Source organism: Adiantum capillus-veneris, chromosome 25 (genome assembly GCF_014529385.1).
Source record: "Adiantum capillus-veneris isolate H3 chromosome 25, ASM1452938v2, whole genome shotgun sequence".
NCBI classification, from domain to species: domain Eukaryota; kingdom Viridiplantae; phylum Streptophyta; class Polypodiopsida; order Polypodiales; family Pteridaceae; genus Adiantum; species Adiantum capillus-veneris.
Genome location: NC_140955.1, coordinates 111,965,028 through 112,037,116, shown reverse-complemented (window position 1 = coordinate 112,037,116; position 72,089 = coordinate 111,965,028). Strand labels below are relative to the sequence as shown.

General features: G+C 43.8%; 1 protein-coding gene across 1 annotated transcript; it reads left to right on the top strand.

Moving 5' to 3' along the window:
• Positions 1 to 25,062: 25,062 nt before the first annotated feature.
• LOC147425477 (cytochrome c oxidase-like protein) lies at positions 25,063 to 63,738 on the top strand. The gene is made up of 4 exons (XM_086500276.1): positions 25,063 to 25,273; positions 63,063 to 63,172; positions 63,265 to 63,307; positions 63,384 to 63,738. The coding sequence occupies exons 1-4, from the start codon at positions 25,144 to 25,146 to the stop codon at positions 63,422 to 63,424; spliced, it is 324 nt and encodes a 107-aa protein (XP_086356402.1). The 5' UTR covers positions 25,063 to 25,143; the 3' UTR covers positions 63,425 to 63,738.
• Positions 63,739 to 72,089: the final 8,351 nt, after the last annotated feature.

Below are 72,089 nucleotides of genomic sequence, written 5' to 3'. Positions count from 1 at the left end.
CATGTGCGCGCACACATAGCATTGGGTACAATCATCCCCCCATGCGTAGATTGAGTTGGCTTCCTCTAGGCATGTATTTATATTAATTCCAAAAAGGGACAGCTCATTAATGAGGCTATTTACATTCCACTTTGGGGATAAAGGAACTTTATTGAACTAACTAAAAACCTTAAGTCTTATTGGATTATTTTATGTCCTGCTATCTGTTGTCGGTCACGTGCCCACCACTTAGCTACATTGACCTGCGACAAATGCTAGTGTCCACCTTCTCATTATGCATTCCATAACCTACCCCGAGGCAACAAAAGCAACTGACCTCAATTGTTTATAGCAATAGCAAAGTAATATGTGGTGGGCCAGTTTCACATGTAAATATCACGGAGAGTCCTGCCTCACTAGGCGTAGGAACTCCAACACACATGTAGGTAACAACAATAATTTCCAGATCACTTGCATAACAAAGAGACATGTCTATCAAAGGCGTAGGAGCTCTAACATGAGTTTGAATCAATTCCATAAAAACTAGCCAATGTACCAATCAAGTCAAATCATTGTATTCCATTCTAGTCAGTGACAATCAAACCATTCCAACAAATTTTGATGATATGCATTGCCTAATGGTGCTTCGCTAGGCCTAAATATGTTACTGTGATTGTGGTATGCAGAAATCAAGTGCTGGTACATGGGACTTAAAGTGGCTGCAGCAAGCCATTGACATTCTTCAACAAAGTGATTCTTATATTTAACAAGGTATCTATGATATTGTGTACCGGTGCGTGTAGTTGTGAAATCATGATCAATAATTGATTTTGGAAGTAATAATTCTTCATCGTCTTCGAGTAAGGGTGGGTTTTCAAAAACAGATGCATTAGGTGGGGTACCTTTAAATTTTTGCAACAAATTAACATGGAAGGAGTTGTGTATGCGCCAGTGATGTGGAATGTCAAGCATGTATGCATTAGGGTTAACGATGTCGATGATCTTGAAGGGGCCATAAAATCTAGGGGTTAACTTGACCTTGGGGTGCAATGTTCTTCAAATGACGCTTTTCAATACGCAACCAAACATAATCAAACTGACGCTTTTTATTTGCTTGTGCGGTGTAGTGTGATTGGGCTTTTTGGAGAGCTGTGGTGACTTCTTGCAAAATGCGAACGTGATCTTGTGCAAGGGTGTTGGCCGCAAGGACATTACTAGTGAGGTGGTCATAGGGACAGACAACTTCTTACCATAGACAATCTCGAAGGGAGCTTTGTTAGTAACTGTTGACGGGCGAGCGTCAACGACATGCATTATGCTTCCATTGGTGTGTACACATATGTGTATGCATATATTTTTTGTATTTACGGGCTCCACAGTGGATTCCAAGTTGTACATTGATGATTAGATGAGCCTAGATACCTGCAGCATGTTATACATTTTTTTGGCCGGCCGCCCATTTTTAAAAGCCCTTGTATATAAGTCGTGAAAGGGCATTCTTAGAGAAGAGAGCGTGAGGGAGTGTGGAGAAGAAGAAGAGGAGTGGCTATGGAGCTTGGATCTTCCACATCATATGTAGTATTCATTGGGATTAATGGAAGCTAAGTTCTCTCTACTTTCTCTTGTCTTTCAAGCTTATGTGTGTTAATGGTGTATGATTAGTGTTAATCTTCTCTTCTCTCTCAAGTTTTCCCTCTTGTTTGAGCATTCTTGCTTCACATGTGTGCTAGATTAGAATGTGTGTGTACGTGGGCTACATACATTTCTCTCGTTAGGCTTCTTTGTGTATGCTTAATGTGTGATTAGAGTGTGTGTGCTTGAGATTAGAGCAAAGGGATACACCATCGTCTGCATGATTAGAGAGTTAGAGTGTAGATTGAGAGTGTGTGTGCATGGATCTTGCTTCATCGGTTTTCCCTCTTCTCCTCTCTTGCTTTACCCCTCTTCCTATAGTCCTCATTCCGTCACATTAGGTGCATCCATGCCTCCATGCACTAGCCGGGTTCCGATCCACCGGATTGACATTATGTCGGTGGGTTGTACGTTGTGCTATGATCGCCAACAATGGCAGAGTGGAGAGTGTTGTTGTAAGCAAATTGGAGGAGAGGAAGGTGTTGGTCCCAATTTGCTGCGTTGTCAATTGTGTAGGCCCTAAGGAGGTCAAGGATAGTACTATTGATAGCTTCGGTCTGGCCATTACTTTCAAGGTGGAAAGCAAATGTAAACACTACAAGAGGCTATTCATATTAGCGACGCTCAAAAAAAAAAATCCCGGCGTCGCTATGAGCGTCGCAAATTTACAAAGAAATTTGCGACGCTCATAGCGACGCCGGCTGGGCTAAAAAAATAACCGAGCGCGCCCAAAAACTCAGATCTCAGATCTGAGTTTTTCGGCGCCCTCAAGCAAGGAGCAGGTAACGCTCTCCCTCTCTCTCTCTCTCTCTCTCTCTCTCTTTTTCTTCTCCACACACACACACACACACACACACACACACGAGGAGAGGAAGGAGAGCCAGGTATGCTCCTTCCCTCTCCTCATTCTCATGTTCCCTTCCCCTCTTTCTCTCTCCCTCTCTCTCTCTCTCTCACACACACACACACACATAGTGTTTTTGAGAGAGAGAGAGAGAGAGAGAGAGAGAGAGTACAAACATAAATAAAAACGCACACACACATACATAAACAAAGAATGCACACACACATTGAGAGAGGAAAAGAGAGAGAGAGCATACATAAACAAAGAATGCACACACACATTGAGAGAGGAAAAGAGAGAGAGAGCATGCATAAACAAAAAACGCACGCATTGAGAGAGGAAAAGAGAGAGAGAGAACATGCATAAACAAAAAACGCACACATTGAGAGAGGAAAAGAGAGAGAAAACATGCATACGATCCAAAAAAACGCACACACATTGAGAGAGAAAAAGAGAGAAACTAATTTAACGTCGTAGGAAACTAATTAAAATTAAAAGACCTAAAGATCTAGCCGACGAGGAGTTGAACTCAAGACCTATTATTCAAGAGGGAAATGGCATAATCAATCTATCATACTTGGCATGGGTGATAGAAAGGTTATACCATTTATCTCTTTTTATTGGCACACACATCCACACACGCGCACACACACAAGAAGAAGAGAGTTATAACGTCGTAGGAAACTATCCTAAAAGACGTTAAAGATTAGGTTAGATGTAGACTTACGTTAAATTAGATTTAGGTTTATTTAAGTTAAATTAGATTAGATTTAGGTTTATTTTTAACTAGATTTACGTTTATTTACGCTAGATTTAGATTTACGTTATATTAGATTAGATTTAGGTCTCCATAGACTGCGATGCCTGCATGAAGCGGGTGAAGAAAGCCCTCAATGGAATATAGGGTATTGCTGCCTTCACTCATGGTGGGCTCCATCGATCCAAAAGTACTGGTGAAATGTCTTCAGAAGATAGGGAAGAAGGTGGATCTTCAGGGCGGCAAGAGTCACTACATCCCCGACACAATGACCATCTAGACAACCTCTAGTCATTCAACAGCAACTTCAAAGTTAGTAACAAGAGCAAGAACGGTCTAAAGGGCCAATTGCTGTCGTCAGATGTGGATTTACGCTTATTTACGTTAGATCGAGTCCACGCAAGAATTACTTACGGTTTAGGGTTTAGAGTTAGACGAACAGTGAAAAGATCTACTGTGAAAAGATGTTAAGATGCTGTGAAGTGCTACAGCTAGAGAAGAGGCAAAGGGGTTTTGTCCACTACATGCAGTATCATGTAGACGTGGGTGTGTAGATTTCTTGTACCCACAAATATAGGTATTGACCAATAAAGACGAGATTATAACCCGGTGGTTCTGATCTCCGTGCACCTCTAGACCGAGGTGTGCGGGGATTGGACATGACTAGAGAATGTGAGGTAAAGAGAGAGAGAGAGAGAGAGAGAGAGAGAGAGAGAGAGAGAGATAAGACGAAGAATGCCAATAGAATATTAAATTTGTTGTCCAGGTTATAAGATTTTTATCCTCATTATGAGTAGTGACGAGGATGTGGGACCGTCCAACCGAAACACCTATCTCTCAACGAGGGTCTTATGTCCTTGTAATCAATGCAAGCATGCTGTGCGACGGACAAGACGTGTTTCTTTGCAGCACGTTCGCGAATTTGGCGAGTTCGATCCATCTATTATAGATCGAGTTGTTGCCAATTATAACTTGTCGGACTCTGACGCTGGCCAACAAGCAGCAATCTTGCAACCCAATAGACGTGTTCGCAGGCGCTTTGGTCAAGCAGCATATGTGAGGCCACAAGATGTAGCCTCTGACAGCTCGGGGGATGATCATGCAGAGCACATTCCCAACGAGGCAATGTTTGAGCCCGAGATTGATGAAATGATCGAGACGATCATGGATTCAGAAAGGCTTATCTATGATGATATGAAAAGTGAAGCCGATACGCCATTGTATAATGGAGCACGTATGTTTAGATTGAAAGCACTCCTGGTTCTTCTCAACATGCAGGCAAAGTTTGGATGGAGTGACACTAGCGTCACAGCGCTTTTCAGGTGATCTATTACAATTAGTTTACTTTAATAAAACTCTAAATGTATAATGATCTGATAGATTTTTACACGACTGTATCGTATTTTTATGTTGTGTAGATTGCTTAAAGAGCACATACTACCAGCTGACAATGTGATGCCAGATTCCCGAGATGAAGCAAGAAAGATTTTGCAAAACTTGGGGATGGATTACAATTCTATCCACGCTTGTCCTAATGACTGCATTCTATCCACGCTTGTCCTAATGAAAACGCTTAAGGGATATGTGCGTCAAAAGGCACGTTCGGAGGGTAGAATGGCAGAAGGTTGGTTGGTACATTGGAGAGTGGCTAGATGGATTTGATAAAGCCCAGGACACGCTATGGCGAACCATAGATGATGAGCGCATATCTGGGATTGTCATGTGCAATCTCGGTGTTGAGAAGAAGATGACGGAAGATCTAGAGGCTAAAATCAACCGATTTTGCATGCTTCACAATCCAGTGATGCAAAAGTGGATTTCACAATATGAGGATGCAAAGCAAGAGCAACAAAGGGCACGAATCGAGTGGAGATGGGGAAGATGACCACCGATGCACTATCCGACGGTTCTGGAGAGCCTACCAACCTTCATGAGCTTAAGATGGTTGCACAACCAATTGAAAAGCGCACAACAATGCGGTGATGAAGTGACTGAGGAAGAGTGGGAGTACTCTCGGGGTTGCGCGACCAAGGTAAGTTTGCAATGTACGACTAGCAAGTGACTTTATTTATAAATGTTTGAACGGCCACTCATAATCTTTGTTCGTTGTAGTATAAGTCATACACAGCAACATGGTGTAAAGGTCGACATTTTAGGGTGGAACGAATCGACAAAAAGCGTTTTACTCAAGATTGTGGAATCATGGCAAAATTTGAACAGTCTAGTCGACGACGTTCCTCTGATGCAGATCCTGTGGTGGCGGAACTCACTTACTTCGGCACGCTGCAAGAGATTTTGAGGATCGATTACAGAGGATTTTTTGTCGACTTGTTCGACGTGCAATGGTTCAAGATAATCATGGAGGGTCGCAACGCTACTGTGCGTAGAGGAGAGTCTGGTTTTCTTGAGGTGGATTCTACTAAGAAATGCACTGACCTAAGAGACACTTTTGTACTACCCGAGCATTGTGAACAAGTAAGTATGTAAATAGTTAACATCCCCCTTTTACAAGTTATGTGCTTGAAAGCTCTCATGTAAGTTATGTGGCTCTGGCAGGTAATATTTCATCCTACAAAGTCTACATCAAACTGGTGGTACGTCATAGAGGTAGCCCCTCGTAGTGCAAGGACGTATGAAGGCTACCATGTGCCAATCACAACAGCATCAATGGAGGAGATCAGAGAAGATGCTCAATCAGAAGCCGCTGCGGTGGTGTCAGACGAGCATCAAGATGCTACTACTCTATATGGGGTGCATGCAGATGAGCTACAAAATGAAACAGAGGATATGTGTTTAAACGGAGAGCTCTATATAGATATAGGAAGTTATGCTGAGTTATGCGAGGATCAGAGAGAGATCTCTTAAAGCCACAAATATTGTATTTGAACAATTTTGCTCCGTGTTGTAAAAGCTCTGGCTCTCTAAGTACCTTCCATGGTGTATAACGCTCTTTTCTACTCGCGCTCACATCTTTTGATTGAAAATTCTGAGTTTTCGACTTGCCTCTTCTATCACTCAATTCATTGCGTCATTGTATTTATATGCGTCATTACGTCATTGTATTTAATGGTCTTTGCGTCATTGTCTACTCTATTCATTCAATATTAAGTTTAAATATTCGTGTGTTTAATGCAGGTATGGATGATGAGGAGTTTCTTTCTTCTTTGTCACCGCAGCAGAGACAGTGGTACGTGGAGCGTCATCGCTCTGGCGCATCATCGCGCGTTCCTACTCCATCCGCATCTCCCTCTCTTTCGGAGCATTCGGCGCGCACCGAAGCTTCGGCGTCGACGAGACGAGCTTCACACTCGTCTAGACACCGGCGCTCTAGTGGTGGCGGTGGCTGTTGTTGTGGGGATTCCACCACCGATGCCTCCACACCGCCTCGTGTTCGACGAGGCTCTTTACCCTCCCCTTCTTTGCTTGCCCCCACACCAGCCACAGCATCGCCATCTACGCCAAGTTTTGCACGGCTGACTGTTCCTAGAAGCTACACACCTCTACCTACTCCGCCAGGAGCCACCCCACTCGACACTCCTCGCTTCGGGGCCCAGACGCCGGTGGAGACACTTGACGTCCGTACCCCCATCGACACGCCGCTAGAGACCCCTGCCGGGACACCCAGGTTCACGCGTCACCGGCCAGAGGGCTTGTCTTACTCCGTCGACTTCAGCGGCGGCATCATCATGGATGATGACGGCAAGAAGGTGATCTCGGCAATGCGTGGTCTTTGCTCTCAGCTGTTTAGACACTACATACTAAACAAATGGAGTGAAGTACCAAGTGATTTAGAAAACAGAGTCATCAGCATACTTCATGATGAGTTTCCCGTTCCAACACGAGATCAACGCTTCAATGAAGACCTGATGAAGATTCGAATGCGCGAATACTGCAAACACAAGCGTTCCGAAGTGCAAAAAGCAATCAAGAATGGGTGGAACAGGCCAGATTGGCTGGCCAAAGAAGATTGGAAGAATGAGAAGAAAGCATCGCACGAGAATCCCGACAAGTGGAAGCAACAAAAGGATGCAGCCAGAGCGCGAGTAGAGGCAGGGAGCTCGCGCCACTTGGGGAGCGGTGGATGGGTATCATTTGAGGCCGATTTTGTAAGTGTTTTCGCATTGCTCTTTATGTTCGATAGTTTAGGGTTTATGAGTTTTTTAATTCTAACATAATGAAATTTTCGTATGTTTTGACAGTGGTCGATGACAGGACGTGATCCCACACCGTACGAGCGCGAGTACACAGGCAGGAAGGGCTTAAACGCCCTGATGGACATTCTCAGTTCTCGCGGCGGCATGGTTAGTATTAGGGTTTACTCTTTTCTATTTTTTGTATTGTTTTATAAATGTCGTTATATGTTTATACTTACTGAAAGCTGTCTTATTGTCTTTTTTTTGCAGAATCCGACAGATACGCCGCTTGGACGCGATGAGACGTTTGACTAGACGACGTCAGTTTAGCCGTAGCTAGATAGCATTAGTTTAGGGTTTCTCATAGCTTATGTATCATGAGACGGATTTTATACGTCTTTTTGAACCATGTATATTATTACATTTGTCACCGCAGTTCCTTTTGCCAATCAATTCTTTATGCCTATGATGCTGTACAATTGTCATTATTACATTTGCCAATCAATTCATTTTGCCTATGATGTGTACAATTGTCAATTTTGCAAACAATGCGTCTTGTGGGTGACTATTTTGGGTCTATTATCTACCCTTGCACTTTTTTTAAAAAGTGAATCAAGTACAATATGGTTGATGGGTATGCCCTGTCACCAAAAAAAAATTCTCTCGGGCGTCGCTATAACCGTCGCTATTTATGGCTCTGTAGCGTTGCTATGAGCGTCGCTATAGTCTTTTGTGTAAACGTCGCTATAACCGGCGCTATGAGCGTCGCTATGAGCGTCTCTATATAGCGACGCATATAGCGACGCTCTCGTAGCGACGGTTTTAGCGACGTCGGGGGTTATAAAAACCCAGTGTATTTCCGTCGCTAACAGCGTCACAAGAACACACAACCTCTTGTAGTGAAAGTCCATTTTGGAGCCTAGATTAGTGCACATTGCATACCAAAAATGATTGCAAAATCGACCATCACGATCAAATATCAATACTTTAGGAAAACCATGGTGAGAAAAAATGAGATTCAAAAACATTTTTGTAGCTTGAGGTGCGGTTAGAGTCTTTTTAAGGAATAAAATATAGGCAGGGGCATAAGAAGTCCATGAGTTTTACCATGGTGTCTCTTGACACGTTGACAAACAATGCAGCGTGAGACAAATTGTGCAACATCGTGCTTCATGTCAGGCCAAAATAAATATCCATTGCAAGCAGAGAGAGTGCTTCGAATACCGCGGTGACCCATATACTTTGGTGCATGCATTTCGTAAATAGCAAGTTCTCTAAAGTGTTCAGTGACACAAAGCTTTTGACAATAAAAAGCAAAAAAGTTTGCAAAAGAATAGTCACCGACATGTAAATAATTATTGGCAACCAAATCAAACCAGGCATGTGAAAAATCCATATATGTTTTATAAGCAGCAATCATAACATCAAAAGATTGAATTTCATCAAAAGAAAGATGATTAAGATACACCGCCTGAATGTGAGCAAACGTGTAAGAGTGAAGGTGAGAGGGTGGTGCATCATCTACTGGCCTACAACTAAGGGCGTCAGCTACAACATTGGATTTTCTAAGTTGGTACTATCTCGTTGGGTGAAAGTTTTGGATAAAGCCGGCCCACTTAATGTGCCTATCAGAGATAGTAGATTGAGAGAGGAGGTGCTTCATAGCCTATTGGTCAATCTTAGTGAGGATTTCGGAGCCCATTAGATAACGTTTCCAAATGTCTAATGCATGAACTATTGGGAGGAATTCCTTATCATATACATTGTAGCCGGATTCACTAGGCTTAAGCTTCTACTTTCATATGCAATGGGGTGGTCGTTTTGCATTAACACATCTATTCTAGATCCACTAGCATCAGTGATTACAACAAAAAAAGGTTATGTGAAATCAGGCAATTGCAAAGAGGTGCATGTGTGAGCAAATACTTGAGTGTGTCGAATGCTTTTTGTTGACTTTCACCCCACCAGAAAGTCGTATGCTTACGTTTGAGAAAGGTGAGAGGGCGTGCAATGCGAGAGTAATTCTCGACAAATTTACGATAAAAGCCAGAGAGACCTAGAAATGAGCGAATGTCGTGTATGGTCTTGGGGGTGGCCAATTCTGGATGGTCTCTATCTTCTTGGGGTCAGGGTGAATACCGTTACTAGAGATTATGTGACCTAAATACTCTATTTTTGTCTGAAAGAAGTGACTCTTATTAGGGTTACCATAGAGATCATGGTCATGTAAAAGTGCAAAGGCAGTGTGCAAGTGTTGTTCATGTTCTTTTTGTGATTTACTGAAAATCAAAATATCATTAAAAAAGGCAATAACAAAATGTTGGTGCTCCAAAAAAAAATTTGTTCATTATGCGAGAGAATATTGTTGGTGCATTTGTGAGACCAAAGGGAAGTATAATAAATTCATAGTGCCAGAGCTATGTGAGAAAGGCGGTTTTTAAAAATATCATTTGGGTGCATATGAATTTGATGATACCCAAAATGTAGGTATGTCTTGCTAAGCATAGAAGCACCTTTTAACTTATCTAGGAGGTCATCTACACGTGAAATAGGGTAGCGATTCTTCATAGTGACCTTGTTGAGAGCCCTATAGTCAATGCACATCCGAAATGATTTATCTTTTTTTTGGACAAGTAGGACGGGAGCGTCAAAAGGAGAAGAGCTAGGTCTAATAAGTCCTTTTTTCTCATGCCAAGGGCATACCCAGGGGGGAGTCATGGACCTGGGCCAGTAGGTGGCCGGTTGCCAGTGTGGAACAAAGGATTCAATAGCGAGGGGCTATATAAGGGAGGTTGGGAGGTGAATCCAGCCAAGCTAGTTCCTTGGGCTTCATATTGGTATCAGAGCTAAAAATAGCCAGAGGCAGGCATGGTCCTCTCATGCTTTTGCATGTGCATGCAAAGGGCCATGGAGCTCTTCTCTTGCTAGGCGAGGAAGAAGTCGAGCAGGACGAAAGGAGAAATCCATGTGCAAGCGCCCTTGAGCCGAGGAGGGGAGAATCTCGACCCTTGCCAAATCGAATGCAGAAGGGAGCAAAATACACAAAGACTACACCGCCTCGTGTGTCAAAAATATGCAAAGGGTATACCAGACCACTCCTAGCACCTCTGGCTATCACCAGTGATCCCCTATGCATCTAAAATGACCGCTCTCTAAGCAATACACAATGTACACTACTATGCAATTGACGCACTGAGATGAGACTCTGACTGAGTCCTGGTACATAACGTACATCTCGTAGAGTAAGCAATGCACCGCTAGGTAAAGACATGCATACATCTCTAGCACCCTCTATGTCATATGCTGAACCATCAACAAACTACACACAACCAAGTCTCCCACTAGAGAAAGAGCAAACAAATCACGACATGGCGTCACGTGAAAAACTGCATGCTCGTCTAGTAGGAAACACGTAGACAATGTGCTATCCCAAGACACAAAGTAGTCTAAAGGTAAGCTAGACTCAAAAGTGACATGCCCGTCACATGCATATCCTCTAGCATCTGTCCTCATAGTAGCACCATGCATTCGCCTCTTCCGCTGCCTCATATGCTTAAAGCAACGGCACCTAATATGCCCATCGTGGCTGCAGTGCCAACATGTTTGTCACGATCGTGAACAAGAACCGCCTCTAACCTGAAGCGTCTCCATATCCATGCCAAAACTATGGCAAACAATGCTCGAGATCACAAGACTCTCCCACCCAAGAGCAAAACACCGTCTCAAGCAAAGAAGGTGAGCAAACGGTCAAACTCACCAGCCTCTACAATATGCATACATATCTAGCAAAATTTGGGCAGAGTGTCTTCTGTAACTGGAGCAAAAACTCAACATTAAATTGCAACGGAGACAACAACAAATGCCCAAATGGCCAATCCGGGAATGTACTCGTCCAGAATCACCTCACAAAGTCATACATAGAGCGAAACCGCTATCACTCAACGACGCCACAAACGGCATACATATGTGAGTGAAAAACTGATGCCAAAATATATCAATGAATGAACAATGTGCCATAAAACCATAGTATACACAACTCCTCACTCTTGCGAGAGTGGGTACAAAGAACATCAAACTGTGTTCAAATTGACAAAACCTGTCAAAAGTGAGAGCTAAGCTCGATCACAAACTATGGCGAGTAAACTCCAACCACTATCGCACAAAAGCATACACAAAGCAAAAGCTCAAGACACCTACCGTGTCGAAACCGGTATGCAAGCCAAAACACTGCAAAACCTTAACTGCAAATGGCAACACTTGTGGGAGTACTAGACTCAACCTGTAGCTGAGAGTCAAAACTAGAAGCTCCAAATGGTCGGGCACTCACAGCTCAAGACCAAAAATGCAAAGCGAAACACACCTACGATGCACCACCCAAAAGGGAAAACACTGCATGCAAAATCGTGAGTGCTATAAGCAATCGCAATCTCGATTGCACCAATGATGTGTATAAAACTATTGAGAAAATTTCATGAGAGTTTCATCAGCAAAACGGTTACAAAACCAGTAACAAAAGTGACTGCATGCTCAAAATCATGAGCAACCAAAGCGCATCAAGCCACACTCCAAATGCATGCACCAATCTCCACACTTTGCATACATCATTGCAAACACCTGCAAATCGAGTACACAAATACTTGCTCTACCTGTGACTACCAAAAAACATGCTCGAGGCATACATTGTCAAGCTCAAACTACAATCCCATGAGTCTTCTTAAGCATCAGACCACACAGATCATACATCGTATTTTCCCACCTGCGAGCAAACTTGCAGCCAATACCACTCTCACATCTTACTAGACACCTCACGGAATCAGAACTTTTAGTAGCAGAGCTACTGCTACTGGTCCTTCGCTTCTTGTGGCTCTTTTCCTTCTTGGCCTGCTGTTCCAGTTTTAATGCCCTTTGGACCAGATCATTGAATTTCTTGGTAGGGGCTGGTACCTCTTGTTCCCTAAGCTTTTTGCTTCTGAACCCATTCAAAAACCATGCCTCGACCTCTTCTCAGATGGCGGTTCCTATAACTGCCTGGTTAGCTCCTTGATCTTTTCCACATAACTGCGGACTGATAAATTTCTCTATTTGATCTTATCTAGTTCACAGAGAATATCTTCATCCCCTCTATTGTCGGAATATTCCAACATGAAGGCTTTAAGCAATTTGTTGTATGATCTGAGCTGGCAGGCAGGGTAATGGTAATACCATTTCCTCGCTGCCTCCTTCAAGGTTTGTGGAAAATATTCCCCCCAATCATCTTCATCAATATTTTTCAGTTCAGCATACTGCTCGAAAGCCTGTATGTGAACGTCTGGATCATCCTTCTTCCCTCCCTTGAATATTGGAAAAGAGATTTTCAGGGAAGTTGTGTAATCATTTCGATTACCACTGATCTTGCCATTTCTCTTCTTGGATTCTGAATGGCGCTTGGGAGTCTTCTTGCAATTGTCAGTGTCAGCATCCCAATCAATCTCTGTCTCTATCTCAGTGTCAGTGTCTTCTTTGGTTTGTCTGCTAGAAGTACGGTGACTACCTTTACTTCCCTTGGTACCTTCATCTCTCTGCCGGGACCGAGAACTCTTGGAACTCTTGGCTTTTCGTGCTTCCCGTTCTGCCCGTCGGCGTCGAGAATGACTGGAGTGCTGTGAGTCCTACACCTCATCAGCCTGACTATGCTCCTGCTGAGCCTCAGTGTCAGTCATCTTCTCTTGCTTGGGGTCAGATTCTCTTCTTGACTCCTCAGGAATGGGATCAACACGAATGGTGGATTTCCGGCCACGATTGGATTTTGGTGCCATTGCTGAAACTTCCAACTGGGAGAAGAGTCTTTCCATCAACGAGCTTCAGCTCGAGCCACCGTGATCGCCAAAATGGAATTGGAGTTGATCTCTTGAGACAGCTAATTCCAGTGTTAAGATTTCAGCTACTAGTGTGGGAAGATTTCAGACGGTAGACTGGACAGGAATCAGAAACTAGACTAGAATTTGGATACTGAAATAAGAATCAGACTTATGTACTGGAAATAAGGTTCAGATTCAGATTCAGAAGACTGGACGAGAAGTAAGTGTAACTGGAATATATGCCATGATTGGAATTACAGATCAAGATTACAGCAAATATGATTTACAAAGAGAGTACAGCCGACAATACTGCCAATGATTCTCAAGTACAAGTGTAGCCAAAGCGCTAACCCAAATGATAACAATTGCCAACCCGATTACAATGAAATGGGCCCTATTTATACACTTCGGGTTTACTGTAGTAATTACCATAGTAACTACTAAGTAATTTGCTGCCCATCTCCTAAGAAGACTTTCCCACATAGTGAATTATCCAACCGTCTACAACTACATGCATGGAGGCAAGCGGGAAGATGATGTTGATGGAATAACCTATGCCGGTCAAGTGGTGGGTTCTTTGGGGTGGCGTTCTTGTGTTGACCCTATTTTCATCCAAGAGGAGGCTCCACTTTGGAGGTCATGGGTTTGGTAGGGACAACCACTAGTTGAGATAGATTGGGATCTTGGTGAGTGGTAGTGGCCTTCTTTACAAGATGATGGGGTCCCTCAATCCTTTTTGGAGTACACTATGTGCCTTTGGAGGGGGATCATCCTAAGGACATGATGTTCAGTTCATCGTCCACACCAAGCAAGATCAATGCATCTCTCCAACTTTTTAGTGACAACTTTGGTCATGCATTTGGAGCATCATGATAAGTTGTCGGGTATGCTAATTCATGTGGATGGTTACACATGTAGGATCCACTGTTGTTGCTTGGCTGCAATTATTGTTCGTGATCCGACTTGCCAGAAATGTACTTTGCAACATGAATCCTTGAGGCACTGTTCAATGGTTTATATGTATGCTTAGCCAATGTGGAGACCAATTTGTTGTTAGTTATTTAGAGTGGGAGTTCATGATGGAACATGGGTGAGATCTTTAGTTCTTCCCACTCTAGAACATGGACACATCACTTGGCACTACACACCTCCAGAGTGGTTCATTGTGTGTTCTTTCATCCATGCCACCTTGATGTGCACATAACGCTCACTTTGTACTCCCCGCTCTGTATATCCTCCAGGTGATAGGCCTTTGAGCATTCCTAGCGGCCTCTTTGTACATAGTCTACAACCAATTTTTATGGGGAGAGAGAGAGAGAGAGAGAGAGAGAGAGAGAGAGAGAGAGAGAGAGAGAGAGAGAGAGAGAGAGAGAGAGAGAGAGAGAGAAGAAGAAGAAGAAGAAGAAGAACAAGAAGAAGAATTTTCATGTAGTACGAACAAAGCCAAAAGACCTTGTATATCTCGACGAGTCTTGAACTCAAGATGTCTCATTGATGAGGGGAACAATCTACCACACATGGATGTGTGTGTGTGTGTGTGTGTGTGTGAGAGAGAGAGAGAGAGAGAGAGAGAGAGATTATAGGCCATGGGTGGGTTCAAACGGAGTGGCAACAAAGAACTCGCAAGGTGCGTGCATCCATGTTGGCACACTCTACTTGGAGCAAAAATAGATGGCGCATTTCTGGCCCAACTGCATCTTAGGTTTCCAAACACTTTTTCGGCGCCAAACGCAGGCTGTGCAGCATGGGTGCAGATAGGCGGAGAAAATTTGAGAGTCCTGCCATTAAGCTATGCTGAATTTGCCGAAGAAAGGTCTGGCAAATAAACTTAAGTCGCCTTCTCTTGTGAACGAAGTCTAATAACAGTAGCGCCAAGGTCATCATAGTTACTTGGTGAGCCAAAGGCTGTTTTTCTAGTATCTCAACGCAGAAGCCACCACGTGGTATTATATTTTTAATTTTTTTAAAAACATCGCTACCATGAAATGCTCTAAAATAAACTTCACCGTGAAAAGCTACCGAGTGAATTAAAAAAAAAAGCACTCTGCGTTGCAGTTCATCTTCTGTTCACAAATCATCATGCTAGAGAGTACTTCGGACGCTTGCTAACTTGATGAGCACTCAGATATTTTGTGCGGTCAACAAAAGATATCCGCTTTCAATCAATGATCAGTTGGCCTAATCTGGAGCCGAATCACCAACACTCATTGCTTTCGCAAGCCCGTTCAACACAAATTTTTTTCTGATGCTATCAAGCTGTTGGCAATGCAGACGTCAGAGACCGAAGAAATGGAACGAGTAAACGTCAAAGTGGACATAAGGGCAGAAAAGCTTAGCAAGATAGATCACACCAAAGCTTATGATGGTTATCCTCAAGTAATTAAGCCAATGACTTTAGTGCTAGCTGCTTGCACTTTTGGCAGAGTGTGTGAGAGGATTGATGTGGACGGAGTGTGCGTGTATGGAAGCATGCAAGAGAGGGAAGGAGAAGGGGGAAGGGGATGAAGGAGAAGCTACACAGGGAGTTGGGTTAGTGGAGAGGAAAGTGAGAGAGTAGTCAACTCTCTCACTTTCTCCCCTATATTGATTAGGAAAAGAAAAGGCAAGGGTGGTTTCCCATGGCCACCTGGCCTACATCCCAACAACCTCCCACTTGAAGGTCATGGTGGCCAATAGTGGCATCAGTATAGTTAGTCTATACAAAGTTGATGAAGCATCTCCTAGGCTTCATCCTACACCCATAAGTTCTATGCAATGTGTAAATCGCTCCGAGGCTAGGCTCTTCGTGAGAGCATCTGCAGGGTTGTTGTCAGTGTGAACCTTGACAAGCTCGATGCGCTTGCCAGCCAATGCATCTCGTATGACATGGTATCTGACCTCTATGTGTTTTGACTTTGAGTGAAACACCGGATTATTTGCCAAAGCAATGGCACTCTGACTATCAGAATGCAGTATTGGAACCTCGTGAATGCCCAAATCTCCCACTAGACGAGCTAACCATATGGCTTCCTTGCTTGCGTTAGACGCAACAACATATTTTGCCATAGTGGTAGATGACAAGAGATAGCTGCTCTAGTGAACATGAACACATAGCTAGATGTGGATCTTCTACGATCCACACAACCCACATATTCTGCATCTGTGTAGCCTACAATAGATGCATCGTTGTTTGCGTTAGACGCAACAACATATTTTGCCATAGTGGTAGATGACAAGAGATAGCTGCTCTAGTGAACATGAACACATAGCTAGATGTGGATCTTCTACGATCCACACAACCCACATATTCTGCATCTGTGTAGCCTACAATAGATGCATCGTTGTTTCCGAAGCGTAAACACTTGCTAGTTGTACCCTTAAAATATCTAAGGATTTTCTTCACTGTTTCCCAATGCTTCTTGCTAGGGTTTGCCATGTACATACTAACCACTCCCGCTGCATGTGCAATGTCTGGTCTTGTGGCTACCATATCATACATTAAACTGCCAACTGCAGAAGAATATGACACTTTCTCCATTTCCTCTTTCTCAGCAACTGTCTTGGGAGAATTGTCCTTGCTACGTTTGGAGTATGCTTGCATTGGGGTACTCAGTGACTTCCCCCATTGCATACTAAAACGTTGCAAGACTTTGTGGACGTACTTTTGTTGAGATAATTCAAGAATTCCACGTTGCATGTCCCTCTTGATTTGCATACCAAGAAAGTGATTGGCATTTCCCAAATCTTTCATGGAAAACTGAGTGCTTAACATCTTCTTCAACTGATTGATCTCATCAATTGATTTGCCTCCGATAAGTATATCATCTACATACAAGATCAAGATGATTAAAGAACCATTATTCAATCTCTTTGTGTATAAGCAGTGATCTTCTTGACTTCTTATGTAACCCTGAGACTGCATGAATTTGTCGATTTTTTAATACCACTACCTTGAACCTTGCTTGAGGCCATAGAGTGCCTTTTTAAGTCTACAAACCAATTCTGCCCTCGTTGGCTTTTGGGTTTCACATACAAAGCCCTCTGGTTGTTTCATGTAGACATCTTCATCTAGATCCCCGTGAAGAAATGTTGTGTTCACGTCCATTTGGACAAGTTCCGTGTCCTGAATAGCAACCAAGCCAAGCACAATGCAAAGTGTAGTCATCTTGACTATTGGAGAGAAAATCTAATCAAAATCCACACCTTTTTGCTGCTTGAAATCCTTGGAAACTAGATGAGCCTTGTACCTAGGCTCGGGAACTTCCGCTGTATACTTCTTCTTGTATACACTCTTGCAAGGTAAAGCATTTTTGCCGTTTGGTAATTCAACCAAATCCCATGTCTCATTAGCCACAATTGATTTGTATTCTAATTGCATAGCCTGCTCCCACCTAACGATATCGTCCATTTGTATAGCTTCTTTGTAGCAGGTTGGCTCTCCATTATTAGTGACCAAAATGTGGTGTATACCCGGCTCAAACCGCTCATGCACGTGATACTCTTACAGAGCGTCTCAGTGCCTAACTGATGGACTTTGCTCTTTCTGGAGCAATAGTAGTATCTTGCGCTTGAGGATTAGGTGCAACACTACTGAATTAAGTTGGTTAGGAGGCTACATCCTCAAAATGAACGCATGTACTCAACTTCTTCAATGGTATTCTTGTGCATTTTGGATTCAATGAAACTCACATGTAAGCTACGAATGACTTTGTTGGCTTCTGGGTGCCAGAGACGATAGCCCATCTCTCCATTTGCACCATAGCCGATAAAAATGCATTTGTGTGACCTGGGATCTAACTTGCAAAACGAAGTTCTATGGGCACATGTGCATATGCCTCACATCCAAATACACGTAAATGCTCATAGTTTGGCATTTTCCCATTCCATAATTCCTCTAGAATTTTGAAATTCAAAGAAGAACTAGGTGACCTGTTGATGATGTGCACTGTCGTCAGGACAGCTTCCCCCCAAAACTCTGGAGTAAGATTCGCCATGGACATCATAGAGATAACAACTCGCTCTTGAATCGTGCGATTCATTCTTTCAGCTATCCCATTTTGTGCAAGTGTGTATGGCAGTAAACTGTCGAAGAATGCCTCTTTGATTGCAAAAATCCTTGAACTCCGTGGAGACGTATTCTCCACCATTGTCCGTTCGAAAAGCTTTGAGTTTTTTTCTTGATTGGTTCGCAACCATGGCGAGGAATTTTTGGAATGTAGAAAAGACCTCCTCCTTATGCTTAAGGAGATACACCACACCTTTCTGGTAGACCTTACGCTTAAGGAGATACACCCACACCTTTCTGGTAGAATCATCTATGAACATGAGGAAGTAGTTTGCCCCCTCTAAAGTTTTATGTGGCATTGGACCACACAAATCACCGTGCACTAAGTCTAAGGATTCACCTAGTTTTTTGTTCAATGGCAAAGATGTCAACCTAGTCTGTTTGCCGTATAGACAATGCTCACATAATGGAAAGTCCGTGTAATCTAACACAGGTAAGTAGCCAAAACACTGAAGTGATTTCATTCCCTTTTGGCTAATATGCCCTAACAGGCCATGCCACAACTCTATAGATGGTAGCTCGGCAACATAGATAGAGCGTTCGTTGACACTCGAAACAAACGTAGAGTACAGGGATCCATTTTTATGACCTTTCATCATGACAAGGTTGTTCTCGCGGATCGGCCAAGAACGATTACCAAAAACTATAGTGTAGCCAAGATCATCCAATTGCCCTATAGAAAGCAAGCTCTGTTTGTAAGCTTGGGCACATGTTTGACATTCTACAACACAAAAGTAGTGCCATTATGCATCTGAAGCTTCACATCACCAATGCCAATAATGTCAAGCTCATAGGAATTACCAAGCTTGACTATGCCATGCATGGATGCATAAGAGAAAAACCATTCTCTATGCGATGTGACATGAAAACTTGCACGAGAATCAAGAATCCAATTCTGTGCATAACCTTCATTCTGTGCAAACAAAGCATCTGGAGTAAGATCTGAAGTGAAAATGAGAACATTTGAGGGATCTGTTGTCACCTTTGCATGAATCTTAATGTGAATCAATGGAGGAGGAGCATCCTCTACTGCAGTGGTAGGTATGGGAGACTCAACCACATTGAGCTCCTCGATCTTTACCATATTTTCCTTTGCCATAATTATCTTTTTGCATGTTTTTCCGATCTCTTAGGAAACTGCGACAATCTTTTAATGGCCCTTCTTATAGCAATAATAACACTCGACATTTCTAGCACTATGGTCTCTACTTGAGTTCCCGTGTCTGCTAGGACTACGAGGATTTCGCACTCTACTTTTGCTTTTGTATTTGGTCCTGTCACGGCTTCTTGCCTTTGTTGAACTGCCAGCCATATATGCATCTCCATGACTAGCACCGTCCAGAGATTTACGTCAAATTTCTTCAGTGAGCAACACATCTGTGACAACATTGGACAATAACTTGCCATTTGGAACCGAATTGCTAATGGCTGTGCAAAAGATGTCACATGAACTGGGTAGAGAACATAGCAAGAATATAGACTTGAGTTCATCCTCAAACTCCTTAAAGCCCTGAGATGTCAACTAAGTGAACAAGGAGTTGAACTCATTTAAGTGACCGGAAATTGTGCTACCTTCTTTCATGTTGAGCTTCATAAGCTTTTTCATGAGAAAAACTTTGTTGGATGCACTTTTGCTCTCCCATGCTGAACATAAGCTATTCCAAAGGTCCTTGGTGGTTGTCTTCCCTATGATACTGAAGAACACTGACTCAACTAGATGTAGATGTATCGTAGCCATGGCTCTCGCATCCAAAAGCTCCCACTAAGCTTGTGTATAGTCATCATTCTCTGCACGCTCTTTCAATGATTCTGATAGGCCTTTGTTTGTCAAAACATCTTTCATGCGCTCTTTCCACATGGTGAAGTTGCTGCCATCAAGCTTACGAATGAAATACTCCTCCTTATCTGAAGAAGAAGCCATCACTAACAAAGAGGGCTTGAGAGGTGCCAATCTATGGCGAGAAGCTGCAAAAATTTGGGTAGAGTCTCCTTTGTACGAGGAGTCAAAAATCAACTCAAAATACGCATAAATGTGCCAACTGCACTAACTGGGCATCTACTGCACAAAACCATTGCCGTGTGACTGCCAACTCGGCGTCAAGAGCACAAAAAACGGTCCAGATACATATCCGATGGCGAGGGTACCGTAAAGGGGAACTCTAGCTACCTGTATCATCGAAAGTGTCTCAACATTCGAGCACACCCTAGCTCAAAGAAAACCTCACACTATCGACTCTCCAAAGGCTAATCTAAACACAAGTGGACTAGCCACAGTCTCAGAAAGGGCTCTTCCGGTTCGAGTCTCAGAAACGGACGGAAAAAACTGCCAAAATAGTCAAAAAATGGCTCCACATGTAGTACACTGGTGGGAAGTGTCCGCAACTCAACGTACATGAGTAAAACACGCTCAAACAGGCGCTAAGAACTGCTGCATGCAGTAAAAGTGATCCATGTGGGGATATCCGCTCTCAAAAGAGGTCAATAGCACTAGCTGTGCTCACAGCAAAATGCATCTGTCAACGCATCTGTTCGCAGAGAATCTGTTGTCGAAATGAGTGCCAAATCGCCTGTGAAAGCACTTTGTCTGGTAATTAATCTAGAGAATTTGTGTGTGAACAGGCTGAAAAACCCCCTGTGACCTGTAACCTACGTGTTGGTGTCGCTATGTGCCGATTTCTGCCGCCGGGCAGAAATATGCTAGTTGAATAGCCACCAAAGGTGTTGTAGCCAAAAACCATGCCGTACAGTGTAATCAGTGCGCTGATGCCGATGCTGGTGTCACTCCTCTATGGTAGAGGCACCTCACCCGTGTGTGTGGAAAGCACAAATGTCGATCGCGGGAAAATGTCATCCGCGTGAAATCGATGTCGGGTCGGATATCAAGAAATCCGCCGCAATATGTAAGGATGTCGAGCCGATGCCGAAATGTGAGAGTCGGTGTCGATGTTGTCTCCCCTCGTCGGACGAGAATGACTAGCCAAATAGCTGTAGACAATGCTCAAAGTCATCATCGAGGATCTCTCTCTCTCTCTCTCTCTCTCTCTCTCTCTCTCTCTCTCTCTCTCTCTCTCTCTCTCTCTCTCTCTCTCTACCCAAGAGTGGTGTCGAAGTCGGAAAAAAAAACTGTATGTTGAGGCCGTAGCCGCCGATGCTCAAAACCGATGGTCACCTATGCTTGGGCCACTTCCCGTCACGTGCACCACTATCAAAATTCCGCTCACCACTTTTGTCGAGCACTTGCCTTGGTGAGTGCGCAATTTTTCTTGAGCCTCAACTATTCATGTTGGGTGTTCACCACTGCTAGAGGAAATGACCTCTAAGGAAGTCTCTGTAGTAAGCCGAAATCGGCTGCTTCTAGGTAGACCTCTATTGCTTTTGATTGATCAAGCTTAACTCCTGTTGTGAGGCGATTCCTCTTGATATGCTCGATTCCCACACACAACATCACACGTGTGTGTGTGTGTGTGTGTGTGTGTGTGTGTGTGTGTGTGTGTGTGAGAGAGAGATGGACACACAACCTATGACCTTGTTTCCTCTTAAAATCCGTGTTGCCCAACGCTACCAATTTTTGCAGAGCCGTGAGGCTTGATTTTGCACAGGCTACACACCTTCATGAAATTTCAGTTCTACCTGGCCTATTACGAGCTAGTGTGTGTGTGTGTGTGTGTTTACACATAAACTTCCACTTTCTCTGCCAGATTCAGATATGACTCTATATTGCACCTACTTGCCCGCCTGTTAAATCTCCTACTGCTCCAAGCTGTCCTCAATTCAACTTGATTTTTTTGTAGATCCCGACTTCTTTTGTGTGCAACACTCTACTAGCTCCAAAGTTTTTCCAAGCTCACTCTACTAGCTTCAACGGGTCTGTTACCCGCTTCAACCTGTAGCTTCAATTCCTCCCTCTACCTAGATCAAACTCCAAGCTCGAGCATGCTTTTGATTCCCTCTCTCGAGCTCCAAACTCTCGAGCTCCGAGATCCAAGCCCGGTTATGGATGAGCTCTCTCCCGTGCTCCAAGCTCCTACTACGGCTACCTCTCATCGTGCAATCTCCGCGATCTGCAACCACCACCGCTGCCATTCCCACCTCAGCTCTGATACCAATTGATGTGGACGGAGTGTGCGTATATGGAAGCATGCAACAAAGGGAAGGAGAAGGGGGGAGGGGATGAAGGAGAAGCTACACAGGGAGTTGGGTTAGTGGAGAGGAAAGTGAGAGACTAATCAACTCTCTCACTTTCTCTCCCTATATTGATTAGGAAAAGAAAAGGCAAGGGTGGTTTCCTACGACCACCTAGCCTACATCCCAACAGGGATTAGTGGCAAACAGCTCAATGTCGAGGGAAAGGCATTGTGGAATATTGCCACTAGTGCAAGTCATGGTCTGATGAGTTGTTGGCTTCAATCGCACTCCTCGTTCAGCTCTGTTTATAGCCTATCTAAAAATTTGATGAGGCAAGCATTTCGAAACGATCTGCAGACAAACAGTAATATCTCTCTTGAACAATTCAATGTAGAATATGGTGTTTGGGGCAGTTGGTTAATGTGTAGCTCCAAGGAGATGCAACAACATTGCAGCGAAAGTCAAGTAGTAAATCAAGGAGGTGCTTACGGTGCCGACCAGGATCAAAAGAATAGTCAAAGAGCAGAAGCGGAAGCTGATTCTTTTTTCCACACAAAGAGATTTGATATTGGAGAAGCCGACGAGCATGGACTGCGGAGTAATGGCATTTTTGGAAACGAGCATACCAATATGTCAGCACCTATTAGACTCTAAGACCAGTTCACTGTGCCCATTCAACATCTGGGTGGGATCTACAGACAATATGGTCAATAATGCGGCCTGGAAAGAGCTTCTCTTGCTAATAACCATGATTTGGTGGCGGATCCTATGAGCAAAGGTCCATGTACGCACGAATCAAGTTCAAATGGCTACAGATGACATATATCAGTTGGTATTGTAGCCAACACAAACCCTCATTTTCCCATGGAGGAAAGCTACTCCAAGGTGGCAGTGAAGATCTATTCACATCTTCTCAAACGTCTTTTGTGCAACAGGCGGTTGAGGTAGAAACTCCATATAGTAGCTATAATATGCCGTACAGATAGAGCGCAATTATCGCCAATAGCGACTTACCATTCCATAGTGCAAGGCATACTGCTGTTAATGTATTGTCTGAGTGTGGAACCAATTTCAACGTCAAGAATATTGTACATAGTTTGTCTGTTGTCGAATACTGATCAGAGGACATAGAATATAAAGTTACATTTGCATGTTTAGTGTATGGCAGGGAGGACATATATTCACAACACTATACGTTCCAATTGCACAAGCGCTACTCCAGCTCGACAACACTGCAAGGTTCGTTATCTGCATCCAATTTCCCATGCGCATGCGTTTGCTTGGCGCAACACATAAATGCTACGAGGCAGGGCACGGCTTCCATTTCTTAAAATTTTTTGGAGAGACCACAGTGCCAACTCTCCACCATACTTTTGTATGGCACCTCTGTATGACATGCACTGTATACTTTGCACTTTCAATCTGTGATGTTTTATTGCAAGACGATATGTTTAACTATTTACATTGCTTTTTTGTAGCTAAACTCAAATATCGGCATGTAGATTGGACAATTGAAAAACAACAATACAACATTGCAGGTCAGTAAAGCACCTCATATATTGTTGCAACTCATTCATGCTTTATCTATTTGCTTGTTTTAGAATTTTTTACATTACTTCCTTTGCTTCAATTTATTTGAATCTCATTTTCAAGACTATATACTTGATGTCGACCAACGTCTGCACATGTTAGTTACACACACAACTCTTTACATGTGGTTGCTAGCCAATGCATGTGATGTATTACAATAGTGAATGCATGTGGTATATCACAGTAGTGAATTCATGCTCTAGATAATTGATACCATACTAGGTGTCGAAATAATTGATGACATAGTATATATGTCCCCGCTTCTCTTGTACTATAAGGTGACAATATGAAGTTCTCAAGACCTAGAAGATTACAGTCCAAGCATCAATAAGCTAGGGAGAAAACTACAACCAACTTGAAACTCCTCCAAAAAATTGTACTCACAGATCAGACGTCCAATACTATAACAACTTGGCCTTGAATAAGTTGTACAATCAAACTGACATTACAGAAGTTGGAATGAAGATGAATAGGGGTAACATAAATGTCCTTCAATAGTGGCTTCTAGAACCTAAGTTCAACGAGCTAGATTTGATCGCAATTGGTGTGTGCTACATGATCACTGAAAACACCTACTCGACAATCGGTGTGGCAAACGGTGCAACATGCATTGTCGATGCCATAATACAAAACACAAAAGGTGAGGTTACATGTATCACTTTCCTCATTCATTGTACTTCTAATAACTACAAAAGAAGAAAGAAAAAAAACAAATAACTACAAAAGAAGAAAGGCAAAACACACTCGACATCCACCTTCAAAAATGAAAGCCGACGTCCAGTGCTACTAACCATCGATGAAAAATTCCTTTTTGAAATACCTTTTGTTTGCAAGAATTTACATGTAGCACATATGCTAGAAAAACATTCATCAGTAGACAACCTCGTTTGGATATAATCTCAACTTTAACCATCCCTTTAATCTCAAATAATTGATGCACTTAACTTTGTCTCCTCCCATAAACATTATAGCATTTTTCAAATGTATTTCCCTTTCACGCAGTGACGCCCTTGCCAAATTACTCATGCCCTCGTTCCCTTCAGTGCTAAGATACTAAATGTTTACGTATGTCCTATTGTGTTCTCCAAGCAAGCGTAGTTTTAACGAGAGCGAGAGAGAAAGAGAAAGAGAGGGAGAGATCATAGGCTAGGCCTATATCATAGTTTTAACGGAGAGTGCAGGGGACACACAGCGCGAGAGACATGGCGCACGCTGCACGACAACAACTAAGCTCCATCCTTAGGGGCCATCACCCGCGTGTCCCACTTGCCTCTGCAGGACCGAGTTCGTCCCGTCATTTCTCGGCAACTGCATCGCGCGAGGAGAACCTCAGTAAGTTATCTCACTCGACATTCTTAGATCTGCGCGCGCGCGCTCTCTCACACACACACACACACACACACACACACACAGAGAGAGAGAGAGAGAGAGAGAGAGAGAGAGAGAGAGAGAGTTGCAACACAAACGACTCCATCAGCATAAGATTCTTTTCGTTTCGGATGCATTGCTAGATGGTTTCTGCAAGAGGTAATCAATATGATTAATGTATGTTGTATTTACTTCGTTCGCACAGCCCTACGATCGCATTGGATTGTATTTGAGTTTGCTGTGTCGAACTCAAGGGATTTTTCCTCCTCGGGTAATGTACTCTAGAGAAGAAGGATAATCGATGAAACTGCTGGGAATAGGCAGCGGAAGATGCAACGATGACACGGACTGGCCTCCAATCCGATGGACATCTCGACTTTGATTTGGCTTGACTCTTGTACGATCCTTTGCCACACGAGAACACTTGCAATGCCTCATTCATACACACGCCAACTACGTTAGAGCATTATGTTCACCTTCTAGATGCTTCTCCTTTTGCTTATCGGCTTCTCATTAGACATGCACTAGCCCTTGGTTGCGGATTGGTCACCCATATACTTGTTGTAGAGACATTGACTCATGGAGTGTCAATGGTTTGCATAACACCAATGTCAATTGGTCCGAGATGGAATTTGCTTAGATGGGAGTTGAACACTTGTGTAGTGAGAGGTGGATATATAGGAGCACAAGCTCTATACTGACAACTATGGCCAATGTGGCAAGATCTTGCTTGTTGTCTCTCATACATTTTGGGAGATTGTAGTTGGTGATCATCAGTCTAGTGGTGGTGTATATATATCTGTAGATTGTGATTGGGACATTGTTTGCTTGATCATGGCACTTTACTAAAAGCAACCTCGACCTACAAAGAAATCCACATAGCTCCTCTGATTTCAAAAATGTAAAGACTACAGATGATTGGTTAGGTAGTTGCCTCTCCTAGATGTATTGCCTAGCGTGGACTCTTGGTTTGTTGGGTGCGATTAAAAAAATGCAAAGACTGTAGACGATTGGCGGGTAGTTGTGTCTCCTACCCTATTGTCTAGTTTCTTCTTTGAGAGGGAGAGTGTCAATGGTTTGCATAACACCAATGTCAAGTGGTCCGAGATGGAATTTGCTTAGATGGGAGTTGAACACTTGTGTAGTGAGAGGTGGTTATATAGGAGCACAAGCTCTATACCGACAACTATCGCCAATGTGGCAAGATCTTGCTTGTTGTCTCTCATACATTTTGGGAGATTGCAGTTGGTGATCATCAGTCTAGTGGTGGTGTATATATATATTTGTAGATTGTGATTGGGACATTGTTTGCTTGATCATGGCACTTTACTAAAAGCAACCTCGGCCTACAAAGAAATCCACTTAGCTCCTCTAATTTCAAAAATGTAAAGACTACAGATGATTGGTCGGGTAGTTGCGTCTCCTAGATGTATTGCCTAGTGTGGACTCTTGGTTTGTTGGGTGCGATTAAAAAAATGCAAAGACTGTAGACGGTTGGCGGGTAGTTGTGTCTCCTACCCTATTGTCTAGTCTCTGCTTTGAGAGGGATGCTTGGGATAGATGCATGGTATGTATCTTCCTTGGCCCTTACTATGTAGTCCGCTTGAATTTTCGCAGTGTTTTCGGAGATAATTGGGATGGTTATTGGAGAGCCTAGACGAAGTCTATGATGGCCCTTGGCAGCCTCTCATGGGGAGACGATCACGATTTGGCCCGCAAAAGTGTTGTCTGACCATGCGCGGGTCTCTTTGCAGTTGAGGAGGATCATGCATTCTTGATATGGTGTTGGAGGATGCCTTAATATGCGAGACTTTGTAGGAGATTTGGTATATCTATCGCTCTTCTATGGATTTTGTCCTTCTCTTCGCCATGTGTATTGCCGCTTGCGGAGTCATATGAGGTATGCAGACATGTATTAGGGATGAGACTTTTCATCATTTTTTTCGTTGATAGAGGGAGTTACAGGACAAATTAGGATGATCCGCATATGTCTTGAGGATTTTCCAAGTGATGCCTTAATGGGTGAGCATACGTCTAACACTAGGGAGACTCACTCATACACTAGTGTAGGAGGCTTGGACACCCAAGCGAGAACTCAATAGCAACACACAAACAGAACTGCAATAATGGAACTTGGGCGGAGAGAGAGAGAGAGAGAGAGAGAGAGAGAGAGAGAGAGAGAGAGAGAGAGAGAGAGAGAGAGAGAGAGAGAGAGAGAGAGAGAGTGTTCTGCTTCTAGACGCATTGGCCCCAAAGTGTGGCGTCCCTTTTGGTATTTCTTTCTTGATTGATGATAACAATAATACAATAGCCGAGGGTAACAATACAATAACCGAGGGTCACCTCATTCTGTAGTGCTCTCAAGCTAATTTGCTAGAGAGGGAGCCCCGACTCTCCTTATAAATGTTTACATGGGCCCCTAAAAATAGGGTGTCCTAGTAGCTTTTTAGTTGGCGTAAGAGTAGATTCCAAACTTGCACGTGAAAATCCCTCCACTGTTTGCCGTAGGGAGGTGCCATGTCAGCCCGTGCTGATCTAATCAAAAGCCTCAGAAGCTGCCAGTAAAAGCTTCTTGAAAAATAAAGCAAAAAGCTTCTCTCTCCCTTTCTCAACTTGCATAGGAAAATAAAGCAATGCCAAAAATCTCATGCCAAAAGCTGAAACTGCCGCTGGTCTGGCTGCCAGAAATCATGCCGCAAATCGCGGGCATGCCGCACCAGTCTGTCACGTCAGTGTTTTAGGGTTTCAGCCACGTCAGCACTGTGTTTTAGGGTTTCAACAACATCAGCATTGTGGGTTAGGGTTTTCCCAAGGGTTAGGGTTTCATCAGCACGGTTAGGGTTTTCCCAGATTAGGGCAGCCACGTCATTACTTTGTGACATAACCCCCCTCTTGAAAGCATTGTAGTCGCCCTCGATTACACCTGCAAAACAGACAGATGCCATAAACCGTCTTAGCAGACACTGACTGTTAGTACCTACGCACTAGGAATACACATCTAGTACATGTACCAATCGACAGTCACATCACACTACATCACAGGATATCACTAGAAATCACAGGACATCACATGACATTCAACATTCATTCGGATCTTAGACCATGATTTATCGGCAATGTAGCTAGCAATCGCATCTAGATCCAGTCGGGACCTCATCGATGCCCGATTGACTAACCCCTATTGCAACCATGTTTATTCGAGATCAATTAGACCAAAATGCTGCAGTCAATTCGTCTATCAGTTCGTGCACTTAAAATCAAGTCAAGAACAAATCAGTTTCATATTCAGGAATTCCATTTCATAAAGTCATACAGCAGAATACTGTCAGCTCTCAGTATCCCTGAAGCTCAAAGAGACATCAGTGACTCTAGTATACAAAAATCGAGGCATCTGTTGACAAAGGAGCGGAGTAACTCCCCTCTTGTGCATCCCACTGCACCAGATCTCCGGCCAAGCTGAATTCTAGGTTCCATTTGGAATAGACTATGCTAAACCAAAAGCTTCAATGTAAAGTTTCGTAATCTGAGGAGTATTTGCTAGGTCCTCCTCCTCCATCCACTTCGCATCCAATGCAGGATAGTTCTTGAACCTAACCAAGAACCGCCTTCGGACTTTACCTTTATTCTTTGTGTCCTTATGTGCCAAAATCTGTTTAGGAACAAGGATCTCCTCGTTTTCCTCCACTTCGGGTTGTTCATCGGGCTCCTCATCATCAGGCACATCACCTTTAAAAGGTTTCAAGAGACTCACATGAAATGCATTGTGAATCCTCCAAGTGTCATGCAGTTTCAGTTGGAAGGAGACATCATTGATCTTTTTGGAGATCTGGAAAGGTCCGTAGTATCTCATACTAAGCTTTAGAAAAAGGCTAAAGCCTCTCCTTTCCCTTTTTCTTTCTCAGGCGTGCCTTCTCAAAACGTAAGAGCACCCAATCATCCTCCTTCAATTTCAAATCGCGACGATGGCAATCCGTTGCCTTTTTCTGTCGTTCTTGAGATTTCTGCAAAGCCTCGCTGACCTTGGCAAAAGCCGTATCTAAGTCGCGCGTATACTCATCCGCTTCAAAAATCTTATCTTTCGTGCTTAGGAAGGGTGGAAGCACCTTCAACAATCTCAAATGGCGCCTTCCCCGTCGAAGAGTGTATTGTGTTATTGTAGGCAAATTCCACCAAAGGTAGATACTTTTCCCATTGAGTCTTCTGATCCGAGATATATGACTTCAATAAATCTAAAACCACTGAATTGGCAATCTCAGATTGCCCGTCAGTTTGCGGGTGGAAAGATGAAGAGAATTGCAACCGCGTGCCAATGTTCTCCCAAATTGCCCTCCAAAACAAACTCGTAAATCTGGGATCCCTGTCGGAGACAATTGTCTCAGGCATGCCATGTAATCTGAAAATCTGGGCCACAAACAGTCTCACTAAGTGATCCGGCTTGACTGTTTTCTTCACTGGAATGAAATGAGCCTGTTTGCTAAATCTGTCAATAACTGTCCAAATACCATCGTGACCACTTTGTATTCTCGGGAGATAAAAAATGAAATCCATTGCAATACTTTCCCAAGGGCGGGTGGTTATGGGCAAAGGCTATAACAATCCCTGTGCTTTATAGCTGTCAAACTTGACCTTCTGACATACCAAGCAACTGCGCACAAACTCTTCCACATCCTTCTTGAGTCTCGGCCAAAAAAAGTATCTCTCTACTCCTTTGATGGTGGTAGCAATGCCGTGGTGACCCGTAAAAGGTGGACAGTGGCATTCGGTCATAACCTTTTCCCTCAACGGCTGTGTAACGCACAACATGGTTTTTCTCATCAAGTAGCCATCCCGAATGGAATATCCCGCTACTGTCTCCCCATCCCGTATTCGTGTGAAAACGTCTGTAAAATCTGTATCTGTGGTATACTGGTCGACCATATCCTCGAAGCTCCTATGATGTACCGCAGAAATAGCAAGAACCAACGGCTTCCGAGACAAAGCATCTGCCACCACATTCTTCTGTCCCTGAACATGGATAATCTTAAAGTGAAACTGTGACATCCGACAGCTGCTTCTGTGACAAGAAGTAGCGTAAACTCTGATGGTCTGTAAAGATAGTAAAATCCGCTCCGAGTAGGTAGTGCCGCCACTGAGTAAGAGCATGGATAATCGCCAAAAGCTCTTTCTCATAAATCTGTGCCGTCATTTCCGGCCTTGAGAACAATCGGCTCTCGTAAGCAATGACATGGCCTTCTTGCATTAAGACCGCAACCAGACTACGACCACAAGTATCAAAATATACTTCAAAAGACTTCTGCAAGTCCGGCAAAGATAAAACTGGTCTCGTAGTCAATTTCTCTTTCAAAGTCTGAAAGCCAGTCACCTCTATGGGTCCCCACGAGAAAGGAACTCCTTTCTGTGTCAAGATATGCAAAGGGGAAGCAACCTCTGCAACTTTCGAATGAACCGCCTGTAGTACGAACACAATCCCAAGAAGCTTCTAACTTCATGGACATTCTTCAAATCGGGCCAATCACGGATAGTCTCTATCTTGGCCGGATCCATTTGCACTCCCGTTACTGAGACAATGTGTCCCAAAAAGTGTATCTTTTGTAAGAAAAATTCACTTTTCTTTGCATTAATTACTAACTTGTGATCTCGTAATACCTGAAAGACCTGAAGGAGAAGATCTCTGTGTTCTGCTAAATTCTTCGAGAAAACAATGATGTCGTCAAAGAAAGTGCCAACAAATAGCCTGTACTCTCGAAAAATCTTGTCCATCACCCGGTTAAATGTCGAAGGAGCGTTGGTTAAGCCAAAAGGCATCATCAAAAACTCAAATAACCCAAAAGTAGTCCAAAAGGCTGTCTTGTAGACGTCTCTCGGCACGATTCGGATCTGATGATAGGCACTCTTCAGATCAATCCTGCTAAAGCACGAGGATCCCTGTAATCTAATCGAGTATATCATCGATCCTAGGAATCGGAAATCTGTTCTTGATGGTGATTTTGTTGAGAGCTCTATAATCGATGCACATTCTCCAAGATCCGTCTTTCTTCAAAACCAACAACATTGGAGAGCAATACGGTGAAGTACTAGGCTGGACAAGACCCTTTTCCAAGAGGTCTTTCACTTGGTTCATAATTTCTTCATTTTGTGCTCGGCTCACACGGTAAGGTGGCCGGTTTGGTGGTGTGCTTCCAAGAATAAGATCAATGGTGTGATCTTCAGGACGAGCAGGTGGTAACTCGCCTGGCAGGCCCTCTGAGAAGCAATCGGCATGAGAGTGGAGAAAATCTTGGCGTTCTTTATCAAGTTGAGACATATTTATCCTATCCTCATCACTTAACTCTTTCATAAAGATTGAGTAAACAAACAGACTGGATTTCATTAATTTGGAAATGGCCGAAGCCGATACAATAGGGACAGACTTGCCCTTTAGTTTAATGTCAAGTACAATTGTTCTACCCTTCTCTGTAGTCAATGTTGCTTTCCTTGCTCGATAGTTGACCACGGCGTTGTTCTTGTGGTACCAGGGAATTCCCAAGAGAACATCACAACCTTCCAAAGGCATTATGTAAAAGTCTCATGCCCCAAATACCCCTGACAATGCAATCGAAGTTTGCCAATGACAGGTGTAATGGCTACGTCCCTGTCGTGTGCCGCTAGAACTGCCTCCGCAAGTGGTCTCATCCGATCGAGAGTGATCTCGAGCCGCGCCGCCAATTCCGGTGAAATGAAGTTGGCCTTGGCTCCTCCATCAAAGAAGATTAGGGCCTCTGGTCTTTCACTTTGCCCCAAGCTCGACAAAGTTTTGTATTCTCGTCCATCGTGCTGGGATCGGTACCCACACAATCTGGAACCAGTCCTGTTTTCATCTTGCCTTTTCTTCCACGTTCCTCAGCTGCTCTCGAACTCTCAGGCCTTTCGTCGTCCTTGTCATTCGGTTCTTTCTGTGCCTTTTTAGGGCACTTCGCGGAGATATGTCTTGTTTCCCCGCATCCAAAGCACTTCCCCTCCATGATGAAGCGAGCCCGCTCCTGAGGAGTAAGCTTGGGACGTGCATCCTTCTTTTCTGGGTTGTTCTCTCTCTTTCTACTTTCATTTGCTGAAGTCTATTCGGCTCTTTGTGTCATGACCTCATCGATGGGGTAGGCCAGACTGCTAGAGTGAATGGCAAAACCCCGTTTCGCATGACTCATCAACTCCTGAATAGAAGCTGACTTTTGTTTTAAGCAGTGATCTCGGATCTCTGTAGGTAGACCCAAGGTAAACCGCTCAATCTGTTCTTTGAATGGGATCTTCTTGAATGAAGAGGTGGGTATCAAAGAGCTCCAGAATCTCTCGCAATAAGCGTCCACTGTATCTTTCTTGGTCATCCGAAGATGGTTCCAAGCAGCTCGTATATCGCGTTCATACTCTCGAGTCAGCCAAGAAGAAATAAAAAGCTTCTTAAATTTCAGCCATTTAACTGGCGCAGTCTTGTTTAAAAGAAGCGTGGACCACCAAGTTCGAGCATTCCCCTTAAAGTAAGTGGCAGCTCTCCGAATCTTAAGTGCTCCGAGTAGCGTCCTCCCGCGAAAGCGATGTCAAACTCTTGTACAAAAGACAAAGCCTTCGAAGCATCTCTATATCCCGAAAACGTGTCAAATTTAATTGACTGTCCACCTTCCTTTAACTCTCGAACTTTCTTGCTTTTGTCTTCTAGAAAGTCATACTGGTTGGCTTTATAAAAATTCTTCCTCTTTGCATAAAAGTTGCTGTCGTCAGAGTCTGAACTGTCTGTAGACGAGTCCTCTGTAGATCTTTGTCTCTCACTGGGCGAGATTTAGACTTCTTTGCCTTTTTCTTGCCCTTTTCGAAGCGTTGTTTCTTGCTTCCTTTTTTGCCTTTACGGTCTTCTTCGCTCGAGTCAGATGAGCTAGAAGAACTGTCAGAAGAAGAAGAAGAAGAAGAACTGGGTACTCCTTCAAATCGAACATGCTTCTTCTGTTTCTTTGCCTTTTCAAAAGTCAATTGACGACGCAAAAAAGCCCAGGAAGTCAGTGCCTTTCTTTTGCTTTTTGCTGTGCTTTTTAGCTTTGTTCTGCGCGTCAAAAACTGAGCAATTCGCGCATCAACCACCTCTTGTAATTCCTTCTTTGTATACTTCTTGTGAGCAGAAGGTTCCTTGAGAGCGGGTTTTGGGGGTGGTGTTGTGGTTTTCTGCCACTGTGCGTGCACTTCCTGGAAAGAAGTCTCGCTCATATATTTTGCAAATTTTGGGTCCTTCGCAAAATTGATTATCATCTTTGTTGCGTCGCCGATCAATTGTTGACGCTCCATCTCTCGGCGCTCCGCCTGAGTAGGCGGAGGCGGGCCATACTCCTTGCCAGAATCTTCGCTGTGATCCCTTCCCGCATCTCTGGATGCAGAGGGAGTCGATTGATCCTTGCCTGAAGCCATAGGTGCCGCGGAAAAAAATTTTGGGATCGGATTTCCCGTAGGAGAGTAATCGGCCGTGCTCTGATACCACTGTAACAGACTTGGACACTCCAAGTCAAGAATCTACCACGATAGTACCAAATAACCACTTCAAACAGTTCACAATTCACAATTTAATTCGACACCGGTTGGGCGGAGTTCCATGCCTAGAGATATTGGCCCCAAATATTGGCGCCCCTTTCGGTATTTCTTTTTGTATCAATTTGAGTTCAAAGTACAAGAGTGCGGGCAGGCGCACACTCAGACTCTGCGTCCTGATCTTCTGAGTTGTGAGTGGCCTACCCACTTATATAAAGAGTACAAGGGTTGCTAAAAGCAGAGCTCAAAAAGCTGAAATCAAAAGCCTGAAAAGCTGCCAGTAAAAGCTTCTTGAAAAATAAAGCAAAAAGCTTCTCTCTCCCTTTCTCAACTTGCATAGGAAAATAAAGCAATGCCAAAAATCTCATGCCAAAAGCTGAAATTGTTGTTGGTCTAGCTGTCGGAAATCACGCCGCAAATCGCGGGCCTGCCGTACCAGCTTGCCACGTCAGCGTTTTAGGGTTTCAGCCACGTCAGCACTGCGTTTTAGGGTTTCAGCCACATCAGCACTGTGGGTTAGGGTTTTCCCAAGGGTTAGAGTTTCATCAACACGATTAGGGTTTTCCCAGATTAGGGCAGCCACGTCATCACTTTGTGACAGTCATACTATTGATTTGATACTTGGAAGCACACCATCGAACCGGCCACCTTACCGTGTGAGCCGAGCCCAGAATGAAGAGATTATGAACCAAGTGAAAGACCTCTTGGAAAAGGGTTTTATCCAACCGAGTACTTCACCCTACTGCTCTCTGATGTTGTTGGTTTTGAAGAAAGACGGATCTTGGAGAATGTGGATTGATTATAGAGCTCTCAATAAAATCACCATCAAGAACAGATTTTCGATTCCGAGGATTGATGATATTCTTGATAGACTACAGGGATCCTCTTGTTTCAACAGGATCGGTTTGAAAAGCGGATATCGTTAGATCTGAATCGCGCCAGGAGATGTCTACAAGACAGCTTTTCCGACGACCTTCGGTTTATATGAATTTTTGGTGATGCCTTTTGGCCTTACCAATGCTCCAGCGACTTTTAATGGAATGATGGACGGGATTTTTAGTGAGTACATATCTTTTGTTGGCACTTTCTTTGATGACATTATTGTCTTCTCCAAGGATGAGGTACAACATAGACATCATCTGAGATACACGTCTTTCAGGCATTGCGGGATCACAAGTTGGTGATCAATGCAAAGAAGAGTGAATTTTTCTTATCAGAGATATACTTTTTGGGACACATCGTCTCAGTAGCAAGAGTGCAGATGGATCCGGCCAAGATTGAGACTATACGAGATTGGCCCGATTTGAAGAATGTCCATGAAGTTAGAAGCTTTTTGGGCTTATGTTCTTACTAACCGGCGGTTCATCAGAAAGTTTGCAGAGGTTGCTTCCCCTTTGCATATCTTGATGCAAAAAGGAGTCCCTTTCTCGTGGGGACCCACAGAGGTGAGTGCATTTCAGACTTTGAAAGAGAAATTGACTACGGGACCAGTTTTGACTTTGTCGGATATGCAGAAGTCATTTGAAGTATATTGTGATGCTTGTGGTCGTAGCCTGAGTGGGGTCTTAATGCAAGAAGGCTATGTCATTGCCTATGAGAGCCGATTGTTTTCAAGGCCAGAATTGACAGCACAGATATATGAGAAAGAGCTTTTGGCTGTTATCCATGCTCTTACTCAATGGCGACATTACCTACTCGGAGCCGATTTTACGGTCTTTATTGACCATCAGAGTTTACGCTACTTCTTGTCAAAGAAGCAGCTTTCGGAAAAGCAAATGCTGTCACGTGACACATCCAGCCCTATGTGTCCGTGGACAAGCTACAACATGATCAGGGTTCAGTTAGTCTAGTCAAGTCTAGATTAGAAGTGATCTGGCACTTTGGTCAGTCTATTCGTAGACCGTGCATGCCTAGTCACTTAGCATAGGATGCATATCCTCTGGTTGCACACAGCATGATCATCAGTATTCCCTTGAGAATCCATCAGATTCAGTCAGGGGAATTTTCCAGTGCATTTAGCCTATTTTCCCTATTTTTGACATTTTTCACTTATTATTTTTAAGTGACTTTCCAACAAAAGTAGGTAGGGCAATTTTGCTAAGTTAATATATAAGCAAACCCAAGTTAGCACTTTTTGGCAGAAGAGGCAGCAGGAGCTCCCCGCGCAACAGGCGTCTTCTCAGCAAGAACCCCGCAGTACCCTCAGCACCCCCTTGGCGTTTTTGGTTTCCCTCGTCGCCAACACTCAGCCCTAGCGTTTTGCATATCGCCAGCACCTCCCCAAACCCCTAGCATTTTCAGTTTGCATCATTGCCAAGTTTGCCAGTTGCCTAGCGTTTTTGCTAGCGACACCATATCAGCCTGGCGTTTTCTATTTTCAGCCATTTTGCCAGCGTTTCCAATTTCAGCTTCATTTGCAGCAGTTGGTTCAGCGTTTTCAGAATGCATGTAAAGCAGCAGATTCAGCCCTAGACCTTGCAGAGTATCCCCATTTTCAGCTCTCAAAAACGCAGCCAAAACAGTCATTTTCAGCCACCGAAACAGTCCCCGATTTTCAGCAAATAGAAGACCGCAGATTTCAGCCTTTGAGTCGTCGTCGTCATCCCCGTTGTCGTCATCGGCATAGTCCCAAGTTGCATCAGTTTCCATGCATCGTCATTGTACCACTTTGTGCAATCAATAAGTAGACCACTTTCGCCGACGAGAGTGGGGCCTTCGGAGGAGGGTTTTACAACATCTCTGGTGTCGTATCCCTCTTCTCTCTCTATCTCTCAGTCTCATACACTTGCACGCACAGTGTCCATTCACTTTGTTTGTGATCATAGCACTCTCTCATCAAGAACGGAAGGCTCTACCTTCCATAAGAACAAAAGGAACCTTGAGCACAGTTCGGAGTACTCATCTTGAGCAAAGCACAAACATTCATTCCGCTGCACCTTACAAATGCGGTGGGCAAACATCTTGTCACAGTTTCACTTCCAGATTGTCCATGTGCAGGGACAGAAGAACTTGGTGGCAGATGCTTTGTCTCGGAAGCCGTCGGTTCTGGCTATTTCCACGATACACCATAGAAGCTTCGAGGACATGGTCGATCGGTACGCCACAGATACAGATTTTTCAGATGTATTTAGTCGAATACAGAATGGGGAGGTAGTAGCGGGATATTCCATTCGGGATAGCTACTTGATAAAGAAAACAATGTTGTGCGTTACAGAGCTGTCGAGGGAAAAGGTTCTAACCGAATGCCACTATCCACCATTTACGGGTCACCGCCGCATTGATACCACCTTGAAAAGTGTGGAGCAATACTTCTTTTGGCCGAGACTCCAAAAGGACGTGGATGATTTTGTACGCAGTTGCTTGGTATGCCAAAAGGTCAAGTTTGACAGGCATAAAGCACAGGGATTGTTACAACCTTTACCCATTCCCACCCGTCCCTCGGAAAGTATTGCAATGGATTTCATTTTTGATCTCCCGAAGATAGAGTGGGCACGATGGTATCTGGCATGTTATTGACAGATTTAGCAAGCAAGCTCATTTCATTCTAGTAAAGAAAACAATCAAGCTGGATCATTTAGCGAGACTGTTCATTGCCCAGATATTCAGATTACATTGCTTGCATGAGACAATTGTCTCTGACAGAGATCCCCGATTCACGAGTTTGTTTTGGAAGGCTATTTGGGAGAACATTGGCACGCGGTTGCAGTTCTTGTCATCTTTCCACCCGCAGACAGATTGGCAATGTAAGATTGCAAATTCAGTTGTACTTGATTTATTGAAGCCTTACATTTCGGATCAGAAGACTCAATGGGAAAAGTATTTGCCCTTGGTGGAATTTGCCTACAATAACACGATTTACTCTTCGACGGGGAAGGCGCCATTTGAGATTATTGAAGGTGCTCCGAAGGTTCCACCCTTCTTAAGCACGAAAGATAAGATTTTTGAAGCTGACCAGTACACGAGGGACTTGGACACAGCTTTTGCCAAGGTCCGGGAGGCTTTAGAGAAATCTCAGGAAGACACAAAAAGATAGTAGATCAACATCGTCGTGATTTGAAATTACAGGAGAACTATTGAGTGCTCTTACGTTTTGAGAAGGCATGCCCGAGAAAGAAAAAGGAAAAGGAGCGGCTTTTTTCAAAGCTTAGCATGAGATACTATGGACCTTTCCAGATAACCGAAAAGATAAATAATGTCTCCTTTAGACTGAAGCTGCCCGATACTTGGAGAATTCACAATGCTTTTCATGTGAGTCTCTTGAAGCCTTTTAAAGGCGATGATGGGGAGCCGGATGAGCAACCCGAAGTGGAGGAAAGCGAGGAGATAATCGTTCCACAACAGATATTGGCACATAAAGATAGAAAGATAAAAGGTAAAGCGATAAGGCGGTTCTTGGTTAAATTCAAGAACTATTCCGCATTGGATGCGAAGTGGATGGAGAAGGACCTGGCAGATACTCCTCAAATCGTGAACCTTTACCTTGAAGCATTCGGTTTAGCATAGTTTACACCGATGGAACCCCGATTTAAGCTTGGGCGGAATTTGGTGCAGCGGGCTTGCACAAGAGGGGAGTCACTCTTGTCACAAGGTGATGACGTGGCTGCTAGAAACCCTAATTCTGCTGAAACCTTAACCCTAAAACCAAAAACCCTAATTCTGTTGAAACCCTAACCCTAAAATCAAAAACCCTAATTCTGCCCTAACCCTAATCGTAACCCTGGTTTATTGGAGCGTGATTTACAGAAAGTTGGGCAGCTTTTTGGCGTTGCTTTTTCTACGCAAATTGCTGAGAAAGAGAGAGAGAGAACCCTCTTTGCTTTATTTTAGCAAGAGAGAGAGAAAGAGAAAGCCTCTTTGCTTTATTTATTAAAAGAAAGAGAGAGGAGGAACTTTTGCTATATTTGCCAAGCTTTTGAGCTTTTGATTTTCAGCTTTTGGGGTTTTGCTTTTGGCAACCCTTGTAACTTTAAATAAGTGAGCAGGCCTCTCACAACTCAGAGCATCTGGACGCAGAGTCTTGAGTGTCAACGCCTGCCCGTACTCTTGTACTTCGAACTCAGATTAATATAAAACGAAATACCGAAAGGGGCGCTAGTCTATGGGGCCAATATCTCTAGGCACGGAACTCGGCCAGGCCAGTTGTCGAATTAAATTGTGTACTGTGAACTGTTTTGAAGTGGTTATTTGGTGTTGTCGCAGTAGATTCTTGTTAGTTGCAGCGGAATGATTGTTTGCGCTTTGCTCAAGATGAGTGCTCCGAACTGTGCTCAAGGTTCCTTTTAGTTCTTATGGAAGGGAGAGCCTTCCGTTCTTAATGGAAAGTGCTATGATCACAAACAAAGTGAATGGACACTGTGCGTGCAAGTGTATGAGACTGAGAGATAGAGAGAGAAGAGAGATACGACACCAGAGACGTAAAACCCTCCTCTGAAGGCCCCCCTCTCGTCGGCGAGAGTGGTCTTCTATTGATTGCACAGAGTGGTACAATGACGATGCATGGAAACTGATGCAACTTGGGACTATGCCGATGACGACGACGGGCTGAAATTGGGGATCTTTTGGCTGCGTTTTCGAGGGCTGAAATTGGGGATCTTTTGCAATTCTCCAAGGCTGAACCTGTTGCTATCTGTGAGGCTGAAAACGTTGCACTTCCTGCTGCAGCAGATGGTTGAAAATGGAAAACGCTGGGCTGCTGGCGATTCAGCCCTTCCATCATCACCATAGTCCCAGCCTGCTAGCGTTTTTACTAACACCACCTCGCCAGGCTAGAGGGACTGTAGGCGATGCCAAAACTGGAAACGTCAGGCTAGGACTGTCGATGAAGACGAAAAACGCTAGGCTCATGGAGAGGAAAACACCAAGGTTGGGGGGTATTGCGGGTTCTTACTGAGAAGATGCCCATTGAGCAGGGAACTCCTGTTGCCTCTTCTGCCAATTAGTGCTAACTTGGGTTTGCTTATATATTTTCTTAGCAAAATTGCCCTACCTACTTTTGTTGAAAAGTCACTTAAAAATAATAAGTGAAAAAATGTCAAAAATAGGGAAAATAGGCTAAATGCACTGGAAAATTCCCCTGATTGAATCTGATGGATTCTGAAGGGAATACTGATGATCATGCTGTGTGCAACCAGAGGATATGCATCTACACTAAGTGACTGGGCATGCACGTTCTACGAATAGACACACAAAAATGCCAGATCACTTCTAAATCTAGACTGACTGGATTGACTGAACCCTTGTCGTGCTGTAGCTTGTCCACGGACACATAGGGATGTGTCACGTGACATCCCCTCCTTTTCAAAGTGAGGTACTGGTACCGAATTGTATGGCGTCGAGGGAGATCGCCAATAGCATCCAGAATCCTGGAAGGGACTCTTTGCCGGCCCACTCTGATGTGTGGGTCGTGCGGTACTTGAACTTCATAAAGGTCTGCAACGCTTGCTTCTTTGGGCCGGGCCGAAAGCGACACAAAGGCTTCTGTGGCTCCTTCCTTGCTTCAACTTCGTCTAGAGACCTGCTTCTTCCATCTTCAAGAATCTCCATGGCTGAAAATTCCTGAAACCATTTCCAACACAAAACCATGAACATATCCATTCCATGTAAAGTGACTGGAAAAAATCTCGTCTTCCTCAAAGACTGTGCATGCAATGTATATGAACAAAGAGGTGGAGTGCCAAACGGTTCACCACACACATGCAAACAATGAGATCAACTCTTGTGTTTCTGATCTAAATCAATCAATTGTGGCAATTCACAATGGAAATGCCCATGCTTGGTGCTCATACTTTGATGTGCTCGTTCGGAAACTGTGCCATGCCAAGGAAGAGACATAGAATGTGACCTCCGTGAATGCAACCATTTGATTCTTTCATGAATCATCCGCATACATTCGTGCTCATCCATGAGAGAAACGTGCTCAACATAAATATGTCATGCCTAATAAAAGGGATCACATAAAGATGCTGACTAAAATACAAGAAACGATCACGAATGAAACATTCGAACAATGCGTGCGTATCAATCATGCGAACACATAATACTTCTTGTAAGGGTTCTTTGGACCTAGCCTCGAGAGCCAAGATCGGTTCTTCCTGAAAGATCGAATCGTCCTGTGGGGGTTCTTTGGACCTCGACTCGAAAGCCAAGATCGGTTCTTCGTGATTCATCGAATCTATGACGAGATTAGCTTCGCTAGAAAAAGCATCAACTAACACATTATCCTTGTGAACAATCACAGCATCTTCATGCAAATCATCATGCTTGTGAGAAATCACATCTTGATCATGCAAATCATCATGCTCATCATTATCAATCAAATCATCATGCTGCTCACAATCCTGCAAATCCTGTGTGGCATGCTTGGGAGAAGAAGAGACTGAGAGAGTCTCCTTTTCCCGAATCCTTTCAATCTTGTCTTGCATATTAGCAATGAGAGATGGAGAAGGAACAATGTTCTCTCCATGAATGACAATAGGAGAATCACTTTTGGCATTGAGAGTGAAAGTGTTAGCCTCAAAATCAATGAGAGGGTTATTATCACGAAACCATCGAATGCCCAAAATCATATCATATCTTGAGAGAGGAGAAACCACAAATCTTCTAGTGAAGGCAGCTTTTTGAATTCCGAAAAACACATCAAGGCACTTCTTCGTAATGAGAGCATCCATACCGGGAAGAAAGCCAGGGACCTCCATAGGAGATCTCGGACTAACTTCGAGGCGGGCTCTCTCAACAAGAGAGGGACTAATCACATCATGCATACTACCTGGGTCAAACAATATGACAAAACGTTGCCCCGACATACGACCATAACATTTAATGAGAGAATCATCAATGGGAGGGTCATGAGAAACTTGGGGCACACTCGTGTTATCATTAATTGCATTGACAGAGGAAGTGGGTTCTGTGGATTCTTTAGATTCATTCGATTCAAGCTTAGGACATGCTCTTTTTATGTGACCCTTAATGTGACAATGAAAACAACGACCTTTTTTAGAATAAGTGCTTTGCTCTTCCGATGTGATGTATCCTCCTACAATTCCTTGTGCTACCTTTTCATCTGGAGTAAGTTCAGGTTTAGCAATTGTGTTAGCCTTACTCTTAAATTCATTGGAAGAATTCTTTTCTGAGAGATTGTTGGAAGATTGGTTAGAAGAGTTACCATTCTCACCATTCTTACCGTTCTAAGGGTTCTGAGAAGTTTGCGAGGTACTTGTGGAAGTCTTGTTTCTCCTTAGGATTTCCCTTGTTGTGCTTCATCTCCGGTGCGAGAGCAATCGCTACCGCCTTGTTGAGATCGATGGGGTCGAAGACTTCTACATCAAACTTGATATAGTTGTCTAATCCGAAAAGGAATGCCTCTTTGCGTCATCATCCGATTTGCGTAATTGGGTACCTAGCTGCAAAACACGATTAGAGAAAGACATAACCGGCATAACATTTTGCTTGAGAGCGCGTCAATCGTCCTTCAATCGTGTGAGGTATTGAGGTGGCATAAACCGCACCTTGAGCTCGTTTTGGAAATCAGCCCAATTGAAGGAAAGGGGCGTGAATTCGTCGGCTTCCTCTAGGTGCGCGGCTAGCTGTGTCTCTTGCCATGTGTGGTACTAATTGATGGCATCACCGGCAAGGTACATAGTTGCCGTCAAAACTTTGCTATTTCCTGTCTTCTTAGTTGTCGCAAAATAAGCATTAAATTGATGCAACCAAGAATGAATAACCGTAGCATCCATCTTACTATCATACTTACTGAAGGTCAACTTCTCTGTGACGGGATGGTTGGAATCCGCTTCGTGGCTTGCGCCACTTGAGGAACTCCCACGATCTTTGGGTGGTTCGGTCTTCGAGGTAAGTACGTGTCGAACCAATTCTTGAGTTCATGGTTCTCTTTGAGCCTCTCGCTCGATCTCCAAGGTTGCGCTTCGTGCTGCCTCTTCCGCCTTTCTTTGTTGTTTTCTTTCTTTGCGTTCGTCGCGCTCGCGTTCTAAAGCAAGGCGATTGTCTTCTTGTTGAGCGGCAAGTCTTGCGTTTCTTTCGTTGCGCTCACGGTCCTTAGCTGCTTGCTCACGGTCCTTAGCTTCTTGTTGTTCTGCTTTGCTTGCGAGCTGTGCCAACGCAACTCGATTCGTTTCTTGTTGTTGTGCCATCATGTTCAACATCAACTTGACCATCATCTCCATAGGAGTTAGTACAACTCGTGGCGTAGATGGCGAAGGGGGAGGGTTGAAAAAATCTCCTGGTGGGGAAAAATCTTTGCCGCCTCTCTCATGCTCATCACCTGTATGCGAAGTATCCATTCCGCTTCGGGTGACGAACATGCACTATGATCTTTGGTTCTTAAGTTCACGAGGAACTTGGGTTCTTGGGTTCTTGAGGATCTGGAGGTTCTTGAGGTTTCCTTTCGCTTGCAAATCGTGTTTGAGAAGGATCTTCTCTTCACCCGAGTTCTACTCTTTTCCGCGGGCGCACCCCTTGGCGGCCTTGCGCTCACACCAAGGTTGCTTTTTCCCACCTCACGTCGATTGGCCGGCCGCTAAGTGCACGTTCCGCTCTCAATGAGTGAAAAGAGACACAAGGGGAGGCTGGACAAGCCCTTCTTTCTTGGAATTCCTGTCACTCTTCAAAAAACACGATTGGGAATCGACATGCCCAAACGAACTTGGGGTCGTGCGACCGCAACAAGCAAAAAAAATTCTTGTGATTCTTGTGGTTCTTTCCTTGAGTGATACAGAACACTGCCAAAGCTCTGATACCAATGTTAGGTGCAGCGGAATGATTGTTTGCGCTTTGCTCAAGATGAGTGCTCCGAACTGTGCTCAAGGTTCCTTTTAGTTCTTATGGAAGGGAGAGCCTTCCGTTCTTAATGGAAAGTGCTATGATCACAAACAAAGTGAATGGACACTGTGCGTGCAAGTGTATGAGATTGAGAGATAGAGAGAGAAGAGAGATACGACACCTGAGACGTTGTAAAACCCTCCTCCGAAGGACCACTCTCGTGGGCGAGAGTGGTCTACTATTGATTGCACAAAGTGGTACAATGACGATGCAATGAACTGGTGCAACTTGGGACTATGCCGGTGACGACGACGACGCCTTTAGGGCTGAAATTTGCGGTCTTTCTATTGCTGTCCAAAAATGCTAGGGGCTGAAATCCGGGACTGTTTTCGGTGGCTGAAAATGACTGTTTTGGCTGCGTTTTCGAGGGCTGAAATTGGGGATCTTTTGCAATTCTCCAAGGCTGAACCTGCTGCTATCTGTGAGGCTGAAAACGCTGCACTTCGTGCTGGAGCAGATGGCTGAAAATGGAAAACGCTAGGCTGCTGGTAGCGTTAGTAAAAACGCTAGCAGGCTGGGACTATGGCGATGATGGAAGGGTTGAATCGCCAGGCTAGAGGGACTGTAGGCGATGCCAAAACTAGAAACGCTAGGATAGGACTGCTGATGAAGACCAAAAACGCTAGGCTCATGGAGAGGAAAACGGCAAGGTTGGGGGTACTGCGGGTTCTTGCTGAGAAGATGCCTGTTGAGCGGGGAACTCCTGCTGCCTCTTTTGCCAATTAGTGCTAACTTGGGTTTGCTTATACATTTTCTTAGCAAAATTGCCCTACCTACTTTTGTTGGAAAGTCACTTAAAAATAATAAGTGAAAAAATGTCAAAAATAGGGAAAATAGGCTAAATGCACTGGAAAATTCCCCTGACTGAATTTGATGGATTTTGAAGGGATTACTGATGATTCTGCTGTGTGCAACCTGAGGATATGCATCTACACTAAGTGACTGGGCATGCACGGTCTACGAATAGACTCACAAAAATGCCAGATCACTTCTAAATCTAGACTGACTGGACTAACTGAACCCTTGTCGTGCTATAGCTTGTCCACAGACACATAGGGTTGGATGTATCACGTGACAATTCTTGACTTGGAGTGTCCAAGTCTGTTACAGTGGTATCAGAGCATGGCCAATTTCTCTTCTACGGGAAATCCGATCCCAAATTTTTATGGCTTCAGGCAAGGACCAGTCGACTCCCTCTGCATCCGAAGATGCGGGAAGGGATCACAACGAAGATTCTGGCAAGGCCGACTCAGCCTACTCAGGCGGAGCGTTGAGAGATGGAGCGTCAACAATTGATCGGCGACGCAACAAAGATGATGCTCAATTTTGCGAAGGACCCAAAATTTGCAAAATATATGAGCGAGACTTCCTTCCAGGAAGTGCATGCGCAGGGACAGAAAACCACAACACCAAAACCCGCTCTCAAGAAACCTTCTGCTTCCAAGAAGTATACAGAGAAGGAATTATAAAAGGTGGTTGATGCACGAATTGCTCAGCTTTTTGACGCGCAAAACAAAGCGGAAAAGCATGGCAAAAAGCAGAAGAAAGGCATTGACTTCCCAGGCTATTTGGGTCGTCAGCCGACATTTGCAAAGGCAAAGAAACAGAAGAAGCGTGTTCGATTTGAAAAAGTACCCAGTTCTTCTTCTTCTTCTTCTTCTGACAGTTCTTCTAGCTCATCTGACTCGAGCGAAGAAAACCGCAAAGGCAAAAAGCGAAGCAAGAAACAACGCTTCGGAAAGGGCAAGAAAAAGACAAAGAAGTCTAAATCTTGCCCAGTGAGAGACAAAGTTCTACAGAGGACTCGTCTACAGACAGTTCAGACTCTGACGACAGCAACTTTTATGTAAAGAAGAAGAATTTTTATAAAGCCAACCAATATGTCTTTTTGGAAGATAAAAGCAAGAAAGTCCGAGAGTTTAAGAAAGGTGGAGAGTCAATTAAATTTGACACTTTTTCTGGTTATAGAGATGCCTCGAAGGCTTTGTCTTTTGTACAGCAGTTTGGCATTGCTTTGCGGGAGGATGCTACTCAGAGCACCGCCTCTTACTGTAAGGGGAATGCTCGAACTTGGTGGTCCACGCTCCTTTTAAACAAGACTGCGCCAGTTAAATGGTCGAAATTTAAGAAGCTTTTTATTTCTTCTTGGCTGACTCAAGAGTATGAACGCGATATACAAGCTGCTTGGAACCATCTTCGGATGCCAAGAAGGATACAGTGGACGCTTGTTGCGAGAGATTCTGGAGCTCTTTTCTACCCGCCTCTTCATTCAAGAAGATCTCGTTCAAAGAACAGATTGAGCGATTTACCTTGGGTCTACCTACAGAGATCCGAGATCACTTCTTGGAACAGAAGTCAGCTTCTATTCAGGAGTTGATGAGTCATGCGAAATGGGGTTTTGCCATTCACTCTGGCACTTTGACCTACCCCATCGATGAGATCATGACACAAAGAGCCGAACAGACTTCGACGAATGAAAGTAGAAAGAAGAAAGCAACCCAGAAAAGAAAGATGCACGACCCAAGCTCACTCCGCAGGAGTGAGCTTGCTTCATCAGGAAGGGGAAGTGCTTTGGATGCGGGAAATTGAACATATCTCCGCGAAGTGCCCTAAAAAGGCACAAAAAGAACATAGCGACAAGGACGACGAAAGACTTGAGAGTTTGAGAGCAGCTGGGGAACGTGGAAAAGGCATATAAAAAGCAGAACTGGTACCACATTGCGTGGGGCCAACTTCTTGAATTGGCGGCTCGATTTGGAATTACGCCCGACAGGCTGAGGCCACAAGCGGACGTAGTTCGAGTGGCACCCGGACGGGATGTTGCCATTACACCGAGCATTGGCAAACTTCGTTTGCAATGACAGGGGGTGTTTAGGACACACGGAGTTTTACGTAATTGCCTTGGAAGGTTGTGACGTTCTACTCGAAATCCCTTAGTACCACAAGAACAACGCCGTGGTTGACTACTGGGCTGAGAATACGACTTTGACAAATGAAGGGCTCAGAGATTGTACTTGATGAATTTCAGTTTCTTTACTCACATTTTCGGGAGAGAACTGAACGATGGATTAAGATCGAATATGTTTTTGACCTGAACAAAAGAACGCCAAGATTTTCTCCACACTCATGCCGATTGCTTTTCAGAGGGCCTGTTAGGCGAGTTACCACCTGCTCGTCTTGAAGATCATACTATTGATTTGATACCAGGAAGCACACCAACCGAACCGGCCACCTTACCGTGTGAGCCCAACCGAGAACAAAGAGATTATGAACCAAGTGAAAGGCCTCTTGGAAAAGGGTCTTGTCCAGCCTAGTACTTCACCGTATTGCTCTCCAGCGTTGTTGGTTTTGAAGAAAGACAGATCTTGGAGAATGTGCATCGATTATAGAGCTCTCAACAAAATCACCATCAAGGACAGATTTCTGATCGATGATATACTCGACAGATTATAGGGATCCTCGTGCTTTAGCAGAATTGATTTGAAGAATGGATATCATCAGATCCGAATCGCGCCAGGAGACGTCTACAAGACAGCCTTTCGGACGACTTTTGGGTTATTTGAGTTTTTGGTGATGCCTTTTGGCTTAACCAATGCTCTTGCGACATTTAACAGGATGATGGACATGATTTTTCTAGAGTACAGGCTATTTGTTGGCACTTTCTTTGACGATATCATTGTTTTCTCCAAGCATGAGGCAGAACATAGAGATCATCTGCTTTAGGTCTTTCAGGCATTACGAGATCACACGTTAGTGATTAATGTGAAGAAAAGTGATTTTTTTCTACCAGAGATACACTTTTTTGGGGACACATTGTGTCAGCAGCAAGAGTGCAAATGGATCCGCCCATGATAGAGACTATCCGTGATTGGCCCGATTTGAAGAATGTCCATGAAGTTAGAAGCTTCTTGGGATTGTGTTCGTACTACAGGTGGTTCATTCGAGAGTTTGCAGAGGTTGCTTCCCCTTTGCATACCTTGACATAGAAAGGAGTCCCTTTCTCGTGGGGACCCACAAAAGTGACTGCCTTTCAAGAATTGAATAAGAATTTAACTACATGACCAGTTTTTGACTTTGCGGATTTGCAGAAGTTGTTTGAAGTATATTGTGATACTTGTGGTCGTAGTCTGGATGCGGTCTTAATGGAAGAAGGCTAATGTTATTGCCTATGAGAGCCGATTGTTTTCAAGGCCGGAATTGACAGTATAGATATGTGAGAAAGAGCTTTTGGCGGCTATCCATGCTCTTATTCAGTGGCGGTATTACCTACTCGGAGTCGATTTACGGTTTTTTCACAAATGATGGGAGTTTATGCTACTTCTTGTCATGGAAGCAGCTATCGGAAAAGCAGATGCGGTGGGCAAACATGTTATCACAGTTTACTTCCGGATTGTCCATGTGCAGGGACAGAAAAAATTGGTGGCAAATAATTTGTCCTGAAAGCCGTTGGTTCTGGCTATTTCTGCGATACATCATAGAAACTTCGAGGTATTGGTCGGTCAGTACGCCATAGATACAGATTTTGCAGATGTATTCTGTTGAATACAGAAAGGGGAGATGGTCGCGGACTATTCTATTCGGGATGGCTACTTGATGAGGAGACCCATTTTGTGCGTTAACACAGCCGTTGAGGGAAAAGGTTATGACTGAATGCCACTGTCTGCCTTTAATGGGTCACCGCGGCATTGCTACCACCTTGAAAGGGGTAGAGAGATACTTCTTTTGGCCGAGACTCAAGAAGGACGTGGAAGAGTTTGTGCACAGCTGCTTGGTATGCCAGAAGGTCAAGTTTTTGACAAGCATAAAGCACAGGGATTGTTACAGCCTTTTACCCATACTCACCCGCCCCTGGGAAAGTATTGCAATGGATTTTATCTCCCAAGAACACGGCGTGGGCACGACTGTTTATTGCCCAGGTCTTCAGATTACATGGCATGCCTGAGACGATTGTCTTCGATAGGCACCTCAGGTTCATGAGTTTGTTTCGAACGACTATTTGGGAGAACATAGGCATGCCTTTGCAGTTCTCGTCATCGTTCCACCTGCAGACTGACGGGCAATCAGAGATTGCTAATTCAGTGGTACTGGATTTGTTGAAGTCTTCTTTGTTGGATTAGAAGACTACTTGGGAAAGGTTTTTACCTTTGGTGGAATATGCCTACAGAAACACGTTTAACTCTTTGATGGGGAAGGTGCCATTTGAGATTCTTGAATGTGCTACGAAGGTTTCACCCTTCCTTAGCATGAAAGATAAGATTTTTCTTTGAAGCCGACCAATTCACGAGGGACTTGATCCGGAAGGCTTTACAGAAATTTCGGGAAAGACAGAAAAAGACAGCAGATCGCCATTGTCGCGATTTGAAATTGAAGGAGAATGATTGGGTGCTCTTACATTATGAGAAGGCACTCTCGAGAAAGGAAAAAAAAAAAAGGAAAAGGAGCGGCTTCTTTGAAAGCTTAGCATGAGATAGTGTGGACCTTTCCAAATTTTCCGAAAAGACAAACGATATCTCCTTAGGACTGAAGCTGCCAGAATACTTGGAGGATTCACAATGTTTTTCATGTGAGTCTCTGAAAGCCTTTTGAAGGTGATGTGCCCGATGATGGGAAGCCAGATGTGCAACCCGAATTGGACGAAAACGAGCAGATACTCGTTCCAGATTAGAAATTGGCACAGAAAGAAAGAAAGAAGGAAGGTAAAGCGAACTGACGGCTCTTGGTTAAATTCAAGACCGACTTCGCAATGGATGCGAAGCGAATGGAGGAGGTAGACCTAGCAGATATTCCTTGGAATGTGAATCTTTACCTTGAAGCTTTTGGTTTAGCATAGTCTATTCCAAATGGAACCCAGAATTCAGCTTGGTTAGAGATTTGGTGCAGTGGGATGCACAAGAGGGGAGTTACTCCACTTCTTTGTCAAAAGATGCCTCGAGTTTTGAAGACTAGAGTCACTGATGTCTCTTTGAGCTTCAAGGATACTGAGAGCTGACAATATTCTGTTGGATGACTTTATGAAATGGAATTCCGGAAAATATGAAACTGACTTGTTTAAGTGCAGGAACTGATAGATGAAATGACTGCAGCATTTCGGTCTAATTGATCTCGAGTAGACATGGTTGCAATAGGGGTTAGTCAATCGGGCATCGATGAGGTCCCGACTGGATCTAGATGCGATTGCTAGCTACATTGCCGATAAATCATGGTCTAAGATCTGAATGAATGTTGAATGTCATGTGATGTCTTGTGATGTCGTGTGATGTGATTGTCGATTGGTACATGTGCTAGATGTGTGTTCCTAGTAGGTACTAACAGTCAGTGTCTGATAAGACGGTTTACGGCCTCTGTTTGTTTTGCAGGTGTAATCGAGGGCGATTATAATGCTTTCAAGAGGGGGGTATGTCACAAAGTGATGACGTGGTTGTCAAAAACCCTAATTTTGTTGAAACCCTAACCCTAAAACGAGAAACCCTAATTTTGTTTAAACCCTAACCCTAAAATCAAAAACCCTAATTTTGCATTAAGCCTAACCCTAACCCTAACCCTGATTTGCTGGACATCAGCGTGATTTAAGGAAAGCTACGGAAAGCTGGGCAGTTTTTGGCGTTGCTTTTTCTACGCAAATTGCTGAGAAAGAGAGAGAGAGAACCCTCTTTGCTTTATTTTAGCAAGAGAGAGAGAAAGAGAAAGCCTCTCTGCTTTATTTATTAAAAGAAAGAGAGAGGAGGAACTTTTGCTTTATTTGCCAAGCTTTTGAGCTTTTGATTTTCAGCTTTTGGGGCTCTGCTTTTGGCAACCCTTGTAACTTTAAATAAGCGAGCAGGCCTCTCACAACTCAGAGCATCTGGATGCAGAGTCTGAGTGTGAGCGCCTGCCCGCACTCTTGTACTTTGAACTCAGATTAATATAAAACGAAATACCGAAAGGGAACGCCGGTCTTTGGGGCCAATATCTCTAGGCACGGAACTCGGTCGAGCCAGTTGTCGAATTAAATTGTGTACTGTGAACTGTTTTGAAGTGGTTATTTGGTGTTGTCGCGGTAGATTCTTGACTTGGAGTGTCCAAGTCTGTTACACTCCGCTCCTTTGGCAGATTGCCCCGATTTTTAATATTAGAGTCACTGATGTCCCTATTGGGTTTCAGGGATACTATGAGCTGGCAGTGTATTGCTGTAATGACTTTAAGATTTGGAATTCCCGATAATATGATACTGATTTGTACTTGACTTGTTTAAGTGCAGGAACTGATAGAAGAAATGACTGCAGCATTTTGGTCTGATAAATCTCTATAGACATGATTGCAATAAGGATTAGTTAATCGGGCATCTCTGAGGTCCCGACTGGATCTAGATGCGATTGCTAAATACGTTGCCGATTAATCATGGTTTGAGATTGGAATGATTTTTGAATGTGATTTGTCATCTGACATCCTATGATGTCCAGTGATGTCCTGTGATGTGATTGTCGATTGGTACATGTGCTAGATGTGTTGTTCCTAGTGCGTCGGTACTGACAGTCAGTGTCTGCTAAGACAATTTATGGCCTTTGTCTGTTTTGCAGGCGTAGTCGAGGGCGATTACAATGCTTTCAAGAGAGGGGTATGTCACAAACTGGTGATGTGGCATGCTCGGACATTCATAGCAGGCCAGCAGAAACAGTCCCGAAAAAAAAAGTGGCATACCGTATGGACTTTCGTGATTTGCGACGCAAAAAGCGGCTGATCTGTTGATGTGGCAAAGCGTACGGAATTACAGCTTTTAGCGCTTGCTGAAATTATTGGCCTTATAAATTAGTGGGCAGGGCCCTCACTTCTCAGAGCATCTGGACGCAGAGTCTGAGAGTGAGAACCCTACCACTCTCTTGTACTTTGAACACAGATTAATACAAAAGAAATACCGAAAGAGGCGCCAGTCTATGTGGCCAATATCTCTAGGCACGGAACTCCACCGGGCCGTGTCGAATCAATTGTGAATTGTGAACTGTTTTGAAGTGAAACTCTGTCGTGTCGCGGTAGAATCTTGACTTGGAGTGTCCAAGCCGGTTACAGGCTGGTCTAATCTTCTTGAGAGAGAACCTGATGCTGATGTAGCACCAAATTAATGGAGAGTTTGAATCTGCTGATACAGAGAGAGAGAGAGAGAGAGAGAGAGAGAGAGAGAGAGAGAGAGAGAGAGAGAGAGAGAGAGAGAGAGAGAGAGAGAACACAACACCAAAATGTTGGAGTAGGGAAAAGGGGGCGATCAGCCCACGTTGGAGTAGGGAAGAGGGGGCGATTAGCCCCCCATGACTACCAGAACAAGAAGACCCGTACAATGATCAGATGATTTGTCAGACTATGACTGTAGAAGTGGGTACCCCCCTGTCCCCATAAATAGGTGCCCAAGGGGAAGTAGAACAATGCTTGGAAAAAATCCCCCACGACCCAACAAGGAATAAATATGTATGAGAGGGCGCCCGGACAAAGGTGGTTGGCCGGCTTGGAGTGGACGGCCGGACAATGCAGAGAAAATGCATATGCAAAGGGTGGCCATCCCGGAGGCACACTAGCCGTACATGTATGCCCTAGACCTGTGAACCAGTAGAGTGGGTATGCCCTAGACCTGTGAAGCAATAGAGTGGTGTAAGTCTAACACGAACAAAATTCGACCAATGACAATAGAAGGAAAAAGAAGTTTCAAAAGAAGAAAGATACTCCTCCCCGTTTGGCGCGGGACCAAAAATCCGAGTATCTCAAAGAAGGCAAGTGTTTTGACTGTGGCGAACAAGGGCATATTGCCACACGGTGCCCCAAAAAGGCACACAGAGCACCATCAGAAGATAGGCTAGAGAGTTTCAGGGTAGCTGAAGAACGTGGTAGAAAAGGAAAGATGAAAGTAGGATTGGTACCAGATTGTGAGGGGACCTACCTAGACCAGATGGATGAAAGCATAGAACTTTGGCGCGCGTGGAGCAAAGTACGAGATCAAGAAGCCCTCATCTTCTTTGACGGAGGAGCCAAGGCCAACTTCATTTCACCCAAATTGGCGGCTCGACTTGGAATTACGCTCGACAAAATGGGACCACAGGCAAAAGTTGTTCTAGCGGCACCTGGACGGGATGGTGCCATTACACCTGTCATTGGCAAACTTTGTTTGCATTGTCAGGGTTATTTAGGGCACGAGGATATTTTTTTTTGCGAGAAAAAGATCCTTCTATTAGTTAATGGAACTGCCCATAGGGCTACAACCACCTCTTCGAGAGAGGGCTACAACAACCATGAAGGGGGGACTCTCCCAATGAAAAAACAGCATATGTACAATGGGGCTAAATCAAGAAATGGGAGGAGGGAAAAGCCACACAGGTAGACGGTAGTGCCAACTGAGTACACCCTGGACCATGGTGAAAAAAGGCCCAGCCCCAGAGTCGAAGGAAGGCCTCTCTACGCTCCTGCATGCGGTCGGAGCTGCCCTGGAGTCTCTCTAGCTGTCCTCTAAGAGTGTGGATAAGCTCTAGCCAAAGATCGCGAACAGTCTCTGCTGGTGGTACAAGGCGAGCCTCAGAGATGCGGAAACAGCGGGCCCGCCAGATGTACCAGAGTGTCAGGCCACTGATGAGCTCCCATCACTCTTCTCTCTCACTGCACCACTCCTGTGGAGTAAGCTCTGTGGCAGGCTGGAGAGTAGGCCGCCCCCCTGCATCACTATCATCCTGCTGGTGGAAGATAGCTCAAACTGAAGTGCCGGGCCCGTGAGAGTGGACCAAGCCGCTGCCTCCCAAGTGTACTGCCGAGCCGTGGAAAGAGCAGGCATCAGCCGAAGAACACGAAGCCACACCTACTGTGCCAAAGGGCAATCCCAAAGACAATGACGCTGACTCTCTACAAGGTGGCCACAAGCTGTACATGCGGCCGAGAGACCACTATGCACCAGCCAACTCCCAAGTGGCAACTGCTGTAGCTCTGTGTGCGACGAGCCACTGAAACAAAGTGACTCGTCTCGGTTGTCTGGAGTCCCACAACCTCTCCCAAAAAGCTGCCAAAAACTCAGATGTGAGACCCTCCTCCTTCCAATGAGGTGCTGCAGCGGGGCGAGCCTCTCTCTGTGCTGCCAGTATGTGACGTCCCAGTCGAACAGTGTACTCAAAGCAAGGGACACCTGGGTGGTCTGCAGAAGAGAAAGGGTCCCTCCAGAGCCACTCACCAGGGTCCCACTGTACTCGTGCCAGTGGACAACACTCTCAGGCCCACAGCCTCCAATGTCCAGTCTCAAGAGCTGCTGGGTCAGGATCGATGACACAAGTCTTCCCACAGATGCCCACCTGTCACGTGACACATCCAACCCTATGTGTCCGTGGACAAGCTACACCATGATCAGGGTTCAGTCAATCCAATCAGTCTAGATTAGAAGTGATCTGGCACTTTTGTGAGTCTATTCGTAGACCGTGCATGCCCAGTCACTTAGTATAGATGCATATCCTCTGGTTGCACACAACATGATCATCAGTATTCCCTTCAGAATCCATTAGATTCAGTCAGGGGAATTTTCCAGTGCATTTAGCCTATTTTTCCTATTTTTGACATTTTTCACTTATTATTTTGAAGTGACTTTCCAACAAAAGTAGGTAGGGCAATTTTGCTAAGAAAATATATAAGCAAACCCAAGTTAGCACTATTTGGCAGAAGAGGCAGCAGGAGCTTCCCGCTCAACAGGCAACTTCTCAGCAGTAACCCCCCCAGCACCCCCCAGCGTTTTTGGACCTCCTTCTTCGCGGGGATTCCCAGCAGATTCCCATCGCCAACATCTCCCTCACTAGGGCGATTTCCTCCCACAGCATTACCTGAGCCATTGCTGCAGTTTACTAACGCTAGGCCTCTGCCACCCTCAGCGTTTTCAGCCAAAAACGCCAGCCAACTCCAGCAGATCATCAGCGTTTTCAACCTCAGCAGAACCCTAGCGACATCAGCCAAAAACGCCAGCAGACATCAGTTTTTGGTAGCGATTTTGCAGCAGAATTTCAGCCTTGGAAAAACGCAAGTCTTCAGCAAATAAATCGCAGCAGAACCGACCCAGATTGGTTGCAGATGTTCCCCCATTTTCAGCCATGAAAACGCAGCCAAAACAGTCACTTTCAGCCACCGAAACAGTCCCGAAATTCAGCGATTAGAAGATCTCAGATTTCAGCCATCAAGTCGTCGTCGTCATCACCGTCGTCATCATCGGCATAGTCCCATTGCATCAGTCCATTGCATACGCATTGTACACCTTTGTGCAATCAAAGAGACCACTCTCGTCGACGAGAGTGGGGCCTTCGGAGGAGGGTTTTACAACCTCTCGGTGTCGTATCTCTTCTCTCTCCTTCTCTCAGTCTCATTCACTTGCATGCACAATATCCACTCACTTTGTTCGTGACCACAACACTCTACAAGACGGAAAGCTCTCTCTTTCCTTGTCACGTGACACATCCCAACCCTATGTGTCCGTGGACAAGCTACACTACAGCAGGGTTCAGTCAGTTCAGTCATTTTAGAATAGCAGTGATCTGGCACTTTTGTGAGTCTATTCGTAGACCGTGCATGCCCAGTCACTTAGCATAGATGCATATCCTCCGGTTGCACACAACGTGATCATTGGAATTCCCATCAGAATTATTAGCATCAGTTAGGGAAATTTTCCAGTGCATTTAGTCTATTTTCCTATTTATTGGTTATTTTCACTTATTATTTTTAAGTGACTTTCCAACAAAAGTAGGTAGGGCAATTTTGCTAAGTTAATATATAAGCAAACCCAAGTTAGCACTTTTTGGCAGAAGAGGCAGCAGGAGCACCTTGCTCAACATGCAACTTCTCAGCAAGACCAACCTCCGCAACTACTCTGGCGTTTTCTCCACAGAAGACCTAGCGTTTTTGCATTAGATCAGCCTTGGCGATTTGTGCACAGCAGATCAGCCCCGGCGTCATCACGACACAGCAAATCAGCCTAGCGTTTTTGCATTTGCAGAACCCCGGCGACAGAAGGACCAATTTTAGCCCCTGGCGTTTTTGGATTTCAGTAGCAAATTAAGACCGGCAATATTCACCTAAAGTGTAGCAGATTCAGCCCGTAAAGACCATCAGTTTTCAGCCCTAAGAAACCTCATTTTTCAGCCATAAAAACGCAGCCAAAACAGTCATTTTCAGCCACCGAAACAGTCCCAAAATTCAGCGATTAGAAGATCTCAGATTTCAGCCATCAAGTCGTCGTCGTCATCGCCGTTGTCGTCATCGGCATAGTCCCATTGCATCAGTCCATTGCATTCGCATTGTACACCTTTGTGCAATCAAAGAATAGACCACTCTTGCCGACGAGAGTGGGGCCTTCGGAAGAGGGTTTTACAACCTCTCGGGTGTCGTATCTCTTCTCTCTCCTTCTCTCAGTCTCATTCACTTGCACGCACAATATCCACCCACTTTGTTCGTGATCATAGCACCCTCCATAAGACGGAAAGCTCTCTCTTTCCCTAAGAACTAAAAGGAACCTTGAGCAATAAAGATCACTAATCTTGAGAAAATACAACATTCATTCCGCTGCTTCTAACATTGGTATCAGAGCTTTGGAAGTGTTCTGCATTACTCAAGGAAAGAACCACAAGAACCACAAGAATTTTTTTGCTTGTTGAAATCGCATGAACCCAAGTTTACTTGAGCGTGGCGATTCCTAATCGTGTTTTGTTGAAGAGTAACAGGAATCCCAAGAAAGAAGGGCTTGTCCAGCCTCCCCTTGTGTCTCTTTTCACTCATTGAGAGCGGACCATATGCATATTTGATGTGCTAGCTTTGTCATTACCCCTCCTTTGCACACGTTGGGTTGGGGTATATGTAGGTTGTAACCCAAAGGCCTCAAGGTAGTGCTACAATACATTTGGTGATTCCAAAAGTTCACACTCTTCCATCCACTTTGAATCCATAGGTCGATAGTTCTTGAACTTCACCAAATAGCGTCTTGCAACTTTTCCTTTAACTTTTCTTGCTTTATGTGCCAAAATTTGCTCAAGTACCAAGATCTCATCAAGTTCATCAACTTCTGGCTGATCCTCTTGTGGCATATCTTTTGGCACATCACCCACAAAGGGTCTTAGAAGACTCACGTGAAACGCATTATGAATCTTCCAAGTGTCAGACAATTTCAGCCTATAAGCAACATCACTGATCTTATCAAGCACTTGAAAAGGCCCATAGTAACGCATACTGAGCTTAGGAAACAACCATTCCTTGCCCTTCATCTTCTTTAACCTTGCCTTTTCAAACCTCAATAGAACCCAATCACTAGGTGAAAACAACACTTCATGTCGGTGACAATCAGCAGCCCTTTTCTGCTTTGCCCGAGTCTTCTCCAAGGCAACTTTGATTTTCTTATACATTTCATCCATGTTCTCAACATATCGATCTGCCTCAAAGATCTTGTCCTTTGTATGCAAAATGGGAGGAACCTTTTTGCCACCTTCAACAATCTCAAAAGGTGCCTTGCCTATGGACGGTATTGTTGTACACATACTCAAGCATAGGCAAATATTGTTCCCACTTGCCCTTATTATCTGACACATAACATTTCAACAAATCCAAGACAATAGAATTAGCCTCATCTGAGTGTCCATCAGTTTGTGGATGAAACGAAGACGAGAACTTGAGCTTAGTGCCCATGTTGTCAAACAATCCTCTCCAAAACAAACTCGTCATGCAAGATCACTATCACTGACAATCGATTATGGCATACCATGGTACTTAAACGCATTGTACATGAACAACCGTGCCATCTGATCAAATTATATCTTCTTCTTGATAAGAATGAAATGGGCCTGTTTGTTGAACCTACAGATAATGGTCCATACACCATCATTCCCTGTCGGCGTTCTTGAAAGATCAAAGATGAAATCCATAGCTATGCTTTCCCATGGCTTATCCAGAATCGGCAGTGGCTGTAACAACCTTGGTGCCTTTTGCTTGTTATATTTGACGGGCAAATCACGCATGCTCGCACAAAGGCATCCACATCTCTCCTCAAAGTAGGTTAATAAAAGAATGTCTCTACTGTTTTGACTGTCGCATCAATTCCACGATGCCCTGCATACGGTGGGACGTAACTTTCTACCATGACCTTATGTCGCAATGGCCTAGTGACACATAGTCTGTCATGCATCATCATAAAACCGTCTCTGAGGAGGTAGTGCTCATGGCGTTGTCCTTCTTGCAACTATTCAAAAACCCTCCCAAAATCTTCATCCGTTGCATATTGTTCCTTTATGTCATCAAGTTCATGATGATAAGGAATTGACACATCTGAAATTTGTGGTTTTCTTAATAACGCATCAACCACAACATTCTTCTTGCCTTCCACATACATAATCTGGAAGTGGAACATAGAAAGAATGTTTGCCCATCGCATATGCTTTTCCGATAACTTTAACTATGTCAGGAAGTATTGCAAGGTCTGATGGTCTATCTGGACAACAAAATCAGTATCTAAGAGGTGATGCTTCCAACTAGAAAGCGCATGAATCACGGCCAACAACTCTCTCTCATAGGTTTGCATATTCTTCTCTGGCCTTTGCAAGATTCTGCTTTCATAAGCTACTACCCGACCATCTTGCATTAGCACTGCTCCAATGAAGTTGTCACACGCGTCACACTGGACCACAAATGCCTTCCTAAGATCTGGTAATACAATTACTGGATCTGAAATCAGCTTTTCCTTTAAGAGATTAAAAGTTGAAACCCACTTGAAAGTGACCTCTTTCTTTTGCAAAGCATGTATGATTTGAGAAAACCATCAGATCTACCGTTTTCCCTTCTAGCGCTGGGGTCTGGGACCCTTTTCCTCTCCGTAAATGCCCCTTTTCCAGTTGCGTTTTTGCAGCCCATCTACGTTTTTGGGAGTATCATCATTTTGAGTACGGAGGGGCAGCGCTCAGATGCTGAGCCTCACCCACAGATCTTGTCTCCCACCTAGCTTGGAATTCGGTGCCTTGTCGGCCCAGACATCAAGGAATTAAAATAAAGCAAGACCCACACACACTCACACAAAGGCTTGCGCCAAAAACTGATGATGTGGCAGCTGTACAGAGGCTCCGAAAATTTCGCTGACTGTTGACGTGGCAAGATTGCACGGATTTCCGTGATTTACGTTGGCAGCTTTTGGGCATTGCTTTGGACCAGATGCTTTTGAGTTTGAAGGCTTTCCTCTGTAAACTGCTTTTGGACTCTAGGGCCTTTAAAATGAGGCCATGGGCTCATTCTTTGGCATGCTTTCTGGAGAAGATGCAGAGTTTGGAGTACCGGCTTGTACTGTGTTGATGCAATATAAAGAAATACCGAAAGGAGCGTCAAGGTTTGGGGCCAATACTCTCTGGGGTGAATTCCACCACTCCGTGTCGCGTGTCATATCTCTCTTTTAGTTCAGTTGTTATTGAAGTGCTAAAAGTCTGCTCAGTCTGTTCTTTTCTATTGGCACGTGGTGCTCGTCTTGTGACAGTGGTATCAGAGCATCATGCGTGTGCTTTTCTGAAAGCATATCGGTCCTACAAAAGTGCAGACAGAGCTATTACTTGAAGAATCTTCGTGCCCTGACCTCGGACTTATTAGCCACTCCCACCCTTCATACATCGCGCATCGGGCGCGCTCCTGTCTTCATCGCTCTGTCTTCTAGGGCATAAGCCATAAAGAACCCAAGACATGGAATTCATGGATTCAGCAGAATATTTACAGTTTCTGCTCAACGAGCTTCAAGACATTCTTTCGCGGCATCCTTAGCAGAATCTTTCGATGATGCAAAATTTTCAACAATTTTTGAATTGCTTGTTACCCCTCTGATGCCTTTGGTGGTACCTCCTCCTCCGGTACTAGAAAATATGAGAGCTTCCAACCAGCAACCTTCCGAGCTGTCTGTTCCGATCGAGGGAGTCTTCAGGAATATGGTGCAGCCACTCTGACCCCGATCCAGTGCAACTGCCTTTGCCACCGCCGTTGCCCCCACCTCCACCACCACTAGGCTACAATGGTTGGAGCCCATATGGATACCCTTATTATCCATACCCGGGATATGCGTCTAACAAACCCAAATATTTGAAGGATGGCGGCACGACAATCAAATTTTTCACTTTTTCCGGGGTGAAAGATTGGAAGAAAGCATTACAATTCCTACAGCAATTCGACAACATCTATGCTTTGGGCAACTATACAGAAGAATCCAAGATTTCTCGAGCAGCGGGATTTCTTAAAGATAATGCTATGCAATGAAGGAGTTCAATTGCGACACAATCGCATGCTCCAGGGACTCGGCAAGCTTTCAGGACAGTTTTTGCACGCAGTTACATGACTTCTATGTTTGAAGTTTGGATTTTGGTAGAGTGAGGCAACTTGAAAATGCTTGCCACCTAAACCATGGACGACTATAACCAAAGGTTTCTCGACGTGTACCTTCCGGTGTCCTTCTTTAAGTTCATTTCCTTGGAGGACCAGTGCGAGCGCTACACCATTGGACTACCATCACCATTGCAGGAATATTGTCTCTCCAAGCAAGTCTCTACCATGCAAGAGCTTATGGACCATGCCGTGATCGGCTACAAACTGATGAAGGGAAAGCTAGAGTTTACCACAGAAGAACCTCCGGCCACTAACCACAACTCTCGCCAACAAAGAACAAATTCTCGAGAGTCTCGTGAAAGTCAACCACAAAGGCCTCGTTTGACACCTCAACAATGAGACACCTTACTACAAGAAGGCCGATGTTTTGGATGCTTTCAAACAGGACATAACTATTTTGGTTGTCCCCAACGCATTGACAGACTCGCGGAGCTGACTTGCATCAATGGTCGACAAAAACCCAGGACCATCTCCAGCCAAACGAGCTAAATCGGCCATTGGATTAGTACCTGACGTCTATGGCATACGCCTTGAAAGTACAAATGAATTGTGTCAAGCATATGGCAAAGTCAACGGTTTGAAATCCCTAATTTTCTTTGACCCAGGAGCTACAAAGAACTTCATCCATCCACAATCTTTGAAGCGGATGGACTTTGATTATGATGAAGAGGGTGGAGAAATTGAAGCTGAGCTAGCAACAGGGCAAACTCAGAAAGTGGTACCACTCATTGATGCTCTTCTAGTGACTATCCAAGATTATCATGGAAAAGCCGATTTCCACATCATGAAGTTGGGCAATTGTGACGTTCTATTAGGCATGCCTTTGCATGACAAGAATGATGGCCACTCTCCAGGTTCGAACCATCACCGTGATGCAGAAGGACAAGCCAGTCGTCCTCAAAGTTCGGTTGTCCGAACAAAACCTTGAATGAACTCTCTAGTTGTTTTATAGTTAGAAACTTTTGAACTTTGTTTGAGAAAGTATTGTGTAAAACTTTGTTTGAAATGGATGGTATCTGTTTTGAACCCGTCTTGGTGCCGATTTGAAATGTTTGACTCTGGTTTTAATACTCGTTTCAATGATTGGTGATTTTACTCCCGGGTGGAGGGTGAGAAATGATTTTTGAGAATGCTTGTTCATACTCATGGCCTGGACTCTTGTGGTTATTTGCGAGGGGAGTATTGAATGATTGAAAAGCGTTGTTTTACTCATGGCCCAGACCCTTGTGGTTATTTACGGGGGGAGTATTGTTGTTGTTACTCATGGCCCGGACCTGCATGGTTATGTACGGGGGGAGTATTAAGAAGTCTGAGCAGTGGTTATTCTCAGCACCTTTAAATGATGCAGGTAGGTTGTGTTCTGGGGGGCATTTGGTTGTAAAATTCCTCTATATCTCATGGCCCGGACCTTTTTAGGTTATTTGCGGGAGGAGTGATGAGGGAGTCGTTGAACAGCTCATGGTCCGGACCTGGATGGTTATTTGCGGGGGGAGTGTTCATCGACTGCTTTATGTTTCTAGGTCTTGTAACATGCATATGTGAGCATTTGTGTTGCATTGTGATGTGCCAACCACTGATGCAGGTAGGTTGTGTTCTGGGGGGCATTTGGTTGTAAAATTCCTCTATATCTCATGGCCCGGACCTTTTTAGGTTATTTGCGGGAGGAGTGATGAGGGAGTCGTTGAACAGCTCATGGTCCGGACCTGGATGGTTATTTGCGGGGGGAGTGTTCATCGACTGCTTTATGTTTCTAGGTCTTGTAACATGCATATGTGAGCATTTGTGTTGCATTGTGATGTGCCAACCACTGAATATTCCTAATTGGATGAGATTGCATGGGCATGTAATTTTAGTGCATCAAGACACCCGTGGAAGATCAGCGCGGTATGGGTGTGATGGCTAATTCTACTATGCCAGAATATCAAGAGTTAAGCCAACTCCTCGATGAAAAGAGTTGAAAGGAGAAGCTAACTCCTTAACAAAAAGAGCAAACTCATTGTCCATTGGAATGTTCCTCGGAAAATTTTGAGCGAACTTGAGTTGTTTTGGAGATACGCTGTAATCGCGGATGATTACTCTCCTTCAAGAAGGGGAGATGTCACAAATTGTTGACGTGTCAAAGCCATGAAGAATGGAGCCAACTTGCCGATGTCGGCCGAGGGGCCCAAACCCTAAGAAGAACAAGTAACAGAAGAAGAAGTCCTACCAACTTATGGGGACCCCGTCTGATGGGGCCCCAAGAGACATCAAGGCAAGACCCACACACACACAAAGGCTTGCTCCAAAAACTGATGATGTGGCAGCTGTACGGAGGCTCTGGAAATTCCGCCGACTGTTGACGTGGCAGAACTGTACGGATTTCCGTTGTTTATGTTGGCAGTGCTGTATGGATTTCCGTGATTTACGCTGGCAGCTTTTGGGCATTGCTTTTGGACCAGATGCTTTTGGGCTTGAAGGCTTTTCAATGTAAACTGCTTTTGGGGCCTAGCACCTTTAAATATGAGGTCATGGGCTCATTCTTTGGCATGCTTCCTAGAGAAGGTGTAGAGTCTGGAGTACCGGCTTGTAATGTGTTGATGCAATATAAAGAAATACCGAAAGGGGCGCCAATGTTTGGGGCCAATACTCTTTGGGGTGGAATTCCGCCACTCCGTGTCGCGCGTCGTATCTCTCTTTTAGTTCAGTTGTTATTGGAGTGCTAAAAGTCTGCTCAGTCTGTTCTTTTCTATCGGCACATGGTGCCCGTCTTGTGGCACATGCTGCCCTTCGCACACGCATTTGAATAAAAGGTATAGATAGCTTGAAAGATAGTCTTCTGGTTTTTGTCCTTACTGCAATGCCAAACTTTGTTGAAGTTGCCTTTGCTTCGTTCTTAGTATCCGACAAACAGTTAATCATGTTTTGGAAGGTTGTGGAGGTGCTTGGCTCGAATAATTCCTTGGTTTCAATTGAAGCCAGAAGATTTATAATTTGCTAAAACTTTACTCACGTTTGTTTGCTCTTGTTACAGAGGAAACAAAGAAATGGTTCAGGGTCACAGCAGTAGGGTTTGTTGGTGTGTTTTCACTGGCTGTATACAACCTCATGAATCCTGAACATCCTGGGGAGCACGAGAGACCTGTATGCCCATAAGCTCAAACATTCATTTACAGCTTTCTTTAGATGGCGCGCAACATGACCTCATTGTAACTTGGCTCTTTGATATGATGCAGGAATATTCATACTTGCGTATCCGCAACAAGGAATTCCCATGGGGTTAGTCAGTGTTTGAGGAACATCATTCAAATTTCAGGAGTTTGGTCTAGTTATCTCATAAATTTCTCCTTTGCAGGCCCACATGGACTTTTTGAAAGAAAGCACCACGACCATTAGAGGGAGCAAGGTAGGAGCTGTGGCTGCGTTTTGAGTCTTGCAAATGAGAAAGGACGGTGGCCCTACGACACCCCCGGTGATCTTCACTGGAATATCCTAAAGCATAAGCTCTAAATTTATGAGCAGGAGAGAGACATGGGATTGCATTGTTTCACACAGAAGTGATTGCTTTACAATTTCCATCGTATGATTTTATGTTTTGAATAATCATGCTGAGGTTGCCAGCTTCTTTAGCTTTTCAACAGTTCCCTTTACCTAGCATTTCTGAATATGTCTCACAATTTAACACTTTAATTGGTTTGTCCTTTTCTACTCATTTATTCTATCACTGCGTGTGACAAAGGGCAAATTGTGACATTTTGATAGGGTGCCAATGCAATATCACGGTAGACTGGCTTACATGACGCAAAGAAACCTGTCTGTTTATTCACACCTCTTGTTCGACCTTTTTACTGCAAAAATGGTCTACTTGCTTATGAATGGGTTTAAGTTGAAATAGATTTGAGTGTGCTTCATGTAGATTGTGTTCTAGTAAAGCAGCCTTGGATGTGGTCGAATATATGGTTTAAAACTTATTATGGGTAGGCACATGTACTGCAATGTCTTGGACACCATGAAATGCGTTGACATGTGAAACGATTCGAGCCTTGCGATGCATCACTAATCAAGTGAAACATATGCTGTTTTAGGCCTTTCGAAATCTGTATATGCACGTTTTCGGTCCTAGGTTTCACTATGCTCTTTAACATTAGAACGAAATGTTTTGTGGTGAAACACCACGTTTTGAGGGTGAAATGTTTGAGCTTAACAATTCGCTGTGGCGCAGGCTGTATTTGCATTGAAATTACCAACCTTATGTAACTGCATTGAAATCACCTGCCTTATGTTAAACCTTTAATCATGTTTGCAACTTTCAGTTTTCGAGTAGAGCTCAAAGATTTCATGATGGTGTGTGTAATTACAAGACACATTAGCAAAATCAGTGAGCAATGCTCATTTCTTTTTCAGAACTCCGTAGTCAGGCTACGGTCATGTTATGCCTAATCTACTAATACCTTTGTAGAGATTCCTGTTATTGCTTGTGAGGTTCAGCTAATACTAGTTTTTTGGAAGCTTCCCATTCATATCTTTTGTCAAAGGGTACTCTGAGAATTCCTTGATAGGCATTCATATCTCTGAGAATTCCTTGGTAGGCATTCAAAAATCTGTCCCACATTTATTCGTGAAGGTACTTCTTCCTTAGTTATTCTTTAAAGTGATGAAGAAGATGTTGCAATGCTTCACCTTGTCAATTAGTTTAAGGTTGCGTGTATGCATGAGCATGGTTGTTAAAATTTGGATGAGCTCAAGGTCCTTTGTCTTCTGCATCTATTCATATCTTGGAACATGAGAGCAACACTGGTTGAGTTGAACATAGAGATCTCTCTTGCCTCTCTCACAAAGGTAGGGGATGTTGCATCAATTTCCGACATTTTTTTTGGTGTGCATATATATATGGAGCTTGAAGTCCTTGGTAGGTCCATTGGAGCTTTCTTTTACAGTAATGAGTGATTGCATACAAGATCACTTAGTGTTGCATTTGTGTGTGTGTGTGTGTGTGTGTGTTGCTTGAATTATCGCACACACTTACCGACAATGCAAGCATCTACCAAGTGCCTTCACTTGAATGACCTGTGAATGCAAGCAATCCAAGTGTCAAAGAGTGATTGCAAGATCTATGCCTTGTAATATGTTGAGGTGCTCATTGATTGGAATAGAGCTAATGATATAATCAACAATGGCCAACAAAAAATTGTGAAGGCCTAACTGTAGCCTTCCTAAAATGTGCTTGTGTTTTGAAATTATGTATGGACAGGAAAATTAACCAAATTTTCAAAAATCCATTACCAATATAATTGCTAAGTTGTGACTACACACACCTCATTCTTGTGTATGACTCAACGAGTGGGAGCCCTTGTCACCACCAAGAGCCTTAGTCTTGGGCCGTTAGACATGACTTGCCTACTCTACATATTGGTTTTTCCATCTTGTAGTACTCTGACCTAGGTGCCCTCACCTTTGAAATGTGGACATCCTTGCTCCTATGCTCCAATGCGTAATCTAAACATCTAATTGAGCTCCTTGTAGTTGTTATACGTTATGTGATGTTATTTACCCCCCCCCCCCCCCCAGAGCCCTCCCAAAACACACGCACACACATACCAAAACCCCCTTCACTTGCTAACATGACAAATTGGATGCACTTGAGAACTGTTTGGCACCTAAGGTTTGTAAGGCACGTTCCCAATCCTCTTTAAGGATCATAAATGGCCATAGTCCTTCAAAAAAGTTGATAATGTTCAATCCATTTTTATGATTTTTGATTGCGTGAGAACCCTCAAGAACACCGTATGCCTATGCATTTTTTAGGACATGTCTGCATAATCTTGTGCACTTTAGGTGCTTTTTCATTTCATACATGTCCTAAGGGAAATCTCAGGATGAAATGTATAAGTTGAAAATTATACATCAATATGAATAATGTACACCATCTAGCCAAATGTTTGGACTTGCTATAAGTAAGAATTTATGTCTATAGGTTCCAACTATAAGTTGGAATCTATGTCTATAGATGCACAACATGTCCTCTAAATCAGGTAGATCTTTTTGGTCTAGCCATCAAATTGTGGATGGCCATTTGTACTTATTACTGTGAGCTTTTTGACCAATGTTTTGAAAGACTTCGGTCCAAAAAAGTAGGTGCTAAACTTTGCATACTTACCCAACAATAAATTTGCGCCGGTAGACCGCACAATGTATAGATCTCTTTAGGAAAAGTCCTAGATTAGGCATTTTCACATCCTTCACAGCATGTATAATCTTTGCCGTCTTAGTTAACCTTGGGACCAAAGATACATGTGATGTACTATGTATGGGGCTGATAGGTGATTTCTGATGCTCCAAGATTGTGGTGATTAGGGGAGAGCAAAGTGTGTACGTCTTAGTCATGGCCGCTGAAAATGCGGAGGAAGCAAGTTCGGGTGTAAGCAAAAATTGAGCACTCTAGTAGTGCGTGGTACTCAAGGCTCTCCAACTTGCAGTGAGCACAATGTGCACAATTGATTTACCTATTCTCCATTATACCAATGCCCTGTCTCGCATCGAAGGGAGTGGGAAGTAAGCAGAATGGCTGCGATAGTTCGTATTGTTTAGTTGGGGGCAATATAAGTGGTGCAATGTATGAAGTGTCACTGGTGTGGGTTTAGTGATTTCAAATGTTGTCAGTAAAAGTATAAAGCCCCTTTGGTAGAGACGGAGGAAATAAGGTGGCTTGGAATTTCCAAAAGCATTTAAAAATAAAGAAAAATATACAATTAAGAAAAACTGCATTCCATTAAACGCTATTGAACATCCTCTCGTCCCAACTCTGTTTGACTTTACAGTGCTCTCTCAATGGTTCCCTCCGTCCCTAACACTGTAGCTCTCTCTCTCTCTCTCTCTCTCTCTCTCTCTCTCTCTCTCTCTCTCTCTCTCTCTCTCTCTCTCGATAGCCTCTGCTTATGGGCTCTTAGTGACTCGTCCAGACTTGTCCCGCCTTAGCGCGTGCCTTCGGGCTCAGAGCTCAACGATGAATGTCCCTCTCCTCCATAGTCTCTACAATGAATTCTCTCTCTCTCTCTCTCTCTCTCTCTCTCTCTCTCTCTCCATGAGTACTATGGCTATGTTTTGATGGTCTTCTTTGCTGTATCATTAGCGTTGTAACTCGTTCTACATGGATTCACATAATGTTGAGAATGGCACTCGAATGACAGTACAAACACCATATATCTTCTTCCCTTTTCTATTACATGACACACCCCAAGGGATCTTCTACCGAGTATGCAAAACTATTGGGCTGCAAAGAAGAGTAAACAAATAAGCATTTAGAAGAGAATGGTGCGAACACATGAATATGGGGACATCAATGAATGAGAGCCAAAGAAAATCTGTAGGGTAGTTGCTGAGTGTTGGTGCAATCAAATAAATGAGTTTTCCAAGTGTCTTCAAATGAAGATTTGTATAGCAACTCCTCCTTCATCTAATGTTCTCAGTGTTGAAACACACATCGGAGACAATTGAGAATGCCTTCATGGTTGGCCAAAACTTTGCAATGAATGCAAAGGAGCCAGGCCCAGACTTCTACATCCTCAAATCCATTAAGACAAAGCACTTGATCATAATCTCTGAAAGGGATGAATGAAAAAACCGTATTAAGAAATATTTATTTGTCGTTGGGGGACTATTTATGACAAGGTAAATGGGCGAGATGATACCTATGTCTTTCTAGACAACAAGCCCACTGCTCTAATCTACTCCCACCTGGTGCGATGCATCATGTTTAAAAGGTGCTCAAGGGAAGGTGAGCCTAATGTATATGATACGTCAAATGATGTATTTGAACAAACCTATAATAGCATGCCCCCAGAGCAGATCTTGTAAGTTCTATGTATGTGGTAATTCATAGCTTACCCACACTTTGTACTCACCTACGTTTACACTTTTCTAGCACTTCACCACTACTAAAAACCACTTGAAATCACTTTTCCAACACTTGACCACTACTAAGCACCAGTTTTCTAGAACTTCGCCGCCACTGAGTACCACTTGATAGCACTTTTCTAGCACTTCACCACCACCTAACACCACTTGACAACACTTTTTCAGCACCACCACCACCACTAAACACCACTTGATAGCACTTTTCTAGATATTCACCACCACTTAGCACCACTTTACAACACTTTTCTAACTCTTGACCACCACTAAGCAGCACTTGAAAGAAATTTTCTAGAAGGTCATCACCACTAAGTACCACTTGACAACACTTTTTCAACACTTCACCACCACTAAGCATCACTTGACAACACTTTTCCAGAACTTCATTACCACTTAGCACCACTTGAAATCACTTTTTCAGCGCTTGATCACCACTAAGCACCACTTGAAAATACTTTTCCACAACTTCACCACCACTAAGTACCACTTGACCACTTTTTCAGTGCTTGACTACCACTTAGCACCACTTGACAGAACTTTCCACAACATGACCACCACTAAGTATTATTTAGTAGAAAATTATTGATTGTGCTGAATATAATTTCACAACATGCATACTACACATAATATTACCAAATTTGGTACTATTTAAGATAGAATTTAGTATGGTGTGGGATATAGTTTCAAACTACAAAAAGTAGTACCAAATTGGATACCCTTTAAGACAGAATTTGGTACTGTGTGGAATATAGTTTCATACTATAATCAACCAAAAAATGTTTTCCTCCTACAACACATAATCTGGGTTAGCGTCCTCAAAGTTGTCACACATTCAAACATGCATGCACACCTAGTACCATATAGTTGATTACTAAAGCAATGCATCAAGAATAGTCTACGCAAGGGAATTGTCTGAAATGACTTCACCTCCAGAAATGAGTTGCTCATTAATTTCCTTGATACCAGTAAGGAAAGTTTCCATGTCATCTTCCTCATGCATAATCTTTGATTCCATCTCTTTACGTAGCAATGCAATTTTAGCTTCATTGCGACACTATGAAAATTTCAATACGTTTACCACGGCCTTTTATTGCATTTTGTAGAGAGAGAGTTCAAAATGGGCTGTACATGGAAGAGAGAGGACGCCCGCGGGGGGGGGGGGGGGGGGGTTGCATTTCAAATATTATCGTGTTTATTACCATGTCTATTACCTACGTTATTTTTTTCGAGTGCTAAAGTTATGTAACTGCCTCCATGTAAAGCAAACAATGATAGAGATGAGAAGCCAAACATGGACGACAGCTTTTGTCGAGGCATGGGGATGATAGACTGAAGTGTGACCACATTCTACTAGATGGTAGTACCTATGTTAGTTTCTTCAAGCGCTATCTTGCAACAATGTGCACAATACAAAATGCTAGCTCCACTTGCATCCATAACTCTTTATAATATCAATGCTTCTTAAAAACATGCAAATTATTTTTTACTTTTCATAAATAAAAAATGTTTCAAAAAACTATAGGTATTTTGTTATCAATGAAGTTAATCATTCTCACTAGATTAACCTAATTTAACATTCTTCACAAAATTAGAGAGAGAGAGAGAGAGAGATAAATGGATGACACAAAAAAAAATTCCACAACTTAAAGTATAATAAATGTTTATGAATCATCTTACAAAAGATCTCTACAAGAAGCGTCATCCAATTCTAAGCCCATGGCTCCTAAATAAATAAAAAGAGAAATAGAATTTTCATTTGTGGATGTATTGGCTTCATCATATTCGAATTCTTCATCCTCCATCTCGTCATCATGATCATCATCATGACAATCATCCTCCCTAAGACTTGCAACTGTGGGACTTAAATCATCATCATCATCATGACAATCATCCTCACAAAGACTTGCGGCCGTGGGACTTAAATCATCAATCTCTCTTTCGTCTATCTTCCCTCATCCAAAGTAGTAGGTGGTACTGGATCGAAGATGGTCTCCACTTCATTAGTGACAAAAATGGTTCTCCCCCAAGGTGTTACGGGAACAACAAACCAAAGTTTTGGTTGGTGGATTGTTGGGATATAGGATGAGAAGAGAATCTCAAAGTGAGTAACATTGGTATAATTAATGTTACAAACAAGAGAGGGTAAAGAAAGTAGCCACTCACCTGTTCACAATTGTATGGAAAAACTAAATTGCCATACCTCTTTGTGTGATGCACACTAGAGCCCACCATGAAGAGGCCATTCTCATGCCATCTAGACACATTTGCAAACCACTTGCACTCAAAGATGAAGGTATAAAAGGTTCAAAAATTAACCTTTAGTATCCTTTCAATAGTCCCACAGTACCTGGCTTCATCACCATTTATGTCAAAGTTGCCCATGATGCCACATTCCGTGGTGGTCCGATGCTCGTCAATGTGACGTGTACAAAAGTGTCAACCCTTTGCCAACATAGAGTTAAAGGAAAGGCACTACAAAACAAGAAAATATATTTTATCAATTTCAAAGCTAGAATCAAGAAAAATTATAAAATATATCAGTACTCTACCTTTGGTATGCAACCTCATGCATACTCCCATTCTTTGTTGGTGATGTCTTCTCCGTGTGATTTTGCTTCGATCATTCTCTCATGAATCCACTCGGCACCAATGAGATCTAGGAAACATGCAAGGTGTCTAGGTACTGAGGCTTATCTTCTGCCTCCATATGCTTGCTTTCATGCTTCCCTCTCTTGCAACGGACTTGCCTATGCCATTGTCCACAAGTACACCCACTTGGTCATAACCTTTGCATTGAGGATACAAAATTTACTTACTACTCGGGATAGATCCATATCCATGTTAAATAATTTTCCCTTTCCACTTCGAAAGTGTGAGGTCTCATCCTTGTATCCTCCTTGTCTGACCACATGCGAGGCATCGAGGGATCAACTTGTGTCAAATACTCTGAGATATAAACAAATGCCTCTTCCATGATCCACCCTTCATCCAAACATGCCTCTGGCTGGGATCGTACCCGTACAAAATCCTTTAGAAAACCTCTCTTAAAAGAACATACATCGAGCATGCACTACTACACATAAAGATAGAGAAAGAGACATAGAGAGAGAGAGAGAGAGAGAGAGAGAGAGAGAGAGAGAGAGAGAGAGAGAGAGAGAGAGAGAGAGAGAGAGAGAGAGAGAGAGAGAGACAGAGGGAGAGGGAAAGAGATAGAGGGAGAGGGAAAGAGAGAGAGAGAGAGAGAGAGAGAGAGAGAGAGAGAAAGAGAGAGGGAAAGAGAGAGATAGAGGGAGAGGGAAAGAGGGAGGGAGAGATAGAGAGGGAGAGAGATATAGAGATAGAGAGAAATAGAGGGAATGAGAGAGAGGGAAAGATATAGAGATAGGGATAGAGGGAGAGCAAGAGAGTAGAGAGGAAGCAAGAAGAGTGATTAAATCTCTTATTGCTCACTCTTGACTCTATTGCACTCCCTCTCTCTACTTTATAGAGAGAGTATAGACATAGATAGTCCTAGATTAGAGTGTAGGTTTCTTTCCTCTTTACCTAAGGAGAGATGTACTCCTCTAGTCTATGAAAGGCGGGAGTTGTTCATTGCAATAAGGTAAGTGGGATTGGGATTTATTATCTCGGTTGGCACACCTTTTTATAGGCTTCATGAGACACCATCGGGAACTATGGTCTTAATAATAGAGTCTTTTTAGACTTGCCTATGGCGTAACCATTATTGAGCTATTAGCAAGCTCGATAGGAACCGGTGCCAACTTAGCAGTGTTAAACCCACTCCACTACTCTTTGCAATAAACAATCTTCTAAACCACAGGTGTAGTTACTTGGGTGTATTTTTTGGAAGGAAAAAAGAATTATTTTGGTTGGTTCACGTCTAGATGGGCTCCCATCTATGGTGGACATCGCCTCCAATGGACCCGAGTCTTGAGGTGGTATGTCCAAACAATGAAATTTAGCTTATTTGTAGCTAGTTTTTTTGGGAGCATGAGTGTAGATTTCTCTTTGTGCTTTGCAGGCATGGCCCTTCTGCACCTATGGAGGTGACGATCCATCTACCCAGTTTCCTCCGTTGGTGGTAGATCGAGACCTTCATCGTGCCCTCTCTTTGCGAGACGAGTATATTTGTTCGGCTGAGGGATTGTTT

Bases quoted from the DNA above. Each gene is read 5' to 3' on its own strand.
- LOC147425477 (XM_086500276.1), top strand. From the start codon at position 25,144: ATGGCGCACGCTGCACGACAACAACTAAGCTCCATCCTTAGGGGCCAT. The intron at 25,274-63,062 runs GTAAGTTATCTC...CTCTTGTTACAG, and splicing joins ATCGCGCGAGGAGAACCTCA to AGGAAACAAAGAAATGGTTC. The intron at 63,308-63,383 runs GTTAGTCAGTGT...TCTCCTTTGCAG, and splicing joins CAACAAGGAATTCCCATGGG to GCCCACATGGACTTTTTGAA.